This window comes from Mytilus californianus, unplaced genomic scaffold, assembly GCF_021869535.1.
Source record: "Mytilus californianus isolate M0D057914Y unplaced genomic scaffold, xbMytCali1.0.p SCAF_11, whole genome shotgun sequence".
NCBI classification, from domain to species: Eukaryota; Metazoa; Mollusca; class Bivalvia; order Mytilida; family Mytilidae; genus Mytilus; species Mytilus californianus.
Window position 1 is genome coordinate 48,493,535 of NW_026262593.1, and position 72,089 is coordinate 48,565,623.

General features: G+C 32.8%; 2 protein-coding genes and 1 long non-coding RNA gene across 4 annotated transcripts; 2 read left to right on the top strand and 1 right to left on the bottom strand.

Moving 5' to 3' along the window:
* Positions 1-3,455: 3,455 nt before the first annotated feature.
* On the bottom strand, positions 3,456-5,410 carry LOC127720233 (uncharacterized). Its single transcript, XR_007990672.1, has 2 exons — positions 5,351-5,410; positions 3,456-3,819 (listed from the first exon to the last, which is right to left on the bottom strand). It is a non-coding gene; the product is annotated as an uncharacterized LOC127720233 (long non-coding RNA).
* A 10,162-nt stretch (positions 5,411-15,572) lies between these two features.
* On the top strand, positions 15,573-23,249 carry LOC127720231 (uncharacterized). Of its 2 annotated transcripts, XM_052226717.1 has the most exons (3): positions 15,573-15,648; positions 21,526-21,966; positions 22,147-23,249. In XM_052226717.1, exons 2-3 carry the CDS (start codon positions 21,531-21,533, stop codon positions 22,836-22,838), a joined length of 1,128 nt encoding a protein of 375 aa, XP_052082677.1. In that variant the 5' UTR covers positions 15,573-15,648; positions 21,526-21,530; the 3' UTR covers positions 22,839-23,249. The 2 variants fall into 2 exon arrangements, with proteins under 2 accessions (XP_052082677.1, XP_052082676.1); XM_052226716.1 differs by having other exon boundaries at positions 21,526-23,246.
* A 13,011-nt stretch (positions 23,250-36,260) lies between these two features.
* On the top strand, positions 36,261-47,383 carry LOC127720229 (patched domain-containing protein 3-like). The gene is made up of 4 exons (XM_052226714.1): positions 36,261-36,290; positions 43,221-44,213; positions 44,658-44,858; positions 45,653-47,383. The coding sequence occupies exons 2-4, from the start codon at positions 43,229-43,231 to the stop codon at positions 47,119-47,121; spliced, it is 2,655 nt and encodes an 884-aa protein (XP_052082674.1). The 5' UTR covers positions 36,261-36,290; positions 43,221-43,228; the 3' UTR covers positions 47,122-47,383.
* The last annotated feature ends 24,706 nt before the right edge of the window (positions 47,384-72,089 follow it).

Genomic DNA, 72,089 nt, shown 5'->3' on the forward strand with positions numbered 1-72,089 from the left:
TTTCAGGTAAAATCTTAACTGTGTGCATGCTAAATGACCAAAAAAGGCTAAAATATCTTAATGTAGCAATTTGAGGGTTGTAATTTGACACTAACATAATTGTTACATAAAAAAAATAATGTAACATGATTTCTGACAACGAATGTGACCAATTTTCACTGTAAAGGGTATGATTTCTAAAAATAGAATTTCATATGCCTGTCAGTAATAGGTATAAAACCACTAATTCATAGCCCCATTGCTTTCTATGTTAAATTCTGCAATTTCAAGCTTTAATGGCTACTTTGTCTTAAGTTCAAATAAAGTGGCAGTTATTTCATGTCAAAACTGTACCTTATCCTGACTTGTGCTGAAAAAATCAACATACCTTTAATTGCATATTAGAACGTACTGGTTCGCGGAAGTTTGATAGTACAAAAACAGGAACTTCTGATCTGAACAACAGGCCAAATGAGCCCTCCTATTAAAATTTCATATACTTCTTTATTATTCAAATAAAACTTTCAACAAAGGTCCTACAGTCATCCCAAGTCAACAAGCTTTCATTTGATACAAAAACTACCCAAATATTCCCACTATTGACAAAGATACAGCTATGTGTAGGAACTATTTTGTTTAAAATATGTACTACTTTCTTGTATGTTCTTTCCGACCGGGCCTGAATTAGTGGTTCTATACCTATAAACGGGGTTTATCATCTTATTGTTCATCATCTAATTGTATATCATTAAATAGATTTTGTCTGATATTCTTGTTTACCTTGCAATTCAGAATTAAGTGAGATTCATCTTCGATGACTTTGCAGATTTTGTACAATCTTTTATTTGTTCTCGAGGAATTTTAATGTAACGACCATTTTCTATTTCAAGACCATAGTAACTTATACGAAATTTTGTAAAAATATTTCTGATAGAAAAATCATTAAACAATAAGTAAAAATTGCTTCAAGTGAAGGTTTTAGCTTTTTATACAGAAAAGGTTACTCTCGTCGATTTTTTTCTATTTTTCTTTTATATATATCTTTATTATAGTCATTCATTACATCGGTAATGTTCTTACAGTTGGCCACTTTGTCTTTAAGGTTATTGGTTGGTAAGACGTTCTTAGCATATATATACCAAGAATAACCACTTTGTCATACTGTATAGTTATTATTAGTACACATCATTGAAAGTTATCCATTATATACATGTAGCAGTGTCATGTATTTGTTAAATGTACATGTAAGAACAAGTAATAATACAGTCATGTAGTCTTTAATTATCTATCAATTTATGTAAAATGTTTTTCATGTTTTACAGCATTCATCCCCTATTTTTGTATATTGAATGCAACTAAATTCAGATAATAAAAGATCTTTACCAAATAATCCTGCACATGCTTTTCCTATGGTATGGTTAAAAAAAAGTCAACTAAAAATTAAAAAAAAGGATCAATTTAAAAAATTATACTTTAATGAAAGTATTAGGTAACCATTAACTGTTTAATATTCTTCAAATAATTTCGAACTAAGCAATTTATTTAAAAAAAAACATCCCGCAAATCCAGTACAAATTAACAGAGACATATAATACAAGAGATTCGCAACTCATAGTCGAATCTAAGTAACGGCCAATTAGTTACTTTATACAAATTACCCAGAAATTAGATTTTTCCGTTCCTGATTGAAATATCAGTAAATTTCCTTAAATTCTGGATTTTCCAATAACATCTTTACGAATTCCATATGTTTTTTAGTTTTATTTCAAGTTTTTTTTTTTTTTTTTTTTACAAAAACGATTTTAAGAGTTCAAATTGGAAAGATACAAAGACGACACTTAGTCTAACTTAAAAAAAAACATCCGCAGTTCTATATAAAAAGTAAAATAACATAAATACCGAGCTCCAAGGAAATTTCAAAACGGAAAGTCCCTTATCAAATGGCAAAATCAAAAGCTCAAAACATCAAACGAATGTAAAACAACTGTCATATTCCTGATTTGGTACAGGCATTTCCTATGTAGAAAATGGTGGATTAAACCTGGTTTTATTGCTTGCTAAAGCTTGTACTTGTATGACAGCTACAGAGCATTCCATTATACTGGCCACAATCTGTGAGCAAAACAGCAGACATTATAGGTACAAAATGTCAAAAATTGGGATACAGCAGTCATTATGCTATAATCCTCACAACTATAAAACAAACAACTATGTCAACAAAAAAATAAGAAATAGACACTCTGTAGACAAAGCAAATAAGCAAAAATGAAAGACAAAAAAATGACAAAGCAAAATAACACAATGGCGGGATGTATAAATAACGAGCCACGCCAAAAAAGATATTATCAAAATATGGAATAAACAGTCAAGGTTAAAGATATACAGAGACAAATAAAAAGAACATTATAACACGTTATGAAAATGCTAAACAACGTCAGTACCTATAATCTATACTTCAAGACCATCATGTATTATTTGTCAAGTTGATACGGAATATTTATCAACATGGTCTTGGTATCTTCCGATGAACTTTTTTTTAGAAAAAGGACGAGACGTTCTTTGACATAACCCAGGTTTTTCAACTCTCTGCCAAAACACTGGTGACGTTTTATAAAGTCTGATTAGCAACTGCTAGCTCTTGAATATCGAATGAGTTGTGAAATGTATATCCCATATGCAGGTGAAGTTAGTATATTGCTGCTGAAATTTATAATTTCAAAATTAAAATCGTCTCGTTTGTCATAGATTCTGGTACTGAGATGACCGTTTATTCGAGGTATAAGTCTAAAAATGACACAGAGGAAGCCTTGTCTGTTGTTTCTTTAATTTCTAGTTCTGTGGGGTATGTTAATGGAACCCAATCAGAAAAGCTTGGATTATAATGGAAAAAACATCATCAATACATCTGAAAGTAAAATTAAATGATCTGGTTTCTTTGATCTTCTTCTTAAAAGGAATGTTTATGTTGAACGAAGCAAATTTAAGTTTTATCTCAATTAAATATGAATTACCTCTCGTTCTAAAAAAATCTGTTCTTTGCCTTCCAGATTAAGAATGTTCTGCGTTTAACGTAACACTTCAAATTAGTACATTTTGTACCTTATAACCTCAATAAGGATTACTACCTTTTCAATTGTGTGTGTCTGTTTGTTACCAAAGAAACTAAATGACCAGAAATGTGGGTTTCATATCTGTGGTAATACACTTGATGTCATTTCTTCAAATATGATTCATTTATCAGGTATCCAACTCTGAACATATTGTACAGAGTATAACATGTACAAGACTTCCGATTGAAATAATTATGTTTTCGTAAAGTGTTTACCTTTTTGAAGTAATCTCATTGTGTTCCATGATGGTCGGATATTTTTATAAAGAAATGCTCGACTAGCTATAGTAAAGTACAACTTTACATTACTTAATCGCAAAACTGATTGCTATTCGGCTCTGAGCAAGACTTATAAAAAAAATAAATATCAAATATCATATCGACAAAAGTCTTCTTTTATTGAAAACAATATATTATACAAAGTAATAGGTATGATTATACTGAATTCATACAACACATTTTTAGTATTTTTTATTCTGATTGAGCCATTGAGACACAAAAGATCTGGCAATGTTACCAGTAGCATATCTCTGTACAATTCCTTGGTACTGTTTGGGGACGTATTTCATCCAAAATCGGGGATCACCATATCCTGACGACAAAATTCCTCTAAAACCACCTATTCCCACGGGGCCATATCCACCGCTCGCTGCTATGTTGTTGACTAATAATAGCACTGCTACGACCGCAAATGTGCACTTGACGTTCATTTTACAGCTGTGTTATGGATACTACAAAAGAATTATCAATGAATTGTAGTTGTACTATAACTGGAAGTTCCAATGCGAATACGTATTTATAAATAAAAAAACAATATTGTTACTCTATTATCTAAAATGGGATGTCGCTATATATTCTTTTTTTTAGCAGTGAACCTAGCATTAATTTAGCTAGTTTTGAAACACACTTGAACACAGTATCATAATGTAATCGTTCAGCATGACACAGCGTTTATGGCAAGCCGATCTTGCTAAAACTAGCATGTTTAAGCCGTTTTTTGGAGGAAAAAATTACACACGTAGAATCATTAATAAAACACGCCGAGAAAAAAAACACACACACACACACACACAAACAAACAGAAAAACTTCTACAAACAAACAATGAGAAGTACAAATTAATCTTTTAGATTTCATAAAAACGCACTGAGATTAAACCAAAAGTGCATTGGACCCCTTATGAATTGTTTCTATTGTAATTTAGAGAAAAAAATAAATACCAAAATGAGTTTCAAAAAATATTTCGTTTTTTTTTTTTTTTTTTTTTTTTTTTTTATGTAATTGCAATATGTAGCTGTTTTTTTTGTGTTGTTTTTTTTTTTTTTTTGGTATTCAAGTCGAAAAACTTGTTAGTACCAATAAAGATAAACACATTAAAAAAAAACCTTATATCCTTATTCGAAACAGTTTCTGCGAGTTAACTGTTAACACTGCAGATTTGAAAACAAAAGGGTTTATTTTTTTAGTTTAAACATATTTTATTTCCTCAAAGCAAAAAAGGATCAGACACAAGTAAAACATACTTATAAAGTCTTCTCCACAATACAATATATATAACAGTACAAATTGAACATGAGCATGCATCATATAATATAAACAACATAAGTCCAACTCGCAGCCTTCGGGAAGCCAGCTGAGACCATTAAAAAGAATAGCCCTTTCATTTAGATAGAAAGGGTTTATTTTGTGTAACAGATAGAAAATGATAACTACTTATACAGTGGGATATGCATTCAAAGAAATATTTCAACACACAAAGTAGTGCGCAGCAAGGTTTGAATAAAAGATTGAAAAATGCGACATATCTTGAAAATCTTTTAAAATAAATTCAGACATTAAATTCTTCCAAACCCCAAGGGAGAAATCTGGAGTGTCGTCAAAATATTTGCATTAACTGTCTACAAGGACAAGAACAGTTGAAACCTCCTCTTGTTGATAAGGCTTCACACTATATTTTATATAAATGTATAGCTATAAAACTCACGCAGAATTTTTTTTCGTATGTAGAATTACAATAAAGATGTTAAAATCTTATGATTAATACAAGTAATATTGTAGTATTTTACAATAACGTTTTCGAATTAAAGCAAGATGTGTATGCTGATTTGCCAGAAGTGATAGATAAAAAATATAAAAAGAGGAGAGAAATAAATAATCAGATTTAACAAACTGTAGCGGTAGAAATTAATAGAAAGAAAAAGATAAACAGCTTGAACAATTAATCGTCTTTTATATCTGAACATTACATTTCAAATAGTCTTACCTGTTCTGCCCGGTTTGAAATGAGGAGATGATATCAATGGTGCATTTCTCGTGCATTTATATATAGATAAAATGGGGATATTTCATTAATTAATTGTGTACGTCAAGTGACAGTTAACCATGAAAAAAATATAAAAAATAAACACTCTATCAAATCATGAAACATTAGTCTTTCGTAACAACTTTTTTTAAATTTTGACCAAGTATATTTTCAAAAGCTTCGACAATGTGATAAAATTATATTAGTCATCATCAATCTTTTCGTTATTAGATTTAGTGAAAAAATTTAATCAGAACTCTTACATAAAACAGTATTTCACGTGTTAAAAAAAGTGCAATCTATCAATTTGACCGACTAGCTGGTCTCGTGGTAGCGAGCTCTCGTCGAGGTCAAACCCCAGATTGTAAATCAAACTAGAATTTGCCGCTTTTTCCCCTAGTACGGGCATTGGGGAGTATGAGTAACAACTCATTTGCTCAGAGTCAAAATAATGACTATTACCTTTGATAGACGCATATAAAATTTAATTCTGCCCGTCGTTCTAGTTGAAAGATTCTTGTTTTCATATCTTATTAACCATATTAACATGTTATCATCCCGAGTATGCATGTAATGTTCGTCTCTGGACGTTAGGCAGTTCATGTATCAATTAATTTGAATTCTTGATTTTTTTGTTTGAAAAACGACACTGTCGTAAAAGTTTGTTGAGATACTGTTTGTGTCTAAACAATTATAACAATTATAAGTAAAAGTACGGCCTTCAACACGGAACCTTGGCTCACACCGAACAGCAAGCTATAATGGGCCCCAAAATGACTAGTGTAAAACAATTCAAACAGGAAAACCAACGGTCTAGTCGAAAACAATACTCTGGTTCTCTCCCTTCCAATATACGGGTATCTGAGTCGCCCTTGTTGGCCCTTTGTTTGTGAGGGCCTTTTATGTCTTTATGTCCTTTTTGATTTGATAAGCTCCTCAACGTTAGCAATGATTTTCACATGTCACGTGCAACACGACCGGGACTACAAAAAAGCCTACTTATCCTCTTATATTCACTCAATATTTAATGAGGGTTCAATCCTTAGTGTTTCATTGCAATGTTAATGCAAATACTGATTCGTTCGTTTTCTTTTTATTATTGTGTTTTGTCTGTCTTCTACTTGTATTCTTTATCAAATCATTGAAATTGTTGATATTCCATCCAATCATTCTAATCGAAAGAAACAGGTGCTTTAATTTAGAATTTTTCCAAAAACAAAAATACAGAATCCCAAGAAAATTCACAAAAAGGAAAGTCCCTTAACAAATGGCAAAATCAAAAGCTGAAACACATCAAACGAAAGGAAAACAATTGTCATATTCCTGACTTGGTACAGGCATTCCCTTATGTAGAAAATGGTTCATTAAACCTGGTTTTATAGCTAGCTAAACCTCTCACCTGTAAGACAGTCGCAGGGAAAGCTATTGTTTTCTATTTTGAGTATTTCAGTAAATGTGTCTTTTTTTTGCAGGGAATTATTATTTTTCCATTTTTAGCAACAAAAATCAACAACTTTTAAAATCACTAAGGTAACAAAGAGTTTCACACAGTCATAAACTAGCATAGCACGACACAGTCATAAACTACCATAGCATGACACAGTCATAAACTACCATAGCACAACACAGTCATAAACTACCATAGCACGACACAGTCATAAACTACCATAGCACGACACAGTCGTAAACTAGCATAGCACGACACAGTCGTAAACTACCATAGCACGACACAGTCATAAACTACCATAACACGTCACAGTCATAAACTACCATAGCACGACACAGTCATAAACTACCATAGCACGACACAGTCATAAACTACCATAGCACGACACAGTCATAAACTACCATAGCACGACACAGTCAGACGAACAGACTGGTATAATTACAAGTTGTTAAAACACCTATATATACATGTACATGTATCAATAACATGACATTTTTATTTGTGATTTTTAAGTACATGTCTTTTTATGCCTGTCTGTGTTATTGTGACACATTTAAGTCTTTATGGATCAGATATTTTTATCTTTTACAGATTGTTAACGTCCAGTGGCGAATCCAGGAAGGGGGTTGAACCCCCCTTTCCCTTTCGTTTGACAACTAAGGCTTTTGTATGGGGACATATGATTGGAACCCCCCTTTTTATATGACTTGCATGTGTTGGAACCCCTTCTTAAAAATGGCTGGATTCGCGCCTGAACGTCTACACAAATTATGGTTCGACGAATAATGCATGAAAAAGCTGGAAACGTTGATTTCGTCGATGCATATGATTTGAATCCTTTTGAAATTCATGCAATTCCCTTCTATTAATTTGAAAGTGATCTTCACATCAGTGAACATGTATTAAATGAAAATAACGTTTGTTAAATTTCGTGTGTCCGAAGTTTTTCTGGATTTACTTTCAAGAAGAACGATCACCCTCCCTCCTCCACCACCCCCCCCCCCCCCAACCCCCGCCCCCCCCCCCTTTTCCCCCCAAAAAAAATTGAAAGCCATGCAACTAACTGCTAGAAGTCCTTTGTTAAATTATGTTGATTAATGTCATTTTGTGTAGTTTATTCTGTTACCTATTCTTACATCGGACTCGGACTTCTTTTGAACTGAGTTTTGCGGTGTGTTTATCTATTCCACATTGGCTAGAGGTATAGAGGGAAAGTTGAGAATTAACAAACGTGTTTAACCCCGCCGCATTTTTGCGCATGTCCCATTTCAGGAACCTCTAGTCTTTGTTAATCTTGTGAGTTTAAAAAAAAATTTGGTTCATTTGTATGTTTCAGAGTTTAGTGTGACGTCTATTTCACTGGAATAGTATACAGTTTTGTTTAAGGGTCAGCTCCGGGTGCGGTACTTTGGTAGAAAACCCATTGATGGACTTGGGCTGTTTTCTTCTCTTTTGTTGGGTTGGTCTCTTTGGCACATTCCCCGTTTCCATTCTCAATCTAAGGATGTATAAATACCTGGCAACTTGAGGAGCTATATGAGCAAACCCTATGGATCTAAAAAGAAAAGCCAAATGCATCTAAGGTAACCTTTACCTGAGGGAGTTACAACCTTAGATCCTAATAGTTTCTTATTTTAAGCTGATACGTGTTTTATAAAAATAGGAGATGTGATTATGATTGGCAATGAGACAACTGCAAGTATACATTAAGACCATAAGAATTACATGGATAGATTTTTTTTCTTGGGTTTTTATCACTTGTATAAATATTATAATGTTCCATTCGCCATTTCCTTATTTTATATTATTTGTTAAATTCAAGTATTTAGTAAGATCATATGAAAGCAACCAATCAATCAATCAATCAATTAATCAGTCAATCAGTAATGAATTGAAGCAAATAAGTTAAATTATATTGAAAAAGTGAAATGGCACGACTTCCTTTTTAACTCCCCTCGTGGATGTCTTTCATACATAACCCGTCTACAGATGGGGGTCAAAATATCTTTCTACCTTTCTGTGGATTCTGATATAGTTTTTCTATTTAAATTCGACAGAAGTTAATGTTTTTTTCAATTTTCCCAATGTGAATTTGAGTTTTACTAAATAAACCAACAATGAATATTGCATAAGACGAAAAAAGCCATATTATGTAAAATATAGATAGGAAAAATCACTTTTGGTGTCAGGAGACAGCGCGTTTTTTTTTGTTTTTTTTTTGTTGCGTAACCTTTCATTGTTCACATGTTTTGATAAAGTAATGAGTTATATAGCACATATTTGCGTAGTTTTTTTTATTGTTTAGGACTTTGTACCATTGCATAAATCAACAAAATATTACAAAACAACACGATTAATAGTTGTATAATTTACCTTGAGTGTCACGTGGCATCTTTTAAGTGCGGCTTCGATAAACATTCACATAGAAATTTATTTTATTTGAAAACATAGGACTTTAACTTATATAATGAAAAAATAAAAGTTACATAAAGATTAATTTACACTGTTGCCAAAAATAGCACCGAAAGTCAATAAGTATGTACATGTAGGATTAAGATTAAACATGAGCTGGTCAAAATCTAAGAATTACACTAATCGTGTCGGAAATTTAGATTTTTCTTTTTTACGCGTTTGTGTGCCCTTTTCGCTCGTGAATTTTAAATGGTTTGAAATGTGAATGTAGACACTAACTATAATATGATACAGGTCTTTAATATCACACACATCTTTTTATCTATATGTGTATTATCCTGCGTTTTAAAATTTTCATATTTAAAAGCAATAAAAGTAAACGATAAAACAGAATATTTTAATCAAGTGAAAATTTTCTTCACTCCTGGATTCGCTTTAAACCTTTTGAAAAGATAAACGATACAGATCTGGAAGCTATAATTTTCAAAAAAGGGGTGACAAGGAAGGGAAAAATGTACCTAAACGAATGGGGACTGGGAGTCAAAAGATAAAGAAAAAAATGTACCAAAAACACAAATATTCGGCCATAAGGAATCCTGGACATCTAGTGCGTCTGGAAGAGCAACTGCCTACATTATAGTCACGTGATTATAGTAGTCGAGTTGAAACATTGGATCAACTGCTTGTGCCTAAGTTTATCGATATAGGTCTTTACTATTTAATAAGTACATTTAAAAGTAGGATAGCAATTTATATAATCTTAGCCCAAAGGTTGACTGGGGTACGGAAATAAGTTCCTCCCTGGTCTTCTCTCGTCCGACAATAAAACTTTTGCCAAAGAAAGGCGTACTTTTGTCTGCGCGGGATATATCCGATCGAAATGGGTACGTTAAATCAGATGTCTCGTGAATGGTGAGTGGCGAGCTATCGGCTCGTTCATGAAACCTAAGGCTTGAAACCATTATATGAGGGGTTTATCTATGAGGGGTACACAGGTAGCCTGCTGCCCCCATTTCAAGCATACCCTAAGTTGCGTGTGGCAGTAAAAATTTCCAGCCATTCACTCCGGTCAAACATACCTTGAAAAATTTATATTTTATTGTGTGTCTTTTTATGTTGTTATACCACTGTATCTGGTTAGGGTGAAGGTTGGCTCCTGTTAAAACGTTTAAATCGCTGCATTAGTATGCACCTGTCCTAAGTCAGGAGCCTGTTGTTGTCGTTTATTGGTGTGGTTCATAAGTGTTTCTCATTTCTCGTTTTTTTATATAGATTATACCGTTGGTTTTCCTGTTTGAATTGTTGCACACTAGTCTTTTTGGGGCCCTTTATAGCTTGCTGTTCGGTGTGAGCCAAGGCTACGTGTTGAAGGCCGTACTTTGACCTATAATTGTTTCCTTTTACACATTGTGACTTGGATGGATAGTTGTCTCATTGATACTCATACCACATCTTCTTATTTATACTTGAAGCACCTACCTATTGTATTTATTGTAAATTTGATCTCTCCCTGAATATGCATGAAATATTTGCCACTGGAATTTAAGCTAGCAACAAATAATCAATATACAATATGGAAAAAACATCGAACTGCAATTTTAGCAATTTTATATTTAACAACAACGCAAGAATGATGACCCATTTATATAACGAAAGAAGTAAAAGTTATATAATCATTTGAATGTTGAATTGGTCAAAATCTAAGATTTACGCCGGTTTGTGTCTGTTTTATTTATCAAGCTTTCTGCACGTTAAAAAAAAAAACTCTTTCAAAAACTCTATGCGGGGTTCGTAGGTGTCCTGCTAAACAGCATACCATAATATTCATGTGGCAGTTCAAAGTTCAACCATACCTAGTGCATCAATAGTTAATTTAATCTCGTTTTGAATATGCATGACATGTTCGGAAATTATACAAGCAACAGATGTATGTAACAACACACCTGAATGGCGAACCGCTTTTAAAAAACTTTCTGAAAGAATTTGATCGTAGTTCATTTTGTTTTGAATTGCTACCGTCTAGTCTTCTTTCTGTTTATACAATTTTGTATTCCTCTAGGTACGGTTCAATGCCCTTGTACCGAATATCAGACAAAAATAGCTCGTCTGATCAGTAAGCTGTGCTTTGGGAAGATACAGTTTCATTTTGTTTTTGTTATCTTTTTGTAAATGTATTTTTTAATTTGTTCTACTTTAATTAAAGATTTGAAAAAAAAGATATGTTATATCATATGAAGGCTGTCATGGATGAGCAATTTTATTGAGGTTGTTGTGTAATATCACATGAGACCATGCAAAGTCAGCATTTTTTTTAAATAACTTGATAAAACACAAAATTTTTAAATATTTTGTTAACCAGTAGGCTGTGCTTTGGAAGGAAACACTATCATTATTTTCATGTTAACTTTTTTGTCGACACTGACCCCTTTCTATTACACTTAAGAAAGGAGTCCGTTTGGCCGTGCGGATGTATTAATACGAAGCGACATCCAGTAGGAACGGGGTCGTTAATTCCGTTGCCTTGTGTAGGATGAGTGGCGTGCTCTCTGCACGTTAAAGAACCCTTGCAACAGTTTTATGAGGGATCCAATAGTGACCTACTTCCCCATTTCAAGCTTACCCAATTTTCATATGGCAGTCCAAATTTCCAGACATTCATTCCGGTCGACCTTACTATTGTATTACTTATTTATTTGATCTCGCCCTGAATATGCACGAGATATTTGCCACTGGAATTTAAGCAAGCAACTCATAATCAATATACAAAACTTTGAAATAGATCCAACAGTTAATTTAACAATTTGTCATGTAACAACAACTTAAGAATGATGTCCCATTTATATAACGAAAGAAGTAAAAGTTATATAATCATTTAAAAGTTGAATGTAGGATTAAATTTCTAACTTGACTAGGTCCAAGTCTAAGATTAATGTTGGTCCGTGTCTGTTTTAGTTGTCACGCTCTCTGCACGGTAACGAAATCTTTCAAGAACTTTATGAGGGGTCCCTATGTGACCTGTTGTCCGTTTTACAGCATATGATAATTTTCATGTGGCAGTTCAAAGTTCAAGCCCGTAATCCCGGTCTACCTACCTTAAAGAATCTACCTAGTGTATGAATTGTTAATCTAATCTCGTTCTGAATATGCATAAAATATTTGGAAGTTAAGCAAGCAACGCATGTATGTGACAACAACCCTTACACCTGAATGGTGACTCATTTTTTAAAAAATTTCTGAAAGAATTGATATCGTCTAGTCTTCTTTCTGTTTATACAATTTTGTTTTCCTCTAGGTACGGTTTAATACCCTTGTACCGAATATCAGACAAAAATAGCTCGTCTGAACAGTAAGCTGTGCTTTGGAAGGATACAATTTCATTTTGATTTGTAAAAGATTTTTTAATTTGCTCTACTTTAATTAAAGATTTAAAAATAAGTTATGTTATATCATATGAAGGCCGCCATGGATGAGCAATTTTATTGAGGTTGTTGTGTAATATCACATGAGAACATGCAAAGTCAGCAGTTTTGTTGAAACTGACTTGAAAATACAAAATAAAAAACTTAAATGTTTTGTTATGATAATAATCACATGAGTATCATGGGACATATCAATGTTACTGCTTCATCGATTTGATAATGAATTATATAATATTTAAAATCGCTGCTAACTGTATAACATGCATATTCAGATAGCATGCCGTGTTTAATTATAGCATTCAACATTTAATTTTGAATCGGATGAACGGATGGATGGCGTTTTACGTCAAGTTTCAAATATTATAAGGACGAAAACAGGTTAATGTGATATGAATACGAAATCTTCTTTGTACAAGACCGACACGCTTAGTTAACTTAGTCGGGTTTTAAATGTGCTAGTTCACAAGGTACATATAACAGTCTGCAAGTAAAAATATCGCACTTCTCAGGTACTATCTCGTGACTCTATATTAAACAGTATTTGTTCTTGCTCCTAAGTGTCACGTGCTTAGTGAAAAACCAGCAAAACTGTCCAGAATACAAATTTTCAAGTTTTTGGTTTAATTCGTCCGGTGATCGAATCCATGACCTCGTCCGAAAACAAGGTGTTCACGCTACATAGAAACCAGTGAGGCGGTATCATTGAAACAGAGGTCAGCAAGTGCAGATGTAAATTTCACCTCTCATTCTATCGGTAACGTAAAAGAAACTCGGATAAAAAACAGAAGTGAAAAGAAGTCATGGAGAAAACCCCCAAAGTACACCCTATATTAACCCACACGAATGTCTAATATAAAAATGCTGGAATTTTCATATTTGTCGAACATTTCTCTACGTTTTCATTTTTATTTTTATTATTGCCGATTGTTTTAAAAAAAAAGTGATGCATTGTAACATCTGATCAAGAATATGAATAAAAGGAGACGTCGAAAATATGAGACAGCAACCCAGCAACACACATAACATTAATATATCTAGAGGACAATGTACAGTGACCTATAGCTGCTAACTTATATGTCATTTGGTCTCTGGTGGAGAGTTGTCTCATTGGCAATTATACCACATCTTCTTATTTTTATATTCAATATTAAACATGTGGCTATACAATATGCAAATTCTAAAAAAAACTTCTTAATGAATTAAACAAAAACTATCTAAGATCTGTAATCACACCAAATTCTCCAAATATAAAAAAAAATATGGTAAAAAGAAACAACCACTAACGAGGTGATGAAAGATTTTACTGTAGTTAAAGTAAAATTCTAGTCAAAAGTCTTTGACATATTCCCCATTTCCATTCTCAATTTTAATGTCAGGAAAATTGATGCAATGACAATTATCATATTATTTGAATTTGATCCCGAGGACTGAGGCAATATTTTTACCCGCCCGTCGGTACTCTGTCAGTCTTTCTGTCGGTACTCTGTCAGTCCTTCTGTCGGTACTCTGTCAGTCCTTCTGTCGGTACTCTGTCAGTCCTTCTGTCGGTACTCTGTCAGTCTTTCTGTCGGTACTCTGTCAGTCTTTCTGTCGGTACTCTGTCAGTCTTTCTGTTATCACTTTGTTGATTCCTTTATTTCTTTATTTCTTGCTGAATTTCCTTCACATTTCAGTGATTTCGAAGATATTTGTGATGAGTTTGATCAAAACCTTTAAAACTTTATTTATCTTGAAACTTTTAAACATGGAATGGGGCGGGGCTAAAACTACCTTTTTATTGATGTTTGGTCTTGTAATTTTTTCACCGGCTCACTAGGGATCTCTCAGTCGTGCATTTAAACAACACAAATCTTTTGGCTATATGCATGAGCAGCGACAATAATGGGTTCAAATTCATCAATTAGATAATTTAATTTTGGATGTAACACGTCTTCTGATTAGCTGAAAGGCTTTTTGTCTATCAAATTATAGACATAATTTTGTGATGTGATCAACGTTTTTTCATGATTTACTCCTTAAAAATGGAATTTACAATTAAATTATAAGGACCGACTGTAATTTTTTTTTCGGTCTATTCGAAATAACCTCAAAAATGTTGTGCACCACATTTTAATGTTTTTTTTTCATAGACAGAAAAAAAAATAGTACAGTCATTCCTTAAATAAAACACTTTACTGCAGACTTGTACATGTAAGATCAAGCAAGAATTTAGTTTTCAACACATGAGTGATAGTCTATCGGATTTTTTCTGCATTTACAAGTCTAATGACCAAACTAATTTGACTGATCTGACTCTTACCGTTGTCTCTGCGATTTTTTTTCGATCTACTTATATGAACCTGACTGTAATTTAATGATAGCAGTACGTAATAATTATAAAAACACTTCTAGGTTGAGGCTAGATAGGCAAAATAACAACAACAAAAGACAATTAGATAAGAATTCTCTTTTAATGCTCAAACGTTCCAACATTTTCATTACTCATAAAACAATTTTCATGTCCCCCATATTGATGTTCGCATATTGACACGGTATAATTATACAACCGAAAAAAAAAATTGACCTTCGACCGAAATTATTTGTATTTGTCCGTGACAGATACATATTTAGTACTAAAATACATTTATATTAGATGTTTCACATGGCACGATCTATTTTTCGAGGAGATTTGTCATTGATGTGTTTTATTGCAATGTTGTTTTATTAATAATAGGTGTTTTGAATGGACACCCACACGTGTTTTCGTTAATTCTCGCTGTGCTTACATACATTTACCATGTATTTACTTTAAATGTTTGCTTCAAGTCACGTGTCTAATTACTCCTTACAATGGTCGTTGTGTTCCTTGTAATAGGCGTTCTTTGATAATAAAAAAATGGCATCACGGTATAAACAGTACATCTGTCTTTAAAATGGCTCTACCTCTTATAATGCACCTCCCATTTAACAAATCTTAAATAGTGAATTCAGAGACCATAAAGGTAAAGTCATTTTTTTTCATTTTGACAGTTATATAAATGCGTGCGTAATTAATTAAATTTTTAAGTGGTTTATTTGTTGTATAAGAAATACAAAATGTGTAAATGATAATTAAAAAAAATGCAATTTATGATTGGCGTATTTGTGAATTTTGTACTTTTTGGAACTTGTGTGCAAACAATAAAAGTCAAATTATATTTGTTTGATACGTGTCACGACTTCGAGTTTTATATTTTGTGATCTAAAAAATAATATGTTTTGATCTTGATATAGTACGGAAGCGTATTACCGCCACACAACTTTTTTTTTATATTTCTTCCTACGTTTGCGTTATAACGCAAACCTTTGCGAAATAACGCAAACCTTTTGCGTTACAACGCAAACATTTGCGAAATAACGCAAACCATTGCGTTATAACGCAAACCTTTGCGATATAACGCAAAAAAAGTTTTGCGTTATAACGCAAACATTTGCGATATAACGCAAACCTTTGCGAAATAACGCAAACCTGTGCGTTATAGTTGCAAACCTTTGCGAAATAACGCAAACCTTTGCGTTATAACACAAACCTTTGCGATAAAACGCAAACATTTGTTTTGTCTTATTTTTTATTTAAGATTCAAAGGAAGCAGTAGTTGTTAATGGAGGAGGCTGCATATATTAAAATTTATCTTCTTTGTACTCATTGCAAAGTAAAACGCTTTACTATTTAACTAATAATGAGCAGGATAATAGATTAAGAAGATGTGGTATGAGTGCCATCTAAGTCATAATTGGTAAAAGTAAACCATTATAGTTCAAAGTACGGTCTTCATCGAACATCAAGCTATAAAGTGCCCCCAAAATGATATACATGATAATACATGTACATACATTACAAGGAAAATTGAGTAAATTAAAGTTATACCGAAGAAAAAAACAAACCCTGCTAATATAGCTATAGCCGAATATAAATATACTTCCAAAGTAAGCTCTCGTTTGAGGATCGTGTAAGGTTGGTTAACTACCCTTTTGCGATAAATGAATAAAATGAAGATGTTTTATTAATAAAATTATGTTCTCTCCATTTAGATTGCTACCAAGTTACCGCACTAGATTGAAAATTTCATGACTTTTTATCAAAGAATCTTTATCATATTCTGAGATTAAAAAAACGATTTCTTACATCAAAATTAGTGTTTGTCAAACTGCTATATAACCAATGAAATTTTTCTGATAAAGTGGTTGGTTCAAGTTTTTTGAAATTTTTATATTTTTGTCAAAGGGTTAAAGTAAACATTTTGTCAAAATTTTATGAAAATTAAACGAGCCAAATTAATATTAGTCAAGGTGTTGGGTACCACCTTAATACTAGTATACAAAGTCTTAATCCTATTACAATTCCAAATTTCCGGATGTCTAACGTAAACTGCACAGATCAATCGCAATATGAATTTCAGCACTCAGTTTACTTCATAATATGCATGCATTTATTTTGTCTTTTATATCTTCATATTCTGTTTCCTGGATGCCTTCTATTATTCTCATATTCATTATTGAAGATGTCTTGCCAACCTGATACACAATGTTTTCATAAGTGTAAGTCCTGGGGATAAATTGGATATCAGAACATTGTAAGGGTCTGCACAATTCACATGTTGGACAATCAAATGTGGGTTTTCGGATTACTTATCTAAATTCAGCACCTGTAAGATTGATAGATTGATTGGTGTTAACGCCACTTTCAGCACTATCGTGCTACTAATATTACGTGGCGGTCAGTTTTTATTGGAGGAGGAAGCCGGGGTGCCCAGAGAGAACCACCGACTTTCGGTAGAAAAACTGACAATCCTTGTCAATTAAGATTAGAGTCGAGCTCACTTGCCACGTACGGGAATCGCAATCACAACCTTAGTGTTGACAGGCAAGTGACACAGTAGTTCCACTAATTAAAGAACCAGCCCACCAAGGCCCTAGCACCAGTAAGAGCTTGACACGTGATTTTAAAGAATAGTTTTCATTAAGGTATATTGACCTCTAGTGTTTCTTCAGTATTGTGGTGTTACTTTCCTAGACTTTCATCCAATAATATTCGTTTTATTTTAAATCGGTTCTTTTCAGAGTATATTCAGGTATTCATAATCATTGTCAGTATATAAATTTTAAGAACTTTGTTAAATAAACTCAGACGCTATAACTGCGCTACAGGAGCACCAATTATACATAATACATTATAATTACAGATAACAGAATGATTAGAAATTATCTAATATATAGAACTATACAAATACAAGTTACAAAAACTTAATAGATAATATGAATATAGAGTTATGCCTTAGGTGCACTTGATTCGATTCTTGTACATAACCACCGCGTGTTAGATAGAATGCTGTGTTATAGGAATATGAATAAATATATTATTCGTCTACTAGATTATCATGTAAGTGAATTTAGCGGTTCGACTATATAAGAGTTTTACGATTATATGAGAAGTATGGTGTGTTATTTGCTCTCCCTAATAATACCATGAGTAGTTAGTCATAAAAACAAAAGTGTAGATAGGTCTTCAAAACCAAATTAATTTTATCCTGATGATGTATACAGTTTTTCCTCTTTTTAAAACAAAAACTATTGAAATAAGTTTCAAAGCATTTATCAATTTATAAAACTATGCAAATGAAACAATAAGTTGTCAGAGCATAAACAGCCTGTCTAAAAAGCAACTCTGTATAAAAATTGCGGAAATAGTATACTGCCAATGAGGCAACTATCCGCCAGAATAAGATTAATATGTTGCCATGAGACAATTACGCTCCAGAGATCAAAGAAACTTTTGACACTCCATTACAAACTGAATCAGTTTTTACATGTACTATAGAACAAAAACTGATTTGATAAATGGAAAAGGTTTTTTTATTATTTTTATACCGATGGTGTTACATATATAATGATATTTAATATATGTAACAGAAGAAAGACTGGTCGCCCTGCCAAATAAATGATTGATTACATGTGGACCTATGCTATTAAACTCACTAATATATAGACGTGAACGCAAACAATATAGAGTTTAAAGCATAGACACCCGTAACTATATTTTTTTTTATTTCATAGACTTGGGAAATAAAAAAACAGCAAACTTTTCATACGTATTATGCTCTTTTGCACGTGACTTTTTTTATTCTGTTTAAGAAAATTATTGCATACAATTACATGGCATACTCTAAGTTGCTAACATATTTAGTCTCTTTTAGATAATTGTCTAATTGCCAATGAGCATACCAAATCTCCTTATTTTTATATTAGTATTTTTATTGATTATAATAATGAAGATATGTCTACTACAGCCTTATTGATTTGATATAAAAATAAGATATGGTATGATTTTCAATGAGACAAAAAAATCATTAAAGACCTCATGAGAAGAATGTACACTGCAGGTCAACATAATTATGGCCTTCAATAATTAGTAAAACATATTACTTATAGTAAACCATATAACAAGTAAGTAATTATATTTTATTTAGAGTCGGCACATATATAATACATAACAAAGAGCAGCATAATCTCTAAATAACACACTCCGGCTTCCTCCACCAACACAAACTGACCGCCACGAAAGAGGACAATCGTGCTAAAAGTGGCGTGAAACACCAATCAATGAATCAATCAATCTTAATAACAAGCTCTTACAACCGACTTTGCAAGAAATCCTATGACAACCAACTATGCAAAATTTCAATTAACTCAAAAGAAAAAAAAATTCAATGAACTGATCAAATTTCTATATCAACGGAAAATGATAAATGGCACACATAATCCAACGACAACGACTGGACTTTAAGCTCCTCCTAAGCTCATATGTGCATAATGTTATAGAATGTTTCAATTGGTTTTTATTCGTTATGTCTAATAACAGCTTAATTTACACACATCATATAGAGACATAAATAGTGTTTAGCATTTGCAACAGTATCAGAGAAAAGTCGATTTTTACAGACAATTGTCACAGAATTTATTTTGTTTCGTTTGCCAGCTGTTGCCAATAAAGACAACGATCTGCATCCAGAAGATGAAAATGAAAATTCAATGAAATTCATGGAGGTAAAATGTCAGGAAAACTGAAAAGAAATTTAATTTCTCATACTTGACAAAATTCAACAAATTTGTTCACTTTTTACATCGCGATGACCTTGAGGTCGTTCCGATGTATTGCTATCGCCTAGATTTCCATTATGTAAATTAGTTTTGTAACCGATCTATAAACATGATAAATATGCGCACATAAACCAGTGCAAAATAACAAAATAACATTCCCTATCGTTTGATATAAATACATCTCTTCAATGAATACTGATAAAAAAAAATTTTTTTACAACATAAATTAATAATATGAAAATGTTTTGTAGTTAGATATATATATATATATATATATATAAGTAAAAAATCATTGATACTATCAATGCACACGTACCGAAAAATTGTGTTAAAGCATGCGGAAGAATATCTCAAAGAACGTTTTGCGACAATACCGGCAAGGACCGGTAACTCTGTTATTGTTTTTGCGGGAAAATATGAATGCCTACTCGTATCCAATCTTAGAAAAATCGAATTTTTACAGAAAAGTGTCCACCATGCACTTGCATTGCACTTTTATTAGAATAGTAGAATAGAATGATATACAAATGGATGCAAATCATATATATATGTTACTGTTATTTTAATATAATATATAACAACAAATCAGTGTATACTGATTTGTATCACTACAATATAATAGTTATTACGGTGAAGTTGAATTTCCTGTCATTTATTCATCATCCACGCACGAGCTTGTCTCAGAAAAAAAATATATCTCTGTACATTAACCTCAGTTTCAGGTAAAGAGATATGTTGTTTTTTTCTGAGACAAGTGCTTTTGACCATCCTCAAGAAATTGTGGTCATCCGATGTTCAGTACTTCAGTACTTTGATTAGATTCTGTTTTTGAGATGTACTGCAAATGCAATACGGTAACACAGATCAAATTTGCTGTATACGATGGAAAGATCAAAATCTGCTGTATACGATAGAAAGATTAAAATCTGCTGTATACGATGGAAAGATCAAAACCTGCTGTATATGATGGAAAGATCAAAATCTGCTGTATACGATAGAAAGATCAAAATCTGCTGTATACAATGGAAAGATCAAAATCTGCTGTATACGATGGAAAGATCAAAATCTGCTGTATACGATAGAAAAATCAAAATCTGCTGTATACGATAGAAAGATCAAAATCTGCTGTATACGATGGAAAGATCAAAATCTGCTGTATACGATAGAAAGATCAAAATCCGCTGTATACGATGGAAAGATCAAAATCTGCTGTATACGATGGAAAGATCAAAATCTGCTGTATACGGTAGAAAAATTCAGTATATAAGTCTGTTTCGTCTGCAGTATTTCGTCTGCAGTATTCCCAAAATCTATTTTTCCCTGGTGGTTCTTGAAGAAAATCTGCTGGTCCTCAATATTATTTCTATTGCAAAATACCAAAATTGTGTCTGTCCTTTGAACATTTTGGTGGTCCATACCTTCGGACCACCAGTTTTCGAGAACTCTGAAATCTGCTGTACACAATAGCTAAAACAATTGTTTTGAATGCAAAGCACGAGAACGTATCAAAGTTTTAAAAGCGTCAGACAGGTGCCATAAAGGGAACAGCAAGTGTTTACACTTCTGGTTAGACTCGTACTTATTTCTCTCGAATTTCAATATAATTCGAGTACTAGTACTTTAGGCAGTTTTTTTGTTTGTGTCGAGATTATTTGGGACATTACGTAGGTTGCCTTAATTTTCCTTTTTGGGAATTGATCTATTTTTTTAATCTTTATACATAATACTGTTTTTTTCTGCAGGAAAGATGAGCCCTATACTATGGATGCCTTTGTTTTTATTAAGTACACTTGCCTGTACAGCTGGAAAGTTTGTTTTCACAGGACCAATAGATAAAAGAGGCATATACACAAGACCAGTAGATATAGGAGACAAAGTAACAAGAACATTACAGATAGGAAGCAATACTACAAGACAAGGAAACATGGATATAAATAAACCAAGAACATTAAAAACTGGAGGCATCATTATAGGACCAGGAAAACTGGATAAAAATAAACCAAGAACATTAGAAACTGGAGGCAACATTATAGGACCAGGAAACATGGATATAAATAAACCAAGAACATTAGAAACTGGCGGCAACATTATAAGACCAGGAAACATGGATATAAATAAACCAGGAACATTGGAAACTGGAGGTAACATTATAGGACCAGGAGACATGGATATAAATAAACCAGGTACATTGGAAATTGGAGGCACCACTATTGGGCCAGGACACATGGATATAAATAAACCGGGAACATTGGAAATTGGAGGCACCACTATTGGGCAAGGACACATGGATATAAATAAACCAGGAACATTGGAAACTGGAAGCACCATTATAGGGCCAGGACACATGGATATAAATAAACCAGGAACATTGGAAACTGGAGGCACCATTATAGGGCCAGGAGACATGGATGTAAATAAACCAGGAACTTTGGAAACTGGAGGCACCATTATAGGGCCAGGAGACATGGATGTAAATAAACCAGGAACTTTGGAAACTGGAGGCATCATTATAGGGCCAGGAGACATGGATGTAAATAAACCAGGAACTTTGGAAACTGGAGGCACCATTATAGGACCAGGAGACATGGATATAAATATATCAAGACGATTCGAAACTGGAGGCACTATTATAGGGCCAGGAGACACAAGTATAAATGAATCAAGAACATTTGAAACAGGAGGTAGTATTACGAAACCAGGAGACAAAGGTGAAAATAAACCAAGAATATTAGAAACAGGAGGCAACGTAAGAAGAATAGTTAGAAGCAATACTTTCAAAGACCTAGGAAATGGTAATAAAGCACAAATTCAAACATTAGGTGGAATTGGTAGACGAATGACACTCGGAAAAATGCTGTCAACAATTCTAAATGGTACACGATCAAATTCTACAAATAAGAATGAAATTGGTGCCAAGTCAGGTTTCCAACGGTACATTCCACCCTTTGTTTTAAACATGAATATATATGAATGGATACCAAGGAAATTTCATCAAAAAGTTCATGATGACTTGATGAATGTTAGGAACAAAACTACAACCACTGATAACTTTTGATACATTTGTTGATCGGAACATATTTAAAGTAGTCTTGGAATGCATTAATTATTATACATTACAGTTGTAGATTTATTTTTTGTAAGAAAGTTAATGCATGCATCTAGAATTATTGATACATACATACAGACGTTTCAATGCACTCCGATGTTGATCTGTAGGATTTTATAAAAAATTGTTAAAAAAATATCTTTTTTGTTATCATTTAATTTCAGTATCACTGTGTGTAGTCATCTTGAAAGGATCGATATTCAATAAATCATAAGGTAATGCGCCCCTTGGTCTGACTCATTGAAAATCTACTCAAAACCTATGGATTTTATTTGCTGAGAATCTACTAACCGTACTGGCGATGCATTTATACGTGGAGTTTATGTCAATGAGTCAACAACCACAATAAAACCAAAAGACATCTCAAGGTCAACATATTACATTCAAGCGTATTTTTTTTTTTTTTTTCAATTAAAAAATTTATTTAAGATTATTTTATTTCAGCTGTTTTATACGTTATTGTTGTACATTTCTGTCTTAGAGCAGCTTGTCAATATAGTTTCTTTTTAATTTCCTTTCTTCTGTGTTGCTCAATCTGGTTTTCTGTGTGATGTTTTGTGGACTATTGTTTGTCTGTCTATTCGTCCTTTTTTTGTTGTTGTCTGTTCGTCCTTTTTTTGTCTGTTTTTCTTCAGCTTCAGGGTTTTGGTTACACTTTTATAAAAAACAAGGTGACGTGGTAGCATTGCGAATGATGCACCTACCATGCATGCAGCTTAAGACCAAATAATAAGGTACTAAGGAGAAAAAGAACCCCTGTAATAACCAGTTGATATGTTACAATGGAGTTAAGATCAGTAAAATGGTTACAACGGAGAAAAAGAACCCCCTGTATTAAATGACCAGTTAATATGTTACAATGGAATAAAGACAAGTTAATTGGTTGCTATGGAGAAAAATGCTACCTGTAATGGCCTGTTGACAGTTAATCGGTAACCATAAAGAATAAGAGGTACCTGTAATGGCCTGTTGACAGTTGATCTGTTACCATGAAGAATAAGATCTACCTGTAATGGCCTGTTGACAGCTGATCGGTTACTTTGAAGAATAAGATCTACCTGCACTGACCAGTTGATAAGATAATGTGAAGAAAAAGGGCTTAATGTACCTGTTGATTGGGTACGACTGAGAAAAGGAGTACATGTTGATGGGGGTACGACTGAGGAAAGGAGGTACCTGTTGATTGGGTACGACTGAGGAAAGGAGGTACCTGTTGCGACCTGTTGATTGGGTACGACTGAGAAAAGGAGGAATCTGTTGCGACCAGTTTATGGGGTACTATGTAGAATAAGAGCTTCCTGTAAAGATCCAAATCATTAAAATATTCCAGTTGACAGCTTTACAGTGTACAAGACATATGCAAAGTTTTAGTATTGTCATCCGTCCATAAGCATCTTATTAGTATTGTCACAATTTACCTCACTCCACGTTTCCTTATCGGTGTTTATGTATGATGATTTATTTGTTATTAAAACAATTCACAGAGAATCGATATATTATTTCTATACATTTATTCATACAGTCATTGCTTATTACATCAAAGCATTTGTTTCATAGAGACTGTACACATTCCGGCAAGTAAGTCAGTAATCTAGTTTGTTTGTTTAATCTTTTAGAAGGACACAACAAATAATGCTTTAGAAAAATAAGCAGATGTGATATGAATGCCAATGAGACATCTATCCACCAGAGTTCAAAAGACGTGGATGTAGGCTATTATAAGCCACCGAACGGCCTTCAACCATGAGAAAAACCAATACCGTATGGTCGGCTATAAAAGGCCCCGACATGCAAAATGTGGAACAATTCAAACCAGAAAATTAATGGCCTAATTTATAACAAAACAATTTACGAAAAACAAATAAGACAGACATGAACAAACGACAACCACTGACTTGGGACAGGCACATAAAGAATGTGGTGGGATTAAACAGGTTTGTGAGCGCTCAACCCTCCCTTAACCTGTGTAAGGGATGTAACAGCACAACGTAAGAAAAAACTGTAAAAATCAATTGCATTAGGCATAACTCAAAAGATCGGTACGAGGCACAAAAACAACTATATAAACTTCGGACGCACAAAATATACAAATTGTTTATTTCATTTACTTTCTCTGTCGACAAAAAAGTGAAAGCACGATAGTTTCTACAGGGACAGCGGTGACGTTTCACTGTCAATAAAAACACCTGTCCCTGAAAGCGCATAGTATACTGTATACTTGCGAGATAAGCGTCCGTCCAGATCCGATTTAATAATACACAAACCAGTCACAGAAAGTTAGACATCGCCGGGAAACGTCGTATGCATAGCTTACTGGAAATGTCACCTGACCATAATTATGCATACGTTTCCATCATCATTGTTCTTAGATGATTTGCATATTTACAAGTTCATGAATGTAATTGGTCCGTTAGTACTTTTTCCTTGGTTTACATTTCGATAGACCCTGTTGCCGAAACTACTATCGTAAATCTATGTAAACACTATTCAATTCTCCATTTTACAATGTCGATTTCAATATACCATAGCGCATAACAAATGTATAGAATCGTGGGTTTCTAGAAAATTGAACTTGAAGGAAAAAATTACAAATGTTTCGGTTGAGAGTTATAAGGATTGAACACATCTTTTCTAGATATTATTGATGTGTAAACTGGACTGATTAGAACACAAGGAGCTTTACACTACACATCAATAATATCGGACTTTTTTTATTTAGTTTGTGAGTTCGGCTTAGTTTATAAATCACTAACTTTTCGAAAAGATATATATATAACGCAATCATAAGTCTGAACGTTGACCAACCAGCAAATTTACTATGTACCGGATCGTCTAGAATAGACGATACTGTGCAGATAAGGAAAAAATTATATGTCTAGAGATTTGCACAACGATTCTAATATAAGATGGTATTATACGAAGATGTTGTTATTAAATCGTGTTTAATAACAATTTGATAACAACATCTTCGTATAATACCATCTTATATTAGTATCGTTGTGTAAATCTCTAGACTTATATATATATATATATATATAACAACGTTCATATATATTATAGTCTAATCCTATAGTGAGGAATCAACAAAGAAAAATATTTTAAGTGGAAATCTGCTTAAATCATTCTATAAGTGTTATTATTTCCGATGAGACAACTCTCCATCAGAGATCAAATGACGTAGAAGTTAACAACTATAGGTCATCGTGTGGCCTCAACAATGAGCAAAATCCATACCGCATAGTGAGCTATAAAAGGCCCCAAAATGACAAATGTAAAACAATTCAAACGAAAAAACAAACAGCATGATTTATGGCAAATCAATAAACGAAAAACAAATATGATATACAGCAACAAACGACAACTACTGAATTACAGGCTCCTAGTTTGGGACAGGCACATACAGAAGGCGGCGGGTTAAACATGTTTTGCAGGCGCCCAACCTTCCCCCTAACCTAGGACAGTGGTGTGACAGTACAACATAAGAACAAACTATAAAAATCAGTTAAAGGGCTTAAGGTAGATCTGGTGTTTTTTTTCAGAACACCCCTTCTGGACATATTGCAAAAATAATTTTCATGATCAGATCGATACAAAGCACAAAAAAAACCCTTTAAAAAAACACAAGGACAACCTCATTGTTGGAAAGGTACCTTGTCTAAATCAGAAATCCAATTTACTACTAGAAGTTATGTTCAGATAAATAAATTCCCATCAATACTCGCACAACAATTTGGACTGTATAGAGATTCATACTCGTGGAGTCAGGGAAAGGGTTTATTCACGTATAAACATTTAAAATGTGTTGTCATGCCGTTCGCCAATGAAATAAAACTAAACAAATAACATTTAAATGACATTCGACTGAACAAGTCTCAATTGATATTCATTATTTTAGTTTACGCACATGTATAATTATCTTTTGTAGACAATATGAATTCATTTGTCATTTCGATAATTGTTTTCCTAATTGCAAATGCCACTGTGCAGACAGTCTTTGCGCAGCACGACATATTTGGACAAATGACTGGACAAACTGGACTACTCGGGCAGATGACAATAGCCGATGTATTAAAATTAGCTCAACGTGGTGCTCAGTCCAATAAAAACCCAGAAAACGCAAAACTAGCTGCAATGTTAGCAAATGTTCCATCATTTGTCCTAAATGATCAAGCTTCAACATGGATACCACTATCTTATCAAAAAACTATAGCAAAAGATCTGTTAGCACAGAAGCAACGTAATAAACTGGTAAATGACCAGACAACATTGGCAAAAGTTCAGAAAGATCAACAAAAAACAACCCCATCTACGAAACCAATGGGGAAGCAACAAACTATGACGAAACAGATGAAATCATCGAATGGAATGTCGAAGCAACAACTTGCAAATGAACCGTCAAATGGACAGAATTATCAACAAACAACGCCATCAACAAAACCAACGAAGAAGCAACTACCTATGACTGAGCAACTAGAACCAACGAACAAACAGATAATGAATTCATTGAATGAAATGGCAATGCAACAGGCACAGATGATGATACTCATGAATAAAATGTTGATGCAACAGATTACAACTCCTTTGCCACTTTTTAATGCAAAATGAAAGAAAATACTTGTGTATATTAGAAAAAATAAATAAAAATAGTTTTAAGCTATAGTTATTATTGTATTCACTTGGTAAGACAACACTCGTTTAGCAATTGGTGAACATAACAAACCATCAAATAAAGAAAGACGACCAGGTACATAAAATCTAACCGTGTTAATATGTTATGACACCATAGCCTTAAGATGCCAGTTGTCAGTAAGATAATGTAAACAAATTAGAGGCGGAAGACACCATGGGGACATTCAAAACTCATAAGTCGAACAGAAACTGATAACGCCATAGCGATAAACGAAAAACGACGAAAGACAAGTAATATTCACAAACACTACACAGAAAACTAAAAAAGGAGGAACACGAGCTCCTACAAAATCGGGATTGGTCTTAGGTGCTCCGGTGTAAGATAATAATTGGATCTCTATCTTTTATTTTACCTTGTATGGCGTACTTTGTTGCTGTAGTATTTGTTGAGTTTTTTCATACAAACAAGAATGTAAATAAAACCGAAGAAGTATTTTATACTGTTCCCATTACCAGTGATTTTGGATGTCTGTTTTCAGTAAGCTTAAGACTAACATTTTTGTATCCTGAATGGCGTACTCTATTGCTCTTTATTGATATGCTTTCTTTACGGTAGCGGGTAAACACCAAAGACGCTTTGGAAATATGGACCCCCCTTTTTTTTTAAATATGTTTTTGTGTGTAAAATTTTTAGTAAATATTCATTAATATTTTAACTTATTTTCACTTATTTAATGTGTTCTTGTTCTTATTCATTAGATATTACAATATCTGTAGTTCCTATAAGGCACCTCTTTTCTTTTTATTTACACGGAAAATAATAATAGAGGGGTGTTATATATGAACTACTGTTTTCGTGGAAAGGAGCATATTTTGACACAACTGTTACGCCATAGAATAAAAATATATTTTGTCGTGCAGTGATATTTTTCTTGTTTTATTCATTTTCACACATATTGTGCAAATTTTCAATAGTTCTCTTCCTTGGACTAGAAATACTACTGAATGCCTCTCAGCTTATGCTATATCCTCATTTTAACATGGATAGGCATATATTTGTCAATATATTTATACCGAAAGTAAGCGAGCTGTAAAATGATGACATTCATAATGCCTACCAATGTTAAAATGAGCACAGAGCATGGCACGATACCCTTATTCCGATTCTAATAGAAAAATTTAGAACTTTTGTAATTCGAAGCGGACCTACATTTTATATAAGACACGTTCGAAAATCAACCATGATTTTGATTTGATGAAGCCAAAGCAATCAGTGTAGTGAAGTTTTATTATTGCCATGAACATAAACTCAAATATAAAGCTGTTTCGTGTGTGTGTGTACGTTCTTTTTCAAACGAAAATATACTAAAACTGTGATGGAAAACAAGGAAATTTAAGAAACGTAACAAAATAAAACAAATTTCGTCATGACTTGTTGCCATGGTAATTCGTGTTTTTGTTTTAATTTTCTAAACACCTTAGTATTGCTAGGACAAGGTTTAAGATCTGGTAAGGCTAATATTTAATTTGAAAAAATATTTGGGACACTTAAGGGCTTTATTGCCGTATTCCTTTACCTTGATGTCCACAGTTTCTTGTTTCTTATTTCTGCTATATCGAATACGTTGGACTCACTATCATGAAAAGACTTGATTCTACAATTGGTTAATGATAGTTTTATATATCTAATATATTAATTTAGTATCCCAGTAAACATAATATTGCTGTTACTTGGCTCCCAATGAATTGTTGGGCGCCAATGTAGAAATTTGCAGAAATCAAGTTTTCTTTATTTATTAAAATAAATTGGTGTACTGTAGATTGCTACTGTATCCCTGCTATCTGATTTTATTGCCTACTCATGTTAAAATGAGCAACAATACACGAAAAACATAAATCAGAACGTTGGTTTTCTCGTTTGAATTGTTTCACATTTTGTCATGCTGGGGTCTTTTATAGCTTACTAAACAGTGTGTTTTGTCCATTGTTGTAATAGCATTGCACATTATTGATGTTCAATGTATTGCGATGCGTATGATAAAACAAATTTTGACACGAAAAAAAAACATAATATTTTTCATGTTTTGCTACGATTTGAAACACGGAAATTGAAAACTCTTTGGGACATTTTCTAATAATATCACTGTTTCATTTCCGCCGACTAAAAACTGAAAGATAACAGTTAATGATAAGAATGTCTAAATATCGGATTTATTCCTTCTGTGTATTCATAACTTGCTTGATATTTTTTTTTACTAAAGTTGCCACTAGTTCGGTATCATACTGGTGCACTGAGAATCCAGGAGAGTACAATTTGCCTTGTAGTCAGTGCTTTAGTTCTTGGATAATGAAAATGTAGATTGTGAATGTAAATATTTTCGTTTATAAACGATGACGATGGTGGTGGATCGGTGCTTAACGTCTAGTTGTAAATATTTTATGCATATCAGGACGCGAACATGTTAATATGATATAAATATGAACACTGTTCCGGACTAGACCTACCAGGCTAAGCTTTGTCGTCCGCAAGTAAAACGTGTCACCCTGTTCCGAGCCGACCAGTCTTTCATAGTACTAAATGCCGTGAGCTAAGCGGAGAAGCAGCAAATACAAATGTTCAGGATTAATGTTTGACCTAAACGAGGATCGAACCTACCTCTTTTTTGTTTTGATACTCATAAACGATTAAGGAATTTAGCTTCCCAAACTTAGGCTTCAGGAGTACACTAACTTCCGAAGATCGTAGGCTCTCCGGACATTTCCGAAGTTCATTGTGTATCACCGAGTTTCCGAGCTTCGGTACTTATTTGGAAGTTGATATATTTTATGTTATTCAAAAACACATGTCGTATGCGCGTGATTTGGATCATAATATATTTATTATTTATTATTATAATTATGTATTCATTACTATTATCACATTTCTTTAGAAATATTTATTCCACAGTCGATAGGTTTTATTTCAGTTTGACAGGGTTACGAAGAGTTCAGTTTCGGTTACTAGTATTATGATGAATTACCAAAATAAGTTGAACAGGTCAAAGTAATCCTTTTATTGAAAAGTGGTCACCAAGATCATTTGTGTATAAATTCTCAATTTTTCATTTAGGCTTCATTCTGAGCATATAAATCATAATAAAATACTATTAAAAGCACGCCTGCAAAGTTTTGTTAATTTTCTATGAGGAGAAAAACATCTAGAGCAAAGTCAAATTTCAAAAAAGAAAATCTTAAATTCGGATAATTTTTCAAATTTTAAAATAAATCCACGAGTTGTTAAGCGCAAATACATGTATGATGCAGTTATATAGTATTGTGTAATGGTCCTATATCACAATATAATATTTAAATGAATAACCTAAAACCTAGTGGCCTATAGTTGCTTACATCCACTTCATTTGAACTTTGGTGTACAGTTGTCTCATTGGCAATCATACCACATCTCATTATTTTTATTTTGGCCGGTTTAAAATGTGATGTTTTTTTTATAGTTTGCAGCATATTGCGTGCTGTTTTGTAGCATTATACACTTTTTGTTTGAGCTGTGTAATGAATATTTTTTCTTCAAATACTTTAAAAATAAAGAAGGCATTGCAATTTCCTTTAAGATTATTTGACTCGCAAGGTCAAAATCCGAAATTTGATGAAACTTAGTGAATTTAACTTTAAACAGTCTGAATCATTCACGTAATGGAATGTTCAACAAATTTCCATAGATCAAACTTATTCAGGGTTAATATATTGCAGTTATAGCAACTAAATTTATTAATATCTGAAAAAATTATATACATTATTGTTATCATTGGCCTATTATTATAGGTTTACTTCCAATAGATTTTTTTTTTTTTGGTAAAGAATATCGTTATTGTTAAACGTCCAGTGGCAAATATAACATGCATATCAAGTCACGAACATGTTGATAACTAACAAGTAAAAAATCCAAATTAGAAAAACCTAATCTGCTGAGCAAAATAACTTACGTATATTCTCTTTCAAATTACACGTACAATGACGACGTCTCTAAACAACATTGATATGATCAAATAAACTATGATGATGATGATGATGATGATGATGATGATGATGATGATGATGATGATGATGATGATGATGATGATGATGATGATGATGATGATGATGATGATGACGATGACGACGATGACGATGACGATGACGACGACGACGACGACGACGACGACGACGACGACGACGACGACGACGACGACGTTCAGTGGAAAATATAACATACATATGAAGTCACGAAATTTGTTGATAATTAAAAAGTAAAAATCCAAATGCAAAAATATAAGGTAAAGTGAATCTTATCTTTTTTCCATACAAATGCCATTTTAATTCTTTTTCTTACTGAAATTCATAGGATCACAGATTCAGGTGTGTGAATTTTTATCAATCTTGGTAAATTATGAGTATTGACCCTAAGTATGAATAAAAAGGACATGCCAATTCGATCTAGAGAAAGGCTAGTAATATGTTCTATCTCGCAAAAGTTTACAAAAACATGTAAGATTTGTCTTTATATTTTAAAATGTCTTTGACAGCAGTGTTAAGCATAGAATATCATTTGATTTTATTATCTATATACAGTTGTTAGAAGCAACTTGTTAAGTCTACATGTACATGTAGTTTAAAATATAATGTTCATTAGGATGACACAATATGCACTATTGCTGTTAAACACAAAAAATTGGCGAAATATAAAACATATATATATTGCTTTTTATATCAATATCCATATGTGAGGGTCTGGATTGGGGATCCTTGTTTCTGTATTCTTTAAATTTGTAGACTATTTTTCTCTTTTCCTTATGTTCGGCCCATTATTCTCTATTCTTAATTTTATGTGCTAATTTTTCTGTATTCTTAAGTTATTAGGTCAATTATTCTCTATGTTTAGTCCATTTTTCTGTATTATGACTCGTTTTTCTTTATTCTTAAGTTTTTTTCCATTATTATCTATGTTTAATCCATTATTCTGTATCATGTAAACTCCATCCATCCACAGTTTAAACAACTTTCAACGTCCAAAGGATTCAACAGTAATATTCACTTATATTACATGCCTTGGTAACTTACTTATACTTACAATGTATCTAATATGAATCCTTTCGCACCAAAAATGCGTTCTTTTGTGCCACAACTCATATGTACCAATGATACGTTTGCGCTACTAGTTTTTAAAATACCCAATATCATTTGCGTCACAAAACTAGTATATAATTGCGCTAATTTTTAGATACAACCTTATTTTAATTTCACACTATACAATTGTATGATGTTTTTGAGAAAAAAAAAATAACAATAATGGGAAATGAAACATCTGAAGACATCGTATGCATTGCAGCAGAGAAGTTTAAAATAAGTTTCAAAATCAACGGTTAAAACCATTCTTTCAATATTATTGAATAAAACAAAGTAGTCTTCTTTATTAGTTAATGCTAGAACTTGCATTTTGATGAAATTCTTTTTTCATTTTGTCTGACCTAGATACACTTTTCTTCTTTCTCTGTACATTTATTGTCAAACTAATTATTGGAATGTAGATTTATAGTTCAAATTATACTGGGTGTTCAGTTAACAACAATCAATCAATTTAAATGTATAGTAACGACACCTAGATGTCACTTCAACAGCAAACGATAAAAACTAAAATATAAAAACAACAATTGAAAGCAATCATTATGACAGATATTGTTTATAAGTACATGCATCTGTCATGAAGTATCGTCTGCTGCACGTAATTATGTAGTCATGTAAACAGTTCATTGAACCTTGTTACACAGTATCTGTCATACGAGTTTTCACTTTTTGTTGTTTACTAATATTTGATTCTGTCAAGTTACTTAACAAATTTGTGTTCTATGTCAGGTTACATAACAAATTTGTTTCTGTCAAGTACATATTAACAAATTTGTTTCTGTCAAGTTTAGTAATACATATGTTGCAGTCAAAACATATAGTAAAAGAAATGCTTATCTACAATTGTACATGTAGTTTTCACACATAGATCTAGTGATAACATGTCTGTACTGAGAAAGTTTTAATTTTATATTACTTTGCATAGGAGATTAATTTGCTCTTTCGAAGTTAGTATGATTAATCAATCAGAATCTAAGACAAAAGACTAGACGCAGATATGTACCATTAGACGACTGAATCAGAACTAAAAATAAAACGTTTAATTTTGGCAAATTATTACAATTTCATATGAAAAAACAAAATAATAGACGTTAAAGTTAATTAAATCAATGTTCAACACCATCTGTCAACAATAATTTGTCAACACGCCTATATCTAGCGAGTGAAAAATGAATCTAAAATCCACACGTCTATATCCATTGCGAATGAACGAATCTAAATTATCAGTGATAAACTATCAATGTCTGATCAGTAAACAATTACATTGTAAATACGTCTATTCATCGTAGAAAATCAGCATGGAACATACGCTGAAAAATAAAACTTCCACAGAAAATGAAACTGAAACTACTGAGCATAAATATTTGGAGGGATACATACTAGGAGGGTTAGGTTTCGGCAATCAACGGCAGAATTAAAAACTATTATTTCTTTAAATCACAAGTCGATAACGGAACCAATCAAAAATCGTTGTTCCAATATAAAATTCATAACAAGTTGTATCATTAGCCAAATGTAAAGAACCGAAATAATTCGAACAGTATAAAGTCTATTTCTTAAATCTCCAGTCGCCAATCATTACATATTTTGATTACTGTAAATTCAGAAATTATTGCGATGTTTTTATTATTGCGAAAAATGCGACAGGGGTATATTCGCAATAATTTCAACTCGCATTTTGAAATTTTTTATATGAATTTAACAGGATTTTTCTCAATATCGCAAAAATTAAAATCGCATTTTAGTCTAAAATGACAAAATCGCAATAATAAATGCACGCAATAATTTCTGAATTTACATAATAAAAAATAGCACAAATACATGCCTTTAACACAGGCGCTTGATGCAAGTACCCTCCTCTTTTTTGTGTTATTTGTTTTAGTAAATATTGAAACGTGGAAAATATGAATAGAGGGGTAGTATATATAAACTCTTGTTATTGAAGTATCAATTAACAATCTAAATAGGTGAAAATAAGGTAAAATTCGACTGTAACCGATGATTGAATATACATATATTAAAAATATAAATGAAAATATCACTTTATAAATTACGTGCGTACAAAAAGCTTTTCTGGATTTACATCTAACAGGAACGTTCTAACTTAAACAACTGAAAGCCATGGATGCAAAAATACGTACAAGATGATGCAAGATATAGCAAGCATTAAATGTTTATCTCTGTTTAGTGATACATACTTAAATTTATCAAAGATATCATGTATATAACGAGTTGTGGGGTTTGCGTTATTGAGATAGCAGTACCGGATCCATGGGGGCGTTCAGGTCGCCCCAAAAAATAATTATATCATATTTTTCACGATTTATATGATTTTTAAGCATAAAATCGTCCAAATTGTTTTTCGCGGTCTATAATCCGTTTTATGGAATAATGCCCCCCTTCCCTTTCAAAAATCCAGGATCCGCCCCTGGCAGTATCCAAACGACATAAAAGAGCTTATCTTATTAGATATAATAGTGTGACTTTTGTGAAACCCTGTAAATTGTAACGGTAAGGTACAGATTTCCAATGTAATTTTTTTTGAAGGTCCAATTTTGATATGAGATTATATGAAATGCATCAGATTAAGAACAACGTAAAGATAGGTCCAGTAATGCAAGTGTTTAAGAACGACACATTCTGTACGTGTCCGGCCCAATTTAGTAGTCAGTAATTCAGTAGTTTTCGGTGTTTGTTCTCTGTCATATTTGTTTTTCCTTTTTTGTTTTAAGCACAAATAATGCCGTTGTTTTACCTTTTGAATTAATTTGCATTTTGTTAAACTGTGGTATTTTATTGCTACCTGTACAGTATGTGATATAATCATTATCAAAGGCCGTATGTTGATCTGAAAAAGATGGTTATTTCCGCTTCCATTGGTCTCTGGTGATTAGTTGTCTCATTTGAAATCATACCACATCTCATTATTTTATATTTAGAAATGTCAGTCAAATAAAAATGTAGTCTTGGCAATAGGTATGGGCCTTATTCTTAAATAAATTGTTTAATTTTATAAATCTTTTAAACAGAATTATTTGTTTCAGAAGCGAGCAGAAAAAAATGTTTCTGTTGAAGATTAGCCTAAAAAAATATGTTTTTATCAATATTACATCTACAAGTTTTGTAACCCTTGTAATGGAATTCTGACATATTTGATTCGGTGTCAAATATCACCAGTTTACTTATTATAACAGGTAAAAGTGTGTGTGTACAGCTGTAGTTTACTTCTTTACAACTGTTAGTTGATTTTGATTATTACCAAAAAAGATGATTTAAGAATGGATATCTCTGCCGAACGACCTTTGATATTTGAAAAAAAATATGGACTCTTTTCTTTATTTTTAGAACCCTACAATTTTGATGTAATTAAAACTGTTGTTTATGAATATTTTGATGAATAACTCAAATGAACTTGTAATGCTTGCATAATGAAAGTGGGCTGTCCTTTGTGACAAAGGCGTTCCAAAAGGCGGACGTGTATATATTATGTATATTAAGAATTATGTCAATCAATTTGACAAACGTCATTGGTGCTGAATTAATTATACAATTTGTATATTTAACCAATGAACATTCCCGACTAAAGTTTGGCAAACAGAACTGTGAAGACAAAAGGTAAGTCTTTGTCACACTTTAATTATAAAATTTTATAATTCCGTAAAAAATGCAAAACCAAACACAGAAAACTACATTTAAGATAAAATTGTTAAATGAAACATAATTTCACATACTGTGTCATCATATTTGCTTTTAAAAAAGCTACACCTGTAGACCTTACTGGCAGTATTAAATACATGCAAGATATAAAATAATAATGATGACTTACATACTTACATGTTTTATTTATTTAAATTATTTACCTATGGTTATGTTTAATTTCAGCATGGGTTTATACATGTATTTTCATGATGAATTTTACATTACATTCCAATTTTTGCCCTTTTTTACACTAAATATATACTTCAATGTAGTACATCTTGCTATAGCTTATTTTAAAAGGATAAAAGTTAACCACGTTTTTGTAACACATATCTGCCCGATAAGAGCGATTTAAATGACAATCATGGGTACTAGTTTCAAAGTTTAATTTTGAATTTAAATACATCTTTCCTCGCTTTAAGTTCCTCTAAGCATATTCTCGAGGGAAAGAAACGCTATTAATCTATACTCAATAACCCTTTCAGTTACGATTTTTCATAAACCGATTTCAAAGTACATCAAACGGAACTAAAACTGTAGGAGATGGGGGTTATACGTCAATAAGACAGCAATCAAACGACAAAAACAATATAATGACATTTGGAGGGCAACTTATAGTTTTCAACATTAGATAGGTGTCTACACAATATGTCAAGTTCTAAATCGTCACGAATTTATATAAAAATTTTAATAATTTAATAAGAACCTGCCATTAGATCACAATTCACCAAAAAAGGCAACAATTAAGTAGTTTAAAAGTTACCAATCTTTTACTACCTAAAGGCGTATTTACCCCTTTCTTTACCCTACATGAGAACTTTCTTAGGAGTCGGATTGCGGAATACTGTCCGCATATTTCCAAAACTTTCATATAAATTGATGGCGGCAAGTGTTAAAGCAGTTATTGGTCAATCAAACCGGTTAAATCATTTAATCTGCACGGTCGGGATGACCCTTTAACCCGAACTCCTACGTCGTTCGGGTCAAGTAGAGTCTTCCGGTAGCATCAGGATTTTGATATACTTTTCTTGAGCATGCGCAAGTAACTTGTTTCATAATAAGGATACAACTGAAACACAACAAAGTTTTTTAAATTCACACACAACTAACCAAAACACAAGAATTTCCCCAAACATTAAAAACAAAGCAACACAACATAACTTAATGAAATATGTTTGTTGACGGCATCTTTGGTGTTTGTTTACGTCATTTTGGGTTTATTGTTTATATCCTTGTCCTTTGTTGTTTACTTATTTAGTCATTTAGAGTTTGTTGTTTACATCATTGTCTTTTGTTGTTTACTTATTTAGTCCTTTAGAGTTTGTTGTTTACATCATTGTCCTTTGTTGTTTACTTATTTAGTCCTTTAGAGTTTGTTGTTTACATCATTGTCTTTTGTTGTTTACTTACTAGTATTTAGTCCTTTAGAGTTTGTTGTTTACATCATTGTCTTTTGTTGTTTACCTATTTAGTCCTTTAGAGTTTGTTGTTCACATCCTTGTCCTTTGTTGTTTGAATATTTAAGTCCTTTGGAGTTTGGTTTTTTAAGTCCTTTGGTGTTTGTTTTTAACATCCTTGTCTTTTAGTGTTTGGTTGTTTACATGCTTGTCGGTTGGTGTTTGTTTTTTACATCCTTGTCTTTTGGGGCTTGGTTGTTTGCATCCTTGTCTTTTGGTGTTTGGTTGTTTCCATCCGTGTCATGTGGTCGTTTGTTGTTTACATCAATGTCGATTGTTAACATTCTTGTCCTTTCGGGTTTGGTTGTTTCCTTCCTTGTCATGTGGTCTTTTATTGTTTACACCAATGTCCTTTTATCTTTGATTTTTTACATCCTTGTCCTTTCTTGCTTGGTTGTTTAGATCCTTGTCTTTTGGTGTTTGAATATTTACGTCCTTTGGTGTTTGGTTATTCAAGTCCTTTGGTGTTTGTTTTTTACATCCTTGTCATTTGGTGTTTGGTTGTTTGCATCCTTGTACTTAAGGTGTTCGGTTGTTAACATTTTTGTCCTTTGGAGCTTGGTTGTTCTTATCCTTGTCATGTGGTCGTTTGTTGTTTACATCAATGTCGATTGTTAACATTCTTGTCCTTTGGTGTTTGGTTGTTTGCATCCTTGTCTTTTGTTGTTTGGTTGTTACCATCCTTGTCATGTGGTCTTTTATTGTTTACATCAATGTCGATTGTTTACATTTTTGTCCTTTGGGGTTTGGTTGTTTCCATCCTTGTCCTTTGGGGTTTGGTTGTTTCCATCCGTGTCATCTGGTCTTTTATTGTTTACATCAATGTCGATTGTTTATACTTTTGTCCTTTGGGGTTTGGTTGTTTCCATCCTTGTCATGTGGTCTTTTATTGTTTACATCAATGTCGATTGTTTACATTTTTGTCCTTTGGGGTTTGGTTGTTTCCATCCTTGTCCTTTGGGGTTTGGTTGTTTCCATAATTGTCCTTTGGGGTTTGGTTGTTTCCATCCGTGTCATGTGGTCTTTTATTGTTTACATCAATGTCGATTGTTTATACTTTTGTCCTTTGGGGTTTGGTTGTTTCCATCCTTGTCATGTGGTCTTTTATTGTTTACATCAATGTCGATTGTTTACATTTTTGTCCTTTGGGGTTTGGTTGTTTCCATCCTTGTCCTTTGGGGTTTGGTTGTTTCCATCCTTGTCATGTGGTCTTTTGTTGTTTACATCAATGTCGATTGTTAACATTTTTGTCCTTTGGGGTTTGGTTGTTTCCATCCTTGTCCTTTGGGGTTTGGTTGTTTCCATCCTTGTCATGTGGTCTTTTGTTGTTTACATCAATGTCGATTGTTTACATTTTTGTCCTTTGGGGTTTGGTTGTTTCCATCCTTGTCCTTTGGGGTTTGGTTGTTTCCATCCGTGTCATCTGGTCTTTTATTGTTTACATCAATGTCGATTGTTTATACTTTTGTCCTTTGGGGTTTGGTTGTTTCCATCCTTGTCATGTGGTCTTTTATTGTTTACATCAATGTCGATTATTTACATTTTTGTCCTTTGGGGTTTGGTTGTTTCCATCCTTGTCCCTTGGGGTTTGGTTGTTTCCATCCGTGTCATGTGGTCTTTTGGTTGTTTACATCAATGTCGATTGTTTATACTTTTGTCCTTTGGGGTTTGGTTGTTTCCATCCTTGTCATGTGGTCTTTTATTGTTTACATCAATGTCGATTGTTTACATTTTTGTCCTTTGGGGTTTGGTTGTTTCCATCCTTGTCCTTTGGGGTTTGGTTGTTTCCATCTTTGTCATGTGGTCTTTTGTTGTTTACATCAATGTCGTTAGTTAACATTCTTGTCCTTTGTTGTTTGGTTGTTTCCTTCCTTGTCATGTGGTCGTTTATTGTTTACATCAATGTCCTTTAATCTTTGATTTTTTAAAATCCTTGTCCTTTCGTGCTTGGTTGTTTAGATTCTTGTCTTTTGGTGTTTGTTTTTTTACATCCTTGTCCTTTTGGTGTTTGGTTGTTTACATTCTTGTCCTTTTGTGTTTAGTTGTTTACATCCTTTTCTTGTGGTCATTGGTTGTACTTATCCTTGTCCCTTAGTCTCTGATTGTTTTCATCCTTGTCTTTTTGTCTTTGGTTGTTGATATCTTTGCTGGATAATTGTCTCATTGGCAATAAGTACCGATTATCAGGTTGTCTGCATATAGATATTGTATACTATCAGCTGCTAGTCACAATATGAAGTTTTTTGTCGATCTGAGCGCAGCGAGCAATTTTGAAAGGGCTCCGACCATATTGTGTCGAGCAGCTAATATTTTACAATATGAATATGATGAAAATCTTAAAATCGATTTATCGGATTGTATTTGTGTATTTTGCATGACAGAAACAAGTGTTTTATTTGTTTCACTAGCAAACCGGAAGATGGTTTGATAAATTCGGGCCAAACTTATCAATGTCGGTTTATTCTTTATGACTTCGGTGATATGCCTGGGTCTAAGTTATTTAGACCGGGTTAACGTATTTGCGTCACAAAGACGTCATATGCAATTAATGAAGAGCTGAGAAGAGTGAGACATACAGTGGGAACGCCAAGTATACCAAATATTTTTATTCTGATAAGCAATAAAATATAATGTTTGACTCATAAAAACGAATTTTCAAAAAACAACTAAACAACTGCACATCACAAATCCGCTCACCTAATACCTTCAACTTTAGTATTTACGTAGTCAGTTGACAAATTGTGAATATTGAAAACTGTCACAATAATAAACCAATTTACGTATTTGCGATTACTTATTTTCTGTTCGGTCTGATATTGTGCAAATATGAAGTGAAAACGCAAACAATTATCAAACAATCTGAGGGTATGATTTTTATAATGAAATTATATAGGACTGCAAAACAGAAGTTTGAGCTAAATTTTGGATTCCTTAATAGTCGTTAAAGTTCTGGTAAAACCACAGACTAAATACTTATAATGATAATGATATGTGATGACATCCGATTAAAGTATATGTAAGGCTAACATACATGTAACGCTCAATAAAAACATCATTTTTCATCATCTTGTCATACAACTGTTTATTATATCTATCATACTTACTGTCGAGTTCTCCGAAACATGTCACATTATACACTCATAATTGAAATAAGAAAATCATGTATGCTTCTTGGTGATTTATTGTAAACAACTTAAATATGTAAGTTCATCGCATAGCGCTCTTTAGTACATTTTAAACAACTTAACCTCTGAACTCTAGCATCGCTGATGATAATCATAGCATAGAAAGAAACTACTTGAATCGATAGTCCTCTTTATTTTTTCTTTATGTATATATTTTAAAATATCTCAATCCGAATATTTCAGTAACCCCTCCCCCCTTTTCCCCCAGATGTAATTGACCTCTCCTACTTGAGAGATTGAAATAACCATCGCAGTACAACGGAATATAGCAAATAAATTGTTTCAGATCAAATGATTCCTCTGCATGTTCTGTTCTGTAGACGTATGATTTTCCGTTTTATATCGGAGCACTCCCATTTGGTTAAAGGGAAAAAAGTAGTATAACTTTTCCCGGTTTTAGGTTTGCCTTTCGTGTACCTAAGGCAGGTGAAGGAAGTCAACTTAGAAGCGCTGCGATTGGATGTAAGGGTGCAATATATTTTTTTATTTATTTATTAATAACTGCATTTACAATATAAATTTTTAAACCCATTGAAATATGTTCTTGAAAATTATTCGAAAAGTATTCCAAATTTTCATAAACTTGAAAAAGTGACGGTGGGCATGGATACCATAAACAAGCTCCGTTCGAAGATGGTCATGATACTATTTGACTTCAATTTCTAAAACAGAATAATAAAGTACTATTAACACACATTATTGTGTTGTCCAGGTCTTTATTATAAAAAGTGGTAAATTAAGAAAATGTTAGTATTGTCGCCTAGTATTGTTATTTGGAAGAATAAATGTCATAAATACTACATGTACCGTTTTCCCTTAACATTTTACACAATGCGTGAAGGGATGCTAAAATCTTCATGACACTGACAGTAATTTGTAAACAAAACAAATAAAACATTAAAAATTGCTTGGAATGTTCAATCGTTTTACACTCTCGATCTTGTCATGTAACCCTGTTATTTCAGACATTTAACTGACAAAAAGTCATAACATTGTCATGTCCTTGCTCAAAGTAATTAATAGCGTCAGACAAATAATATATAGAAATGATTTATTGCATCATTAAATGAATGTAATGTGTAAACAGAAAAATAAACAAACGTGTTTAACCATGTCGACAATAATATTAATTTTATAAGATATCAAATATAAAAATAAATAAATGAAATATCTTGGAAACTTTTAAATGTATGTAATATACGTTTTTATGACCCAAGTAAGTATGAACGATAATTTATACCTCAAGACCGACAAAAAATATATACAGTCTAATCGTGATCAAATTCATTCAATAGGAACAAACAGGGGGCGGATACAGGAAAAGGGGCGTAATTCAATAAAACGGGTTATATTCAAAATTTGTTTGACTATTTAATGCTTTAAATCATTAAATCGTGACCCCCCCCCCCCCTGGATCCGCCACTGACAAATTTTCCCCACACATATATCACAGACGCCCAAATGATTGCTACACGCTTGAATTAGTAAGTGGGGTATATCATACATCGTATTGTCAGGACAACAGCCTGTCCTGCATAGAAGTTGTTTCCCTTACCAAAAAAGTTATAAAATTGGAAAGCAAAGTTGGTAACTCTTTTTTGCTATTACTTTCTTCTGTCTGATGTTTATGTACTCTTAGTGTGCCTTATTTAAGAATAATTTTCAATGGTGCAAAACATCATATTTTGTGGATAGGATTCCACGAGGGATTATAGAATTTAGAGCTCAAAGGATTGCAAACGTATGAATTGAATTTCACATGTTTGTTTTCTAACACTATCTATCAATTTGGCAAATATCAACCTATCTTATTCTCTACAATTATTCCCGACCAAGTTGCATTACAAGAATTGTGTACAACTGCTCAAATATTTTCTGCTTGGAATTCTGAAAAATAGGTCTTATTGACTTTTTGGTGAAAAAGATCAGGCAAATAAGATAATAAATTGTCGATATGAAGATGTAGTAAAAACAAATAGATTTTTATAATAATTAACGTATAATAGATAATGTATACAAAGACAGTGATATCAGTCTCTGGTTTTCTTTATTCAAGGTATAGTAAGGGAGATACCATTTGATTTTTAATGGGGGGGGGGGGGGGGTGGGGGGGGGAGGGGGAAGGGGTTAGGATTCAAAATTCCAAAAAAGTATAGATAATGTAGTTGTCTACATTTATAAGAATTGCATATTTCTATTTTCAGGATAAAGTATGGATGTCTACAGAAAAGTTGAAGATAAAATAAGCAGTGCATTTGGGTACTATGGGAAAGTCATCAGCCGAAATCCGGCTGCAGCAATCATATTTTCAGTGCTGTTAAATGGTTTGCTTGGGCTGAATGTGATGTGGATCACCTCAGAAAACGATATCAAAACACTGTATACTCCAACTAATAGCCAGGCGGATATTGATGAACTGAGAGTTAAATCCATGTTTCCCGATGAAAGTAATGAAAACTTTCATTTTCATCAGTTACCCGACCTTGGCCATTATGGAAGTGTCATTTTTACTGTTAATGACAATATTATCAACAGAACGTACTTGCCGGAGATTCAAGACTTTCACCAAACTGTCATGGGTATTAGTATAAATGGTTCCGATGGCAAATCATACTTTTATCAAGATTTATGTGCAATTAACAATGGTCAATGTTCTGTTTGGGGATTGTGGTATGTCGGAGATTTTTTTTGGGCACAAGTAGCCAATGGAACATTGACATATCCAACATCCAGCGACCCTGATGGCGACCACAGAACAGATAGAGAGTTTGGGAAAGCTGAAACTGAAAACGGAGTTCTCAAATCGGCCAAATCATTGCGTCTCCATTACTATCTTAGACAGCAGAATAAAGAATATACTGCTCTGTCTATTGCATGGGAAAAGGAATTTGTAAAACAGTTGATGGAGTTCAAAGCTAATTTGACAGATTTCACTTTAAGTCACTCCGACTCAATAAGCACGGAGCTTGATGAAAATACTATAGGGGACATTGCTCTTTTTAGTTTGACCTTTACAATAATGATAACCTACGCTTCCTTAGTGACAGCTGGTGGAAATTGTTTGACACAGAGAGGCCATCTTGGAAGAGTTGGAGTACTAGCTACAGCCCTTGCAATACTCGGGGCCTTTGGTTTATGTGGAGCATTGGGAATAACATATGTGAACATGGTTGGCATAATGCCTTTTCTTATTTTAGGTAATACTTATTGCAACATTGCAAAATGCATCACAGCTAGTGGTGATGTCATCTCGTCTGACTTTTTTTTCATATAAAATAAACATAAGAATTACTGGATAACTAACCTTTTCAAATACAGGAAGCTTCTATTTAAAAAAAAAAACAAAAAAGAAAAGTTGACATGACACGCAAACAAAATAAAAACATGATAGATGTAATCATGTAAAATCCATATAATTATAATACTATACGTTAAATAAGAAATGTAACGTTATTAATCAAAGGACAATTAAAATAAACAAAGCAGATTATTAAGATTTATTTTAAATAAAACAATAATGCATATTCTCTTATTCGTCAAAATCATGTAATTTTACAGTTCTATGCTCTATCGAAATCACCTAATATCATGTTTTTTTTTTATATATTATGTTTTTGATATAGTACATATTCTTTTTATAGGTATTGGTGTAGATGACATGTTCATTTTACTGTCGGGGTTGACAGATGCTCCACTGCGGGGATCAGTTGAGGAACGGATCAGTTTTACAATGCGGACAACGGGCGTTGCCATTACAATAACGTCCCTTACCGATCTGATAGCATTCATGGTCGGCTACATGTCCGATTTCATGAGCGTTCGTCATTTCTGTCTATATACAGGTGCGTACATACAACAATCAACTAATTCTAAAATGTAACGGAAAAAATAGCTCTTGAAAGCTCTAGTTCCAAAGGATATCACAGCAACCCTTTAAGTTATACGATTGATAATGCTTTTCCAAGACACTTCAAAAGGAGCAATACAAACCACATGGTAAAAACACACATTATGTGCTCGTTAAAATAACATATAAACTTAAGCTAAGCAATGAAAAAACTAAAATTTTTACAGCTAAGGAATACAACGAACGTTCATTAATGAAGGGAGGAGACACAAGGGGGTAATCTATGTCGTATATCGAAGAAAAACAAATAACATCATGACCAAAATAAAAAAAGAGTCCAAAACAAACAACAGACCACAAGAGATAACATGGAAAACTAAAGATTGAGCAACAAAAAGTCCACTGAAACACCGCGGTGAAATCAGGTGCTCCGGAAGGGTAAATACACTAGTGATCGGAAGTAATTCCAGTTTTTCGCAAGTCGCCGGAACAAAAACTTCTTATCCTTTACTCCCTTCTTAAGACTATTTTCTGAATTGTTTCCAATCAACATTCAAACAAATGTAATGGTAAGCTCGTAAAGGCTTGGACAGAATCGTGTATTTATGTAAAGGCGATACATCATTACATTTGCTTCATTTTTCTTCGCATCCGTCGAGCAATCATCTTAATGCTTTAAAACCCACACAAACTTCAAGTGTGTAGTAACTTAGTTAATTTATACTATGAATTGTTTTATATCATACTACTTTGAAATAAATTATTTACTTTTTTTGTTTTCTTTTTCAGGAACAGCTGTTATACTTTGCTATATTAACCAGATCACTTTTTTCCTCGGTTGTCTTGTTTTTCATGAACGTAGAATAGCATCAAGTCGCCATTGTCTGACATGTCAAACAATTTACACTACTGAAGAAATGAAAGCATCAGGTTATAGGAACCCTCTAGTCTACGCATGTTGCAGCGGAGACACTCCTGAGAAAAAAGAGGATCTGCAGAGTATTTTCGAATTTGTTCCAACTAAAATATTGCCTAAAATGGTTCTAAATATACCTGCTAAGGTTATAATTGCCTTGGTCTATATAACCTACCTCGTATTTTCAATTTCTGGTACTACCAACCTAGAACAAGGGCTTGTTCTCAGAAATTTAGTCAGTGAGGACTCTTACTATTACAAGTACAGTATCGTAGAATATGATAATTTTCCACTTCCGATTCCCATTTCTTTTAATATCGACGAATCACTAGATTACAGAGACCCACAAATTGTCGATAAAATTAATGATTTCGTTCAATCTGCACAATCGAACGAACTTGTCCATAGCAGCTTTGAAATCAACTGGTTAAAAGAGTTTTATAAATCTGGTTTAGCAATAACAAACGGAACAAAGATGGAATTTTGTAACAAAGTTCGGATGTTTTTTCAGTTTGCACCAATTTTCAAAAATGATGTCGTGTTTAATGATAATGGGACTGAAATAAAGTATTCAAGAGTATACGTTATCACAAAAAGCATACAACAGTCACACGAACAGGGACTAATGATGCAAGAAATGCGCAGAATAGCAGAAAATTCAGGACTTCCGGTATTTGCATACGGACAACCGTTCACTTACTTTGAACAATATGTATCTGTACTTCCAAATACAATGCAAACAGTTGGCATAGCCGTTGTTGCATGTTTTGTTATCACGTGTATATTCATGCCACACCCATTGCTGATATTTCTAGTGACCTCGTCTGTAGTTTCAATCATGGTTGGCGTGTTTGGTTTCATGCATATGTGGGGACTGTCTTTGAGCTGCATCACTATGATCCACGTTATCATGTGTGTAGGTTTTTCTGTCGATTTCAGTGCTCACATATGTCACGCATTCATGACAGTTGAGGGAACAGACCGAAATTCAAAAACAAATGCATCGTTGGTACGAGCTGGCGGACCGGTGTTTAACTGTGCATTTTCATCGGTTATTGGAATATGCACGCTAATCTTTTCAAGATCGTTCGTTTTCAGATCATTTTTCAAGGTCATGTTTTTAGTAATAACATTTGCGTTTTTGCACAGTGTTTTCGTACTCCCTGTTATTCTTTCGTTCATTGGTCCACTGAAAAAGGATGATCCGACTCAAAGGAAGACGTCACAGACGACCTTGACATCAAACCGTTCGTCTGCAACATGGTCAATCAGTGGTGGTGTCAACGCATTAGACATTCCTTTTGGAAATGGAAAACAAAATGGCCGAAAGTGGTCGACATAGATAGTGTTGCTCATTGTCTGACATATATATTGTTGCTCATTGTCTAGTCTGTATTTTAGGTTTAATCAATACATTGGAATGCAGTCATTGACAGTAATTTAAATAGATTTACATACTATAGAATAAGGATACTTGTTTTAATTTGTTAAGTTTTTTGTTTTGTAAGTATTTGTAATAGTTGTTTGCTGAATATTGTATGAATGTACTGTGAATGTGTAACTGGATATAAGGTTATATTTTGTTAATAAAAAAATCAATGTTTTGTATAAATCGTTAAATTGGGCCATGCCGTACATTGTGTATACCCCGCATCTCCTGTTATTCATTGATTAATATATACATATATGTGGCAACTGTATTATTATCACAGCGTAAGAGATACAAGTATATCATAGAATTGATACACATTTCAAATGTGTTTTACATTAATCGTTTCAAATTATTAATGCACTGTCAAACCAGTATATTCTTTCTATTCTATAAACCCCGTCCAGACCCTTACATCAAGGTTTTGAACATTGACAGAAGCAGTATTGGTCAATCTTCCGACAGAAATTTCTCAGAAGAGGAAAGTCCGAGCATCCGGAAATTTTTAAACTAACATTTATTTAAAGGGAGGAAGTTACTGTCAAAACATTTTACGGAAATACGGACATGTAAAACATTACTTAAAACATTTTACGGGAATGAACATATTATTTTAAAAAAGTGTGGGGGGGGGGGGGGAGGGGGTTGTAAACGAACCTTGCTTCAAACCTACACCTTTGCACATATAGACCATAGATGTTTTAAAACAAATTTACACAATAAAAAAAACCTGCATAATCCAGTTACCAACAAAATGACCACTATTGTTAAAGATCGTGAGATGACCTTTAATTGCTAATATTCTCGTGGTCTTAACTCTGCCACGTCTCCCTTTTGTATACGAAAAAAAGAGTGCATACCTTAATCTAACTGTTTACTTTACACATCTACGCGCTTGAAAATTTACTTGGGGAAAATATGACCACATTATCTTGTTTTGCTCGCTCGGCCAAATCTAAACCATTCAAAATTTACTTTCTTTATACTCTCATTATTACTTGGTTTTCAACATTGACTGAGCCGAAACCTGGCTTTTCAACAAGAAAGGTGTCCACTTGAGCATCCGAAATATTTGAACTGACAATTCTGTAAATGAAAAGTTCATACGGAACTGAGAACTTGATTTTTCAAAAGGTGGGTTTGTAAATAAATTTTGAAGGTTTATAACTGCCCTGTCTTTTACACAACTTTCATAATTAGAAACTACATGTATATGAAAAAGGTTTGTTGAAATATAAAATTGGAGTAATAGATTTTTTTTTAATTGACCATCATAAAATTAAAGGTATTAATTTCACTGCACCAGATGCGCAATCCGACAATCAATGTCTCTTCAGTGGTGCTCGAGACCGACACATTTGAAAATCCAAACCTGATACAAACCGCTGAAGAGTCTTAGGCATAGCCAAATCCGGACAAGGAATAAGGGCTGGCGATACCCTCGCGGACTAGCAGTCCGCTATCAGAAGATTCGACCCAGTGGTAGTAATACTACTCACGGTGCCAATATTACTGCACCAGATGAGAATTTCGACAATAAATGTCTTTTCAATGATGCTGGAGACCCAAATGTTTGCTCATAAGTATTGAAAAGAAAGTTGATAGACATACAGGCTTTATTCAAAGATGTCTGAATAAGTATACGTCTTCTCGTTTGAAAATCTATAAAAGATCAACTAAAAAAACGTTTAAAAGTTTTATGTTCTTATATTTTGTTTCAATTGGTAGGAGGAGTATCAGTAGATGCGCATATAAATTGGAAAAGAAGTGAGGTTGAAAGAATATGTCTTGCTTGAAAACTGTCAATAGATTGATTGATTGGTTGATTGTTGGTTGCTTAACGTCCAGTGGCAATCGATAGATTGTATTCTAGAAGTATTTGTTAAATATTGTAGCTGTTTGCAGGATATTACTTGACTATCAGCGAAAATATTGTCGTAATAGATTGTTCAAGCGCTCTTTGCACTTTAGTAATTATGCTCTTTCGAAATAGTTATCTGTAAAGGGTAACAAGATAGTCACAAAACTATCTGTTTACATGTCTAAAAAATACTAATCCTTCCGGAGCACGAGATCAATCTGATTTATGGTGGGGTTCGTATTGCTCAGTCTTTAGTTTTCTTTGTTGTGTTTTGTGTACTGTTGGTCTGTTCGTCGTTTTCGTTTCGCAATGAAACTGATAATAAGAATAAAACCAATAGCAAACACAATATCAAAGATTAGTTCAAAAGTGCTTGTCCCACTGTCCCAGGTTAGCGGGAGGGTTGGCGCATTTAAACTAGTTTTACCTCGCCACATTCTGTATGTGCCTGTCCCAAGTCAGGAGCCTGTAATTCAATGGTTGTCGTTTATTGCTGTATATTTTATTTGTTTTTCGTTCATTATTTTGTACATAAATCAGGCCGTTAGTTTTCTCGTTTGAATTGTTTTACATTTGTCATTTCCGGACCTTTTATAGCTGACTATGCGGTATGGGTTTTACTCATTGTTGAAGGCCGTACGGTGACCTATAGTTGTTAATTTCTATGTCATTTGATCTCTTGTGGAGAGTTGTCTCAATGGCAATCATCTTCCTATTTTTATATTTGCAGTCTTTCTGATATTGTTTTAAATCTAACTCCCTTGTTTTATTAATTTTGTATTTACATTGTGTCATTATAGATCAAATTTATTCGTTCAGTGTATGTTCACTGTTTTTGTTAATTTGTCTTTTGATTGAGTTAAGCCATTTCAATTGATATTTTATAGTATGTCTTTCTATGTTGTGATGTTACACTATTGTTTCAGGTTAGGGTAAGGTTTGAGCCTATTAAAACGTTTAAACCCGCTGCATTTGTTTGCACCTGTCATAAGTCAGGAAACTGATGTTCAGTGGTTGTCGTTTGTTGATGTGGTTCATAAGTGTTTCTCGTTTCTCGTTTTTTTTTTATATTGATTAGACCGTTGGTTTTCCTGTTTGAATGGTTTTACACTAGTCATTGTTGAGGCCCTTTATAGCTTGTTGTTCGGTGTGAGCCAAGTCTCCGTGTTGAAGGCCGTACTTTGACCTATAATGGTTTACTTTTAAAAAGTGTGACTTGGATGGAGAGTTGTCTCATTGGCACTCATACCACATCTTCTTATATCTATTAACTAATTTTCTTGCATCCGGTAGAGTCAATTTGAACTCTGTCAAAAGCTATGAAAGCAATTATTAAGCATTGGATAAAAAAGTGTAGCAGCATTCCAGCAGCGCCTACATATGGAGCATATATCTCCCAGTTGATACGATAATCCAAGGCTTACGTTTCCTATCATGATTTTCTTGTCTAAAGGTAACTGCTTACATGGAAGCTTTTGCATCAAGGGTTCCAAATGTTAAAGTTAGTTGAGGTCATCCTTTCGAACGATTTATGGACGTCATCATGATTTGGTAGACTGATGGATTATCTGATTATCTGTGTCATAGATGAACACGGATATATCCCACCTGTCATAGCCACAATACCGTCTTCTTTTCCTCGATTGTGAAATCATCGAATGCGAGTTATTATCAAATCTTTACTTGCAATGAGGAACACGATGGGTGTCACTAGCAGAACAGGAATTACCTGCACTTCATGAGCACCTGAGTTCACACTGGTGTTCGGAGGGGTACGTGTTGCTCAATCATCAGTTTACCCGTCGGAGTTTCAGTTTTCCCCTCGGAGTTTTGTTATTGTTGTTTGTCTTTTCGTCGTTTTTACTTCTTGGCCAAGGTATTGTCTGTTTTTATTCGACTTACTCATTTTGTTATAACCTTTTTAGTATCTTCACCTTCTTTTCAAGCGCAGTGCCTAATTTATGAATATAACAATGATTAATTTTCACTGCTACGATTACGTGCGATCAAAATTTTAATGTTTGAAATAATTTGTATTTAATCAAAACTGTTACACAATTTTGTTACCGAAGACACCACAGGGGCATCGAAAATCATAAGTCGAAGAAAGACAGACACCATTGTCTAAATGAAAATAACAAAACAACATAAAAGATGAAAAGAAAAACAACAGTTAATATAAAACGAGACGGAAAACCTAAGATTGAGCTGCAAGAACCCCGCCAAAAATTGGGGAAGAACTCAGCTTTCCGGAAAGGTAGCAGCACTTGCTCCTCGGGTGGCAGCCGTCGTGTTTTACATCTCATATATAACAAAAAATACAATATTTTTTTCATTTTATGCATCGAATTTAATAATTAATCGTAGTTAGGTATCTACCAATAGATGATGAATCCGGCACACATTCATGAGGACTATACAGTCAACATTGTGTAAGGAAAACAGTTAAAACCGCTGCTAGCGGCCGTCTTGAACTTGCAGTTAGGTATTAACTTTTACTCAGAAATGAAGGGCTCACTGTGACTTTGAGGTGAAAAACAGCAATAAAGCAATCTTCCTTTGTTTTGTCAAGTACATGTTGGTTTTTTTTTTGTCATGAATTAATCCTTTTCTATTAAAGAAAAAGGGTGTTTATGTCATAGGCCGATGCATTCAAGTATATGAATAATCTACGGTTTTACCCAACCTTATATAAACTTAATATGAATAATGAATATGTACGGTATCAGTCAATTAGGCACCGGAGCAAATTACACAAAAGACCTAAAAGACAAATAGAGGCGTATAAAATATTCTTTTATAATTATCGTCTGACTGTTTACTTTTATCTGGTATCAATTTAAAACTCAAAATTAATTGATTGTTTGATTGTTGATGTTTAATGCCACTTCCAGCTCTATTGGTTATATCGTGACGATCAGTTGTTATTGGTGAAATTGATTCAGTAGCAGTAGTTAACGTCACATACGACTGGGAAGTAAGTAAATTATACAATAGTTTATGGAGTATATCTCCCAGTTGATACGATATTCCAGAGCCTGCAACTACCTATTATGATTTACTTCATAGAGGGTTGCTGCTCACATGAAAGCTATTAAACAAAGGGTTCAAAACGGTGAAGTTGAAATCTTCCCTTCGCAAATTTTACGGAAGCCATCACGAGTTGGTTGACCGTTATGGGGTATCTGTTTCACAGATGACGACGAATATGGTCCAATAGTCGTAACTACAATTCCGTTCTCTTTTCCTCGAATGTGACCTACCGAATTAAACTGACCATCGGGTCTGTACTTACATCAGCAACACGACGAGTGCTACATGTGGCGCAGGATTCGCTTACCTTTCCGTTTACTTCTCTAATGATATGCCGCTGACCTATTGACAATCTGAAAGACAGATTTGAAGCTACTTTTATGTTTGGAAAATGCTATTGACAGATCAGATAAAAGACTCATATTTGCATTCATTTATATGATAAAAAGACGATATTATTGTGTTAACGTTAATAATAATACAATAAAAAAAATCATTTATGACAGTTGGTATGGGGTTAAGTGAACCTCTGACAGTTGTTATGGGGTTAAGTGTACCATTCAATGTTAGCTAAAACTGTGACTTCTCAATAAATGGAAAATAATATTTCGGCTGAAACGGCGCTTCTTTTTCTATTTGCATGTAAAGTGTCAAATATGTCTTTCGGCACTGCAAAGACGGTTATATGCATATAATTCTGTCATCTGTTCAAAAATCCATATCAAAATTTGAAGAGAATTGGTTGAATGATTTTCAAGTTTTGATATCGGTTTCAAACCGCGCAACCGCCCTCGTGAATAGAATCGATTACGTGCAACCGCCCTCGTGAATAGAATCGATTACAAAATAAACAACACTATAATATACTATGCTTTTTATAGTATGTAGTATAGTGTAAAAAAGCAGCAACGGAAGATATTATTTTTATAATGTTACACCTAATTAGCACTAGATTCCGGTTGCTGAAAATTATTTAGAATATTTGATATAATTAAATACAATTGTGTAGTTTTTCCCTTATAAAAATAAGGAGATTTGGTATGAAGGCAAATGAGACTGAAATTAACTGTATAACAGCTTGGTATGTTTATGTTAAGGTTTTAACAACATTTTGACTTATATCCGAATATGTTTCCAAATCATAAATAATTATGTCATATTGTGAGAATATATGAAATATTGAAGAAGAAATTCAATCAAAATTAAACCTAGTATGTACTGTTGAGAGTCTGGATGAGGGTCCTTAATTTCTTTATTCTTTAATTTTTATACCATTTTTCTCAATTCTTTATCTATTTTGCCCATCCTTCTCCATTTTTTTTTATATTTTAATACCAATTATTCTCTAAGACTATTTTCATTTTTTCAATTATTCTCTATTCCTTATTTTTATCCTATTTTCTCTATTATTTTCCCAATTTTTCTCTATTCTTCATTTGTTTTTCCCTTTATTCTGCACTCTTTATCCATTATTCTCTATTCTGTAAACCCCACCCAGACCCTTTAATATTCCAGTAATACCAGAAATTCTAGCAGGTTTCAACAACTTTTCGATTGTTTTACCCTTTGAGTGAAACAAAAAAAAAGAGAGAAATGGTCATACTTCTTTTCAACCATTCTATTAGTTTAGTATCGGTAGTGAAAAAATGACAAAAATGGTAAAAAATCATTTTATAATATCGACCCTTGATTAAACTGTTCAAGAAAAATGTTACGAGAATAGTTTACGGTCTTCACATTAAATTTGTGATTTTTCTTGTCATTACAGGACAAATAAACCATATCCTTATTAAGGACTGTTACAGATAACTTAAAGATAATTTATGTTATCAAAGTGTCACCATCCATTACAGTATCTTTATATGTAATCAATTCCATCTTCATGCCTAATATATCATGTACTGTGTTAAAACTCTAGATTCTACGGACTAGGAAAGGTAACACTAGGCCACCGAAAGCTTAATTTTTAGTTCAGTCTAGGTGGCCGAGTGGTCTAGAGCAGTACAGGCGGTGTTGTCTCGATATACCAATAGCATGAGTTCGAATCCCAGCGATGGAAGAACAAAAAATTGCTTCCGCAAATTTGCAGATTCAACATTGTTGTGGTGATATTTAGAGTAGTTATGAATATAATATGTGTTTTCAGCCGTGTATCACCTTCACTGGTGATCCAATCTATGGATCTCTCGTAGAGTTGTCCCTTGACTAGACGTATACTTATATGTACATAAAACCTAACATTTATTGAAAGGATGCCAACCGAAAACGACTTATTAAAAAAGACATCTAATACATACATAAAAAGACAACTTTTACATACATGTATAAGGTCAAAACCTTGTTACATACAAGGGTAACCTTTGCCACCTTACACAACAAGCTATCAAGCTATAGTGGGTCAACTGGAAAAAGTACAAAACAATATTAAAGACAAAAATACAAATAATGTAACAAAAATACAAACATTGTATCGACAATAAACCCCGAATGCCCTTAAATAGCAATAATAATTATAAGTTGTCAACATACATCAACGATAATGACATGGTCACTCAGTTATGCAACGCAAATGACATGCTAAAGAACATATCAATAAAAATAACACAATGAAGAACGACTAGAGGCCTTCCTTGTCACATGGAAGTGACATTGATGTATATATCAGTCGTTGCATTCAGACAAATCTGATAAAAACCTCACATAGTGTTTCATATATATGCCAATAGTTTATTGTTGCGTTAACGTTATTGATATTAATATTTTGGCTCGAACAATGTTCTCATTTCTGTTTGCACGTTATATGGCTAGTCAGTCTTTTAACGTTGCATGTACATTGTCCGTCAAAAGTTATAAACATTTTAGATTAAACGGAAGTCATTTTTGCATGGTAGCATTTTTGAGTTCTGTGCTTTCACTATAAATAATCCGTAGAAAAAACTGTCAAATTCAACACCTTTGGGTGTGAATTAATCCGCAATACACACATGGAGCCGCAGCTTTTTTGTTGTTGAAAAATAACATTTTTAATGGTACTCTATGATTCCGGAATGTTCGAAGTAGTTTGAAAGAGTAAGACCCCTTGCTTAATTTTGCATATAACATTTGCTCATCACAAAGAGTTTCCGTCAAATTTCCCGAAATTCAGTTCTCACTATTTCAATTTTCTTTTCTAATTAACAGGACAACTGGAAATAAATTTACTTCTAGCTATTATCTCTGATGTGAAAACTAGGTGGCGCCCGTCATCTTTATTTCCTTTCTTTTAACCATATAATAATAGATTATCATGATTGTGATTGTACATTCAAAATGTAAACGATGTATATGTTCTCAAACATATTCTTAATTATCGAACGAATTATGAATGTACACGGCTATCGTCATTGACAAGGAGTCACAGGCAAGGTGTCCGCTTAAAACCTCCATTAAAGAAACACCAAATTAAATACTGTCTTTTCGCAGTTTTTAGACACCGATCATTCATATTTCGGGGGCATGTTTCCTTTTCTCTTGACAAACCAGACCCTCATAAATGTTCGGTGCATAACTTGTAGCTCTATCAATGTTCCTAGTTGTATTTCTATACAGTTTAAGCAAGTCTTCTTCAATGCGAATTTATTAAGTTGGGTATCGATCTTAAACACAGTTTAATATGACACAAACAATCAAGAAAAATATGGTTTTGTGCAACAAGTCCAATTTAGAAAAAAATAAAAAGATACATGTATACAGTGACTGTATATTTTCACTAAAATATATTTTTTAAAAGTACAAAACTTAGTTTCTAACACCAGAAGTCAAAGTTGACCTTGAATGATTAAGTGTTTGACCGGTTTTGTTTTTTTTTCTTCAAACTTTTCAATCTTTTGGTATGAAATATTAGTTTAGAAAAACGTACGTACTGAAATAAGTATCTTATATTGTAAATCATTTTTAGTTTTAAAATATCATTTTAAAAACGAGAGCAAACGCGAAGCTGCAAGACTTTAACTCTTTAATTTGAACACAACCTTTAGAATATCATGCTACATTGTTGTATGGTCGCACAAAAGTAAGCATAGAAGTGCAAGGGATCAAACATCGAGTTCCCATAATGCAAGGTTGAATTTTGTATAATTAAAGCCTTGCAAATATAAGTAAGAAGATGTGGTATGAGTGCCAATGAGACAACTTTCCATCCAAATTACAATGTATAAAAAGTAAACAATTATAGGTCAAAGAACAGCCTTCAACACGGAGCCTTGGCTCACACCGAACAGCAAGCTATAAAAGGCCCCAAAATGACTAATGTAAAACAATTCAAACAGGAAAACCAACGGTCTAATCTATATAAAAAACGGGAAACGAGAAACACTTGTGAACCACACCTATAAACGACAACCACTGAACAAAAGGCTCCTAACTTGGGACAGGTGCATAAAAATGCAGCGGGTTTTAACGTTTTAACAGGCACCAACCTTCAACCTAACCTGAGACAGTAGTGTAACATTACAACATAAAAAGAAAATTCTCTTGTGACAAATGACCGTTTTTGAAGAGTATTGTTTTTCTTGACATGCAGAACTTGGCATTTTCCAAATACATACTATAGAATAAAAGTACCCAACTAGACAAGACGTCATGATTTTGTATCTATACATACCGTACAGACAATGTGACCCTCCACGTACCGACTTTTCAGTACTCGACACCAACTTTTGAAAAAGATTTATAACCTAGCTATAAACACTGTATGGCATTTTCGGGAGAACTTATTGTTTCCGTGCAGTCTGACTACACAACGAACATATCAACGAATGTCATTATTTAATGAAAGTATCATTCTTATAAATGGGAAAAGCACAAAACCAAAAAGCAGATTAATTTCCGATATTTTAGATCGTTTGATAAAATGATATTGTTAATATAATTTACTGATCAACATACACGTTTTATAGACACGACAAATGGATAACTAATCGGCGGTCACTCTTCTAAAAACACCTTATATGAAGGTGTGTATACTGAGGGGTGCTCAATATACTGTTGTATAGAAGCAATATTCACCTTACATACAAACCACACGAAAGAAAATTATAGCGAAACAGTACATTGTTGTTTGTCGCTGTCTATAGAAAGAAAAACTAGACGAATAACAAGAGAGGTTTTATGAAAGCACTGACAAAAGCGGCATAACTCTAATTTTACTGTTTGATTTTAAATAAATATTTTGTTGGATATGTATTAACCCTTTATTAGTCTCGCATTTAGTGGTTGTGATTTATTCAAAATTAAATATAAAGATGTTTCATTCACTCAAATAGACCCTTGCAGATCTAATATCTTGAATATATAAACAAAATGTGTTTTTTTTTTGTTTAATTCTAAAATGAGGATAAAACTTATAGTTTTATGATATCGTACTGATAAAACATGAAATATTTGCCACTGGCTGGGAAACAATCTATTAGTCCATCTAAGGGGACGACCATTTGATATTCTGGGGGGGGGGGTGCAGGAGGATTTGTTTTGGATCGGTTATTTATTTTTGTAAACTAAGAGGACAGATTATTTATTTTCTGCACTGTTGAAGCAAGATTTTTCATTTTCATTAAAACAAGGGACTGATTATTTATTTTCATAACTATATTAATAATATTTGAAAACATACAATTTTTAAATTCATTTTTTATTATAAATAATACATGTACAGTCAAGTCATTAATGTACCATTTAATCAGAATTAATCATCATCCTCTGCGGAAATGAATCTTCTGAATTCCAAACTGCATATACATGTATTGCATACATACACGTTATTAGAGTTGGGCTGTGACTAGCCTCTTTTAAAAGTATTGCCAAACATATTTACGCCGATTGGAGCGAGGCAAAAAAAAAATTGAAGGGTTTTGAAGCCGCTGAAAGCACAAAGAAACTATAGAACAAATGATGCAAAATCGTGCTTTCTGGGCGTTCCCAGACCCTTTCTTATTCTGAAAACGCAAGTTCTGTTTTAATAATTTTTTGACAATATTTTGGTCTCAAAGCAAAATGTATAGATTCAGCGTAAGACTTAAGTTTTTATGGACAACATCAAAAGACCAATATGAAGAATAAAGTAAAAATGTAATTCACATTGTTAAGTATGTGGCTGCTGTTTTTTTTTTTTTTTTTTTTTTTTTTTTCTTGTTTCGGCATGCAGAATTTAAATCTTTTATACCTGTAAATTATATGGGGTTTTATTCAAATTAAGTTAAGAGGGGACTGATTATCAGCGATATAACTATGTCAAGTAATTTATAATAACACATTACAATTACAACTTGATGTAGCTCTTAACTGGGATACAATTTAAAGTAGTTAAGTTGTAAAATTAGCTAAAAAGTCTTAAATAAAATAAAACTCATGATCAAGTTGAAAACAAAATTACTAAATCACAAAAGGAATGCAACACTAAGAGAATACAGAAGGGCAATCAATGAACAAAAGACAAATTTAAAGAAACATTGATCCCGAAAAAACAGGTGCTACGTCCAAGGGAGAACAGAACTTGCTTCTTGCAAACACTCGCTGTGAAAACAATTTGATATGAAGACAAGCTTTTGGTTTTAAAATTTCCTACATAAAGGCATTTGCCTCAATGTAGTTACAGCCCTGTAATAAAAGTGAGGTAAGTGTTCCTGAGCCAATATACCTCAAGTTAAATGAAACCCATTTTCAGACATTTCAAGTATGTTTAAATAATATTTATACCTTTATTATTAAAAGATTTGGGAAGTGTTTCCCGAATTTTTTTTTGAAAAAAGATGCATTTTATGAAGAATCTGGTGCCACCTCATACTTTCGAATAGCATTTATAAACGGCTCAAAGACCTGCCGAGTTATTCATTTTCAATACATTGTAAGTCAGGTTATTTATTTTCGAACTACCACAGAACAAACCATTTATTTTTGTGATTATCAAGGCTGAGTTATTTATTTTCAAAATCCTCCTGGCCCCCCCAGAATATCAAATGGTCGTCCCCTAATAGTTTCATGAAATATATAGACCAAAATTTAATTTAATAAAATGAGAAATTAAGTATAAGTCAATGAGACCACAACACAATAAGCTTAAGACGATAAAATAAGAGAATAGAATAAGAATAAAGAATAAGAATAAGAATATTTATTATTCCAATCAAGGGCCCTTGATGGGCAGCATAACATGTACACATAAAACAATACATCATGTAACAGAAAAACATTTTTATATATTAAAATGAAACATTCAAAAGTTCAGACAGATGTTATTATCTTCATTCTATAAAAATCACATACATTTAATTCCAAGCAGGATCAGAACTATAAAATCATTACAATTATCATTGTTATTACATACATAAATTAATATTTCGTCTAACATCTAGACATGTAATAATATAGCTCCCTAAATATTTAGGTATAGACAAATTTTCATTAGTAAATAACCAAACAAATTTTGCCTCATTTGAAAGATATATAAAATTGGGACAGATACAGTTTATCTCCTTGAAAAATATCTCCCTTTCATTTTTGTGTGCTGGACAACTAGTAATAAAATGTTGTTCATCTTCAACCAGATTTAGAGTACATTTCTTCCAAAGCCTTTGGTCTCTTTCTATATATAAAGTTTTATACCTGTCTCTTTCTATTTTGAGATCATGTGCACTGATTCTGATTTTACATATGGCACTTCTCAATTGAAAATTGTTTAAAGATAGATACATTTCTTTCGAAAAACAAGTTTTAAGTTTGAAATAAGTATCTAATTTACTACTCTTAGTATCTCTTCTTTTTGTGTTCCAAAATTTTACAAAACCATTACAAAGTTTTTGCTTAACTGATTTGATAAAAAAGTTGAGCTTTACCTCCAAATTATGAATATTCAGCTTTTTAAAAATGTAATGTATGGATGAATACCAGCATTCAATATTATTATTAAACATGTTTTTGTTACACATATAGGTATCATACAGTAAACCATCTTTCATATTTTTTTATTCTAAACCAATATTTCAGCATTGATAATACAACTGAAAAATATAAAGGGAATCTACCAAGCTCTCCTAGCACAGCTAGGTTAGAAGACTTTTTGTTTACACCTAATATATACTTCATATATCTTAAATTGGATTTATCTAAAAAATCATATAAATGTGCTGTAATAAATATTCACTTTCTTTCTGGCATGCTGCAGAGCTAGTTTTAAACATACCTGTAATTTCACTGCCATACATTAAAATGAGTTTTATTGTATGGTCATATATATGTAATAGAGTAGAAATACTTGGATTGGAAGATGATAAAGATCTTTGCAATTTGAATACAGCTTTTAGTGATTTTTTGTATAATTCTTCCTTTCCTTGCTTAAAAAGTCCACTAGATATAAATTTTAAACCTAAATACTTATAATTGTTAACACATTCTATTGTATCTTTTTCGAAATAAAAATATTCTTTTAAAAGTTTACCAGGTTTGTTAAATATAATAACTTTGGTTTTAGATAGATTGACCTCTAAACACCATTTAGTACAAAATTTGGATAAACCATCAAGTCGTTTTTGAAGACCTGCCTTGGAATTAGAAAAAATAACAATATCATCTGCATACATAAGGCAGTCAATCCTGCGACCGTTTATATCAACAGCGTCTGGGCTTTCCTTAAATGCACCCGGTAAATCATTTATAAAAATATTGAAAAGGTTAGGACTTAAAACATCTCCTTGCTTTACTCCAATTTGAGAATAAAAATTAGGAGTAAGCACATCATCTATTTTAACACATAATTCACTTTTATTGTACATATCTCTCAGGATTGCATAAAAGTTACCATCTATATTATGTTTTAATAGCTTATATTTTAAACCAGAATGAATGACTTTGTCAAACGCTTTTTGAAATCAACAAAGCAAGAATAAAGCTAGAGGTCGGAAAGCAAGAATAAATCTAGAGGTCAATACAAGATTTAAATAGCAGACCGATATTTACTGATATATGCCAAGCTTTAAATCGCCATAAAAACCGGGACCTATAGTTTACAATGCGGTATGGGTTTCCTTTTTTCTAAAGGCCGTACGGTTACCTGTAATTTTTCACATTTTTGCGTGAACTGAGGGGTTCACGCTTATATATTGGCGAGTTTTGGAAGTGTCTATGGGCCACTCGATATCCTCGGAATCACGATTCTCGAAACGTCTCGAAAATTTTCCATCATTTATACAGGTAGTTATTTATGTCTTTGATACGGTTCCTCTATGGATAGGCTACAATGTATATTTCAACAATCCGGCAAACGGTTCATTTGTAGATTTGAAAGTAAAACAATAAAGACTAGGTTGCATTCTAAAAATTATTTATATGTTAGAACCTATTTGCCTTTTGACAAAATAATGTGAATGTTTATTAAATATAAAGTATAATGATAACGCAATTATATAATTTATGCTTTGAGACGGTCCCTCTACGCGTTGTGTGTGTTGTATTTAATAAACCTTGGAATAGTTTATTGATATACAATGACCCAGAATAAACTGATTATTTCTGAACGTTAATCATTTGATATTTAGTATTTCAATCATAGCACGAGAAAATGTCGGAAAGAATGAAGAAAATTAAGAAAACGATATTTCTGTCAAAAATATTTATCTAAGGTCGGAAACACAGTGGTCGGAAAGCAGAAAGATAATCAAACAAAAGAATTTTTCTGTAAATATCTAATTTCATTAATAGATACTACCAGACTAAGAGAATATTCATTGTTAAGGTAAAACTGAGACTGAATTTATTCCTAATAATTATAGATTATAATTAAAATTGTAATGTATACGTGCATTATGTCTCACAGGTTTCATCAGTCATTACATTTATGAAAAATATATGTAACGTATGAGCACCAATGAGCAGCGATGCGTACTCAAAGTTAGCTAGATATCTAAATTCTAAACGGTCGTGAATGAAAAAATTACTTGCGTGGTTTCAATTCACAAGGATTTTAAATCCTTGCATATCACAAAAAACGTAATTAATATTTAACAATAATCATAACAAAATTTAATTGAAATTATCATAATGTTAATTATTTTTTTTTCTTTTATTAGTTCAACCTTATAGCATCTAAATATTTGTCCTATGGTACTGTTTTGAAAATTGTATTCATTGTGTTGGTCAGCTATCTTACACGTCTTGATTCAGTCACATTATACATCACCCTGACCACACGCACACTATCGGTTTGCGTTCGCAAAAATTCCGGGTAAAATGTCAATTAATCCGGAGTCAAAACACTTGAGGTAGGTAGTTTGACATCCTAATTCAAATATTAGATTAATATATGCGATGACTCAAATGCGTATTCTTATCCAGAGTATCAGTGCGTATGCTTTCAATTTACTATTTCTTGCGCAAAAATACCACGTTCATGCATAAATATTAATTTCACTCGCGAATGCGAATTTTCGCATTTCTTATCTAAATTCAGGACACGGCAATAAGAGCTTGCCATGTGACTTTCAAGCACGGTCATCATTGCTTACGGTATTCTGACCTCTAGCTGTTTCTCTTTTGTTTTATTTTTTGAGTCACTGTCCTTTTATAAACTTTGACATTTTCGAAATGCCAAGGATTTTCGACCCAAGGAATAGATTACTTAACTTCGTACTTTATTTGGCCTTTTTAACTATTTTTATTCGAGCGTCACTGATGATTCTTTGTAGACTAAACTCGCGTCAGACGTACAACATGTTAATCCTGGTATCTTTTTATATCTACATGTCTTTTTATATAAATTGGTTCTTTTGAGAGTATGTACAGGTATTCATCAAACTTCTGAAAATAAGATATTCTTCAAAACCAAGTTTCCCTGTAGAATATTTGGATTGATTTAAGTTATATCAGGAAATCCTTAAAATTTGAGATGTTTTATGAGACCAAAATAAGTCTCTATATAAGAGGTCCAAATGAAGCTGGTGTGTTACTCTCAAGAAAAATATACGAAACCTTCTTATAAGTTGCATGCCACAGGGTTTCACTTAACATGGAAAATGGACTTTAAATTTATCTGTACAACATCTACCATGAGTACAGACAACTTCAATAACAAGTTGAGAATATGAAGGCATCCATGCAGGAAACAAAATATAAAGATGTGATAGATAAAATAAATGCATCCAGATTATAAAGCAAACCGAGTGCTTAAATTTATATTGTGATTGGTTTGTGCAATTTGCATTATACATCCGTTCTATTTGCCATAGGATTATAAAAAAAATTATGTACAATCCCAAGTAATAAATGAAATAGTCGAGCTTTAAAATGTATATTCAAATAGTAGCTGTATATACACTTTTCTATTCACACCTATCCAACATTGCTTTCAACTGACTTGTGCAAGAACGTACACACCATTACATGTTTTTAATAAAGGTAGTTTAACTTCATCATGATCTTCTTCTATTCACAGTCAATTATTTCAATTCAAAAGCAAACAAAAATTCAGCAACAATCTTTTGGTGACCAGTCAGCGGTCTTAGGTTCACGTGTTGCTTTTCTTTTTTTAAAGAAAGCAACTTGTTTTCTTTGGTCTTTATGAATAAGTTGTCTCAGTGTTAATCCTAACACATCTCCTTATTTTCATATGTATAACTTTTATGAATGTTTTGTTAATCAGAAAGACCGACTTTTCGTAAACTCTTAAACTTCATCTGTACGAAATGCATTTTTTTGTTGAATTCCGGCAATTGAAATTATACCCCTTTTAAAAATCCTTAAATTGTCGTTACATTTTCATCCTGGTCAATTTACAATATATGCACTACTGTAACAGTTGTTAAATGTTTCTTTTGTAATGCATTACTCATTCATTTATTTGCGAATACTTTATGTTATAGAGAAAGTCCAAATAAATGTCCATCCCTGGGAAATGATGATCAAGCTGACCATCTACTAACTAAATAGAGTATTTGTGGATATTAGAAAATACACCATGAAAAAAATCTTGAATACAGTTCATCTAGAAAGTCTTTCTTGTAGTGATAATGAAAGGAGACTTTTTTTTGTCTTTAAGTGATGTTTCAGAGAAAAACACATATTTATGCATAGAATCATATGTTTTACCCTTTTGATATTGACGTTGATGTTGATTTTGATTGTATACACTGTCACGTCCTTGGACGTTACTACATCGAGCGTGTGACCATCTACGCACTATAGAGTACTAGTAATTATGGATATTAGAAAATACACAATGAAAAAAAAACTTGAATACAGTTCGTATAGAAAGTGTTTCTTGTAGTGAGAATGAAAGGAGACTTTTTTTCTTCAAGTGATGTTTCAGAGAAAAACACATAATTATGCATAGCATCATGTGAATTACCCGTTTGATGTTGACGTTGATGTTGATTTTGATTGTAAACGATGTCACGTTCTTGGACATTACTACATCACGCGTGTGTTTACTATAATAAAAATCAAGACACCCCATACAATTTATGTGAACAACTTAGCTGAATATCTTAGTGATCATATCCGGAGGTAGGGAGATTCAATCTTTAATTGTATTTGGATGGAAGCTGATTTTTTCAAGGTGTCCGCCTAGGAAGGAAATCTGAAAAAAGTGTTGACTATGCACGTTCTTTGTTGTTTTTTTGGTCGTTGGAGATAGTCGTTAGTTCGGCTAGATGGTTTATGTCTTTGCAAAATAACATCCGTCTGGTTTCTCCTCGCCTATCTTGAAGGGGTTATAGTTTGATTTGCTTTAGGATCAAAGTCATACTACCTGGTTCGTAACTGTAGTTATATATTATGCATCTTGCTGCTCTTTTCTGGACGTTTTAAAGTTTTTCCTGTAAATATATATAATGAGGGTCCCATATTTTAATCGCATATTCAAGGACAGGTCTAATTAGTTCCTTGCGTCTGCAGCTTTACCTCCATATGGCATGATGGCAGATTTCGTTTTAATAACCCAAGTGTTCTGTAAGATTTGTTGCATATATCATCGATGTGTATTCCCTAAATGTAAATCGCTCCTAAATAAATGCAGTATTAAGGTATTCTATTGATTTCAGTTCTATGCCTTTCAATGTGTCCTTACATATGTGGTTTTCTTTTTTGCGACTTATGGTCATCATGTTGATAGGTTGGCAATGCATTCCCAAAGTTTCAGCCCATGTGCCTAAGATGTCTATGTCTTTATGTAGCTCCAAGCAATCTTAGTTGTTGTTTATTTCTCTATAGCAAAGACAGTCGTCTGCAAATAGTCTGATCTCTGATGTCACATGATCCGCTATGTCGATAATATGGACCAGGAACAAGATTGGCCCATGAACTGTTCAATGGGGGACTTCTTAAAGTACAGCTGAGTCGCATAATGTACTCCCATTTACAACTACACATTGTGACCGATTTGACAGGAATGAGTCTATCCAGTTCATAATGCTTTTGCTCGCCACGTTGGTGGTGTTTGCTTTTCAGTAGTTCATGTGGTATCGTATCGGATGCCCTGCCATTTTCTTTTTTAATCTTCTTCTGTTAGTCTTCGTGTGATTTCCATATGTCCTGTTACGTCCTTTTATCAGAGTCTTTATGTTGTTATTAGTCCATGGAAGTAAAATTGAGAATGGAAATGGGGAATGTGTCAAAGAGACAACAACCCGACCATAGAACAGACAACAGCAGAAGGTCACCAACAGGTCTTCAATGCAGCGAGAAATTCCCGCACCCGGAGGCGTCCTTCAGCTGGCCCCTAATCAAATATATATACTAGTTCAGTGATAATAAACGCCATACTAAACTCCAAATTGTACACAAGAAACTAAAATTAAAAATAATACAAGACTAACAAAGGCTAGAGGCTCCTGACTTGGGACAGGCGCAAAAAATTGACTGTTTACCTTTTGGTGTTTTCTTTGGTATGTTCTTTCCAGATGTTTCCAAAACGAAAGTTTAATCGATTTCCAATTTTCCTCTACATGATGCCTATTAAAATATTTGTCGCTGTTGAAATTTGTTATGTCCTTACTCATTTGATTGTAGTCTCCCATTGAGTATTAAAAGTATGATCTTTCTGGTCTAGTTTCCCTACACACTGTACATTTCATTGTAGCCATATCTATGTAGAGGTCGCTACAATGTAAGTCTATCCGATTTATGAATATTGGTGATCTGATAGCGTTGTAATTATAAGGTCAAATTTCGGCACAAGATGTAGAATAATTCCAGGAAAATGAAATGGTACATCTAGGATGATTGTCCAGGTATGTTACAATGTAGACCAGGTGAATTTTGTTTTAACTTATAAGGGTGTTCTAGATTATTAGTGATTTCGGAAAAAAATGTCATTCTAATTTCAGTTCGTTTTATCAGATGCAATAAAAACTTAACAAAAAGTGTTGAATGCATATTCCCACATTTTTCTTTGGCTTTGCTAATTACAACGAACCAAAATGTTATTACGTTTACTACGAAAAATGAGGAAAAAAAATGATTCAAATAATAATAAAACAAAACATTTATATCGAATAATATAATTAATTACTTTGAACACGGAATCTTGGGTTTTCCCCTTTAATATTGGTGGATCCAGGGGGTTCCAGTTGAAACCCCTTTTATTTTAATTATGTAAACGTTTGGATTGGAACCCCTGGCTGGATTCGCGCCTGTTTATCATAAAATGATACCTTAAAATGATCATTTCACTAACCACATTTGTGTCCTCCTGGAACGCCTATATATAATTTATTCTTCGAATGCCAACAAAATATATTGAATAACGTTGTTTAAGTTAAAACTAATAATTAGGAAAATAGCAGTTTAAGGGTAAAAAAATGTTGCACCTGTATTTTTCCAAAAAACAACCTTCAAATATAGTGCTAAATCATATACTTGCCAAATATCGTGATATGACGATAGCACACACGTTGTTTTTTATTAGATAGACGCCGAAACTAGTCTAATCAATTCATGTAAGCGACCCTTAAAACTTGTTGTAAGTGATATGTACCAGCGATAAGGTTCTTAATGTCAAATTTATCTAATTCAAACATGTTACTCTCATTTATGTTTGAAAAGTTTAAATCTGCTTGACAATATATCATTAACGCTACTTCTTTGTTTCGAGATAAGAATGTTAATGTTGATCAAAAGGTTGGATATATGAAACCCATTAAATCAAAGTGAAACGTTTTTTTTGACCTTTAAGACAAAAGTTTAGGAGACAATATTGCCTATGATCTAAAAATGTATACCGGTTGTTACCAGTTTAAGTATTTTGGTCCACAGGTAAAATCAAGCATAACATTTGGACCAACATGATTTGTTTTCCATAATAATATTGGTCCAATGGTCCATCACTGGGATTAAGGTACATAATCATTTTTATACATGTTCACAGAGTTCATTATTTAATTTCATATCGTTTAGATTACAGTAAGAAGACATTTAGGTGGCTATAGAAAGTCAGGCGTTTTTTTCACAAAAATCTTACGACAAACGTTGATCGTTAATCATACTGAAATGTTCATGACTTAAGAGTATTTTTTCTCGTTGTGAAATTGAACACAGGCAACTAGTTTTATAATTGTAAAACGAAGAAAGTACATATGAACAAAAGGAGATGCGCATATACTTCTTTGAAACAGCAGCCTTACAGACCAAAAATTCTAAATATACCTAGAAATATGTTCAATTTTTTATTGCAAGTCCAGGTTTGTGTGTTAAATGAAGCTATTGATTAAGCTAGCGTTTATCATAAGAAATACGCGAGGCACGTGTGGTTATAGCAAAAAATAAACTGCTTTCATATACTATTGGTTTTGAATGGTTGCACAAAAACCTTAGTATTTACCAGGACTTTATATAATAAACAATCTAATTTAACTTTCAATATATTATTAGTTACAAGATTAAGACACGTTTTTAAAACGCCTTGCTATGACCATTAAGAATAAATGGTTCAACACACTGTATAAGGAAATGATGTAAACTATTTGCTTTCCATTTATTGTCTTTTTTTAATCTAAATTGCTGTTGATGTTGATGTTGATGTTGATGTTGATGTCGATCTTGTTGTTGTTGTTGATCTTGATCTTGATCTTGATGTTGGTCTTGATGTTGCTGTTCATGTTGATGTTGGTCTTGATGTTGATATTTATTGTATACGATGTCACGTCCTTGGACATTACAACATCGCGCTAGTGTCAAGGTTATTAACTTACTTACAACTTGAGACATCCCTTACAATTTCTGTAAATAACTTAGCTGGCTATCTTAGTGATGATATCCTGATGTAGGAGGTTCCAATCTTTATTAAAGCTGAATTTCAAGGTGTCCGTCTTGGATGGAACTCTGAGAAAGAGTTGACTATGCACGTTCTTTGTTGTTTTTTGTGGTCGTTGGAGATTTTCTATTAGTAGTTCGGCTAGATGGTGTATGCCATCGCAAAATAAAAATCAGTCTGGTTTGTCCTCGCCTATCATTAAGGGGTTATAGTTTGATTTGCTTTAGAATTAAAGTATTACTACCTAATTCTTAACTGTAGTTAGATTTTATACATCTTGCTGCTTTTTTCTGGTCGTTTTCAAATGATGAGGGTCCCATGCTGTGTTCAAGGACATATCCAATTAGTCCCTTGCACGCCTGCAGCTTTACCTCCATATGGCATGATGGCAGATTTCGTTTTAATAACCCAAGTGTTCTGTAAGGTTTGTTGCATACATCATCAATGTGTTTCCCTAATGTAAATCGGAACTAGTTCACCCTCCAAGGTATTTTATTGATTTTAAGTTTTCAAGTTTCTGCAACTTTGTTTTCTTTATTATGATAAGGTGAAACTCCTTGCTTGTCAGCCTTTTGGTTGTTTATGTACTTTCAAAAATAAATCCTTTCTGATATCCATTTATAAGGATGTGGACATTGGTGTCTCAGTTGCATCCTTGTTTACCGATCCCTATTTTCCTGCCATTTTCTTTTTAATCTACTGCTGTTAGTCTTCGTGTAATTTCCTTATGGCCTGTTACGTCTTCTTATTATGGTCTTAGTGTTGTTATTAATCCATGGTTGACATTTGAAATATTTTCACTGATAAAATTTTAAGTGTCCTCCCTCATTAGACTGAAGTCTCTATTTGAGTATTGATAGTTTGATCATTCAGGTCTAATTTTCCTCGATATTGTACATCTCATTGTGGCCAGATCTATGTCGTGGTCGCTAAGTCTATTCTTATTTTTTTAAATTTTTATTTAACAAACCTCGAATATTTTATTGCCCTCATAGTTGTGAACAATGTCCCTATGCGTTACAACCATGACGCCAAGGTTCTTCACTGTAATTGCTAATAAAACCAGGGGATTAAATTAGCAAAATTATCATAAATTTATGTTCTGTGTTAGTTGCATCTTACAAAGTATTTCTACGAGCACACACACATATATACATATCTGGTTACTCTTAAACGATCAAAGGAAGAAGAAAATCGGATTTTTATCCGTCTTCTGTTTTGATATTACATTCGAGTTTCTACATCGAAAGTAGAACTAATAGAACAAGTATATGCATTGTTGACAACATGGCTTGAAAAATATTTTCATGAAAAGACAATTATTATGATTGTCTTTTCAATGATATCTCATTATTCAAAGAATTCAGACACGAACGAAATGTGTTTTTGATTCCCCTCGATTGATTAATAATTTGTTTGTTGCTTAAAAACTATGACATATATTTATAGTATAATTTTCATATAAAAAATGAATATAATCAAAGTTCTAATATTTTCCTATGAAATTTTCTCAAAAATTAACTATCTGGATGATATAAAAAATTTGTGTTTCAATTTCAGTTTTTAGACTGACAACATATTCACAAATCTATTTCTCTTTTCTGATAAATAAAAACATTTATAAATCACAAAATAAATCAGTGTCAAAATATGATTAAGTGTGTAAGATTCAATATCTTCAGTTTTATATCCAAGTACAAGATTTTTAAGACAAAAGACATGTCGATCAATAATAAAATACATAAATATGGTGTAAATTATTGACCAATAATTTTTAACCAAAAGAAAAATTGTTATAGTTATCACATTTGAAACAGATTTCACAGTTTGGATTATTAGATACTTTCCAACGATACAAATTATGATTGATTGCTATAATGTTATGCAGTATTTTCCATCTGAACATTTTCATTCTATTACCTTTAAAAAAACGGAAAAAGTTTTTTTTTTTTTTTTGAAATAGATAACATTTTCAAAAGTGAAATGATTTGTCCATAAGCAGAACCCTACTGCTCTTTATTAGATCTAATTATTATATTATATATTTCGTTGAATGTAAGTTTGTCCAGATTGTAATACAATCTATAATGACAGATCACCTTTATATCTCGTTGAATGTGAATTTTAGTTTTTATTGATGTTTTACTTTTTAATTTCTCTTTTCAAGATTTGGGTTTTGCTTTTCGTAGAGTACATTGTCTCGGCTATCCAGTTTTGTTTCTGTTTTGGTTTATCCAAGATTTTTTTGAAAAATTTCGCCTTTATCATCAATTACGTCATTAATAAAAAATTGTATCCTCTTTTACCCAATGACTAAAATATATACTTTTACCTTGACTATTTATATATTGATTTCCCCATAAAACTTGTTATATCTTTATAGTTTTCAGGTTTTTTTGTTTCCCCAACTCCATTTTTAATCCAACATTTCAAGATTTCTAAGTAAAAAGTGGGCCGCTTTTTTATGTTTTCTAATGATTTATGAGAACCAAGATTCAATTTAAATAGCAGGGTTTTACCCCCAAACTCACTGAAATAGTAGGAGGGAATGATTTTCCAGTTTGCCCAAGTTTTTTCATCTGTAAGTCTTTTTAACGCAATCTATTTTCATTGCGTCAATGTATGAATTAATATCCGTCATTTTTAACCCCCCCCCCCCCCCCTTCCAAATAATCTTTACTTAACACTGAGCGTTAACTTTCTCGCTACCACCATCCCATAAAAAGTTATATATTATTTTCTAAAACTTCGATATAGTTTCTTTGCACATATTTATTAGTGATGCAACGTATGTTATATTAGGTATAACCAGTGTTTAAATGATAGTGATTTTCCTAATTATATTTAATTTCCTTTTTTTCAAATCATTTATCATTTTTTCTGATTTTTCCAACTGTTTCTCTGTATTAAGTGTTCCTTTTTTTCAAATCATTTATCATTTTTTCTGATTTTTCCAACTGTTTCTCTGTATTAAGTGTTCCTTTTTTTCAAATCATTTATTATTTTTTCTGATTTTTCCAACTGTTTCTCTGTATTAAGTGTTCCTTTTTTTCAAATCATTTATTATTTTTTCTGATTTTTCCAACTGTTTCTCTATTATGTTAAGTGCATGCTTTATATATATATATGCTAGCTATCAAACCAGGTTCACTCCACCATTTTCTACATAAGAAGATGCCTGTACCAAGTCAGGAATATGACAGTTGTTATCCATTCGTTTGATGTGTTTATTTTTCTCAAATCCACCCATTATTTAAAATATATCCTTTTATGTCAAGATATAGGGTTTTGACCCACTTCTGAAATAATTCATTAAATCCAAATGTCTTTAATAGATTCAAACATCAAATCCCATTTTAGTGAATCAAATGCTTTAGAAACTTCATTGAATATTATAGCTCCATCAATATTAAAATTTTCAGAATAATCTATAACGTCTTGAATTTGACGTACATTAAATCTTATATAACGTTTTTTATATATCCATTTTGGTCTCTATGGATAATTAATGGTAGTTTTTTTAGGTCTTTGTGGGTATATGTTATTAATTTCACATCTGTATTTAATAAGGTTATTGGGCACATCAGAATTTAATAAAGTTAACAAAATCTAACAGATGTGTGAATGTTGGTGAACTGATCAGTTAGTGTTGTAATTTTTAGGTCTAATATCGGCACAAGATGTAGAATAATCTAAGGTAAATGAAATGGTATA

What these genes read in the sequence shown, in the direction of transcription:
- LOC127720231 (XM_052226716.1), top strand. Translation starts at nt 21,531, where the DNA reads ATGAGCCCTATACTATGGATGCCTTTGTTTTTATTAAGTACACTTGCC.
- LOC127720229 (XM_052226714.1), top strand. Translation starts at nt 43,229, where the DNA reads ATGGATGTCTACAGAAAAGTTGAAGATAAAATAAGCAGTGCATTTGGG. An exon ending in AATGCCTTTTCTTATTTTAG is followed by an intron (nt 44,214 to 44,657) that starts GTAATACTTATT and finishes TTCTTTTTATAG; the next exon opens with GTATTGGTGTAGATGACATG. An exon ending in TCATTTCTGTCTATATACAG is followed by an intron (nt 44,859 to 45,652) that starts GTGCGTACATAC and finishes TTTCTTTTTCAG; the next exon opens with GAACAGCTGTTATACTTTGC.